At 43.9% G+C, this 72,089-nt stretch overlaps 2 protein-coding genes across 3 annotated transcripts; one reads left to right on the top strand and one right to left on the bottom strand.

Annotated features, from left to right (window-relative positions):
* Window positions 1-25,273: 25,273 nt before the first annotated feature.
* On the top strand, window positions 25,274-26,672 carry LOC123151066 (uncharacterized). Its single transcript, XM_044570849.1, has 5 exons — window positions 25,274-25,703; window positions 25,798-25,903; window positions 25,984-26,065; window positions 26,191-26,248; window positions 26,326-26,672. Exons 1-5 carry the CDS (start codon window positions 25,359-25,361, stop codon window positions 26,470-26,472), a joined length of 738 nt encoding a protein of 245 aa, XP_044426784.1. The 5' UTR covers window positions 25,274-25,358; the 3' UTR covers window positions 26,473-26,672.
* On the bottom strand, window positions 26,662-31,408 carry LOC123151064 (uncharacterized). Of its 2 annotated transcripts, none has more exons than XM_044570847.1 (6): window positions 30,660-31,408; window positions 29,510-29,621; window positions 29,240-29,411; window positions 28,956-29,176; window positions 27,313-27,447; window positions 26,662-27,072 (listed from the first exon to the last, which is right to left on the bottom strand). In XM_044570847.1, exons 1-5 carry the CDS (start codon window positions 31,295-31,297, stop codon window positions 27,316-27,318), a joined length of 1,275 nt encoding a protein of 424 aa, XP_044426782.1. In that variant the 5' UTR covers window positions 31,298-31,408; the 3' UTR covers window positions 26,662-27,072; window positions 27,313-27,315. The 2 variants fall into 2 exon arrangements, with proteins under 2 accessions (XP_044426782.1, XP_044426783.1); XM_044570848.1 differs by having other exon boundaries at window positions 28,956-29,155; window positions 30,660-31,401.
* Window positions 31,409-72,089: the final 40,681 nt, after the last annotated feature.

Raw genomic sequence — 72,089 nt, 5'->3', positions numbered from 1 at the left:
TAGGAGCCAATATGAGCATCCAGGTTCCGCTATTGGGTATTGACCGGAGACGTGTCTCGGTCATGTCTACATAGTTCTCGAACCCATAGGATCCACACGCTTAAAGTTTGGTGAGATCGGTATTATGAGTTTTTATGTTTTTATGTACCGAAGGTAGTTTGGAGTCCCGGATATGATCACGGACATGACGAGGAGTCTCGAAATGGTCGAGAGGTAAAGATCGATATATTGCATGACTATATTCGGACACCGGAAGTGTTCCGAGTGGTTTCCAATAAAAACCGGAGTACCGGGGGGTTACCGGAACCCCCCGGGGAGTTAATTGGGCCTCATGGGCCTTAGTGGGAGAAGAGGAGGGGCGGCCAGGGCAGCCGCGTGCCCCCTCCTCCTCTAGTTCGAATTGGACAAGGAGGGGGGCGCCTCTCTTTTTCCTTCTCCTCCTCTCTCCCTTCCTTCCCTCTCCCACTCCAACAAGGAAAAGGAGGAGTCCTACTCCCAGTGGGAGTAGGACTCCCCCTGGCACGCCCTCCTCCTGGTCGGCTACCTCCCCCTTGCTCCTTTATATATGGGGGCAAGGGGGAACCCTAGAATACAAAAATAAGTTGATCTGTTGATCTATTCCAGCCGTGTGCGGTGCCCCCCTCCACCATATTCAACCTCGGTTATATCGTAGCGGCGCTTAGGCGAAGCCCTGCGTCGGTAGCAACATCATCACCATCATCATGCCGTCGTGCTGACGGAACTCTCCCGTGAAGCTCTACTTGATCGGAGTTCACGGGACGTCATCGAGATGAACGTGTGCTGAACTCGGAGGTGTCGTATGTTCAGTACTTGGATCGGTCGGATCGTGAAGACGTACGACTACATCAACCGCGGTGTGCTGATGCTTTCGCTTTCGGTCTATGAGGGTACATGGACACACTCTCCCCTCTCGTTGCTATGCATCACCATGATCCTAAGTGTGCGTAGGAATTTTTTTGAAATTACTACGTTCCCCAACAGTGTCATCCGAGCCTGGTTTTATGTGTAGATGTTATATGCACGAGTAGAACACAAGTGAGTTGTGGGCGATACAAGTCATACTGCTTACCATCATTTCACATTTTGGTTCGGCGGTATTGTTGGATGAAGCGGCCCAGACCAACATTACGCGTACGCTTACGCAAGACTGGCTCTACCGACGTGCTTTGCACATAGGTGGCTGGCGGGTGTCAGTTTCTCCAACTTTAGTTGAACCGAGTGTGGCTACGCCCGGTCCTTGAGAAGGTTAAAACAACACTAACTTGACAAACTATCGTTGTGGTTTTGATGCGTAGGTAAGAACGGTTCTTGCTAAGCCCGTAGCAGCCACGTAAAACTTGCAACAACAAAGTAGAGGACGTCTAACTTGTTTTTGCACGGCATGTTGTGATGTGATATGGTCAAGGCATGATGCTATATTGTATGAGATGATCATGTTTTGTAACCAAGTTATCGGCAACTGATAGGAGCCATATGGTTGTCGCTTTATTGTATGCAATGCAATCTCCCTGTAATTGATTTACTTTATCACGAAGCGGTAGCGATAGTCGTAGAAGCAATAGTTGGCAAGACGACAACGATGCTACAATGGAGATCAAGGTGTCGCACTGGTGACAATGGTGATCATGACGGTGCTTTAGAGATGGAGATCACGAGCACAAGATGATGATGGCCATATCATATCACTTATATTGATTGCATGTGATGTTTATCTTTTATGCATCTTATTTTGCTTGGATTGACGGTAGCATTATAAGATGATCTCTCACTAAATTTCAAGATAAAAGTGTTCTCCCTGAGTATGCACCGTTGCCAAAGTTCGTCGTGCCAAGATACCACGTGATGATCGGGTGTGATAAGCTCTACGTTCATCAACAACGGGTGCAAGCTAGTTTTGCACACGCAGAATACTCGGGTTAAACTTGATGAGCCTAGCATATGCAGATATGGCCTCGGAACACTGAGACCGAAAGGTCGAGCATGAATCATATAGTAGATATGATCAACATAGTGATGTTCACCATTGAAAACTACTCCATCTCAAGTGATGATCGCACATGGTTTAGTTGATTCAGATCACATGATCACTTAAATGATTAGAGGGATGTCTATCTAAGTGGGAGTTCTTAAGTAATATGATTAATTGAACTTAAATTTATCATGAACTTAGTACCTGATAGTATTTTGCGTGTCTATGTTGATTGTAGATAGATGGCCCGTGTTGTTGTTCCGTTGAATTTTAATGCGTACCTTGAGAAAGCAAAGTTGAAAGATGATGGTAGCAATTACACGGGTTGGGTCCGTAACTTGAGGATTATCCTCATTGCTGCACAGAAGAATTATGTCCTGGAAGCACCGCTGGGTGCCACGCCTGCTGCTGATGCTGCTGATGACGTTAAGAACGTCTGGCAGAGTAAAGTTGATGACTACTCGATAGTTCAGTGTGCCATGCTTTACGGCTTAGAACCATGACTTCAACGATGTTTTGAACGTCATGGAGCATATGAGATGTTCCAGGAGTTGAAGTTAATATTTCAAGCAAATGCCTAGATTGAGAGATATGAAGTCTCCAATAAGTTCTATAGCTGCAAGATGGAGGAGAATAGTTCTATCAGTGAACATATACTCAAAATGTCTGGGTATCATAATCACTTGACTCAACTGGGAGTTAATCTTCCTGTTGATAGTGTCATTGACAGAGTTCTTCAATCACTGCCACCAAGCTACAAGAGCTTCGTGATGAACTATAATGTGCAAGGGATGAATAAGACAATTCTCGAGCTCTTCGCAATGCTAAAGGCAGCGGAGGTAGAAATCAAGAACGAGCATCAAGTGTTGATGGTCAACAAGACCACCGGTTTCAAGAAAAAAGGTAAAGGTAAGAAGAAGGGGAACTTCAAGAAGAACAGCAAACAAGTTGCTGCTTAGGAGAAGAAACCCAAGTCTGGACCTAAGCTTGAGACTGAGTGCTTCTACTGCAAACAGACTGGTCACTGGAAGCGGAACTGCCCCAAGTATTTGGCGGATAAGAAGGATGGCAAGGTGAACAAACGTATATGTGATATACATGTTATTGATGTGTACCTTACCAGAGCTCACAGTAGCACCTGGGTATTTGATACTGGTTCTGTTGCTAATATTTGCAACTCGAAACAGGGACTACGGATTAAGCGAAGACTGGCTAAGGACAAGGTGATGATGCGCATGGGAAATGGTTCCAAAGTCGATGTGATCACTGTCGGTATGCTACCTTTACATCTACCTTCGGGATTAGTTTTAGACCTAAATAATTGTTATGGTGCCAGCGTTAAGCATGAAGATTATATCTCAAGCTTGTTTGATGCGAGACGGTTGATACGTCTCCAACGTATCTATAATTTTTGATTGTTCCATGCTATTATATTATCAACCTTGGATGTTTTATATGCATTAATATGCTATTATATATGATTTTTGGGACTAACCTATTAACCTAGAGCCCAGTGCCAGTTTCTGTTTTTTTTTCTTGTTTTTAAGCATCACAGAAAAGGAAAATCAAACGGAGTCCAATTGACCTGAAACTTAACGGAGATCATTTTTGGACTAGAAGAAGCCCACGGAGTACCGGACGTGGACCAGAAGAGTCCCGAGGCCACCATGAGGGTGGGGGTGCGCCCTACCCCCCTGGGCGCCCCCCTGCCTCGTGGCTGCCTCGTGGCCCCCCTGACCGACATCTTTCGCCTATATATATCAACATACCCTAGAAACATCGCACACCATAATAGATCGGGAGTTCCACCGCCAGAAGCCTCTGTAGCCGTTGAAAACCAATCTAGACCCGTTCGGGCACCCTGCTGGAGGGGGGAATCCCTCTCCGGTGGCCATCTTCATCATCCCGGTGCTCTCCATGACGAGGAGGGAGTAGTTCTCCCTCGGGACTAAGGGTATGTACCAGTAGCTATGTGTTTGATCTCTCTCTCTCTCTCTCTCTCGTGTTCTGAGGTGATATGATCGTTATGTATCGCGAGCTTTGCTATTATAGTTGGATCTTATGATGTTTCTCCCCCTCTACTCTCTTGTGATGAATTGAGTTTTCCCTTTGAAGTTTTCTTATCGGATTGAGTCCTTAAGAATTTGAGAACACTTGATGTATGTCTTGCATGTGCTTATCTGTGGTGACAATGGGATATCATGTGATCCACTTGATGTATGTTTTGGTGATCAACTTGCGAGTTCCGTGACCACGTGAACTTATGCATAGGGGTTAGCACACGTTTTCGTCTTGACTCTCCGGTAGAAACTTTGGGGCACTCTTTGAAGTTCTTTGTGTTGGTTGAATAGATGAATCTAAGATTGTGTGATGCATATCGTATAATCATACCCACGGATACTTGAGGTGACATTGGAGTATCTAGGTGACATTAGGGTTTTGGTTTATTTGTGTCTTAAGGTGTTATTCTAGTACGAACTCTATGATAGATTGAACGGAAAGAATAGCTTCGTGTTATTTTACTACGGACTCTTGAATAGATCGATCAGAAAGAATAACTTTGAGGTGGTTTTGTACCCTACAATAATCTCTTCGTTTGTTCTCCGCTATTAGTGACTTTGGAGTGACTCTTTGTTGCATGTTGAGGGGTAGTTATATGATCCAATTATGTTATTATTGTTGAGATAACTTGCACTAGTGAAAGTATGAACCCTAGGCCTTGTTTCAACGCATTGCAATACCATATGTGCTCACTTTTATCATTTTACCTTGCTGTTTTTATATTTTCAGATTACAAAAACCATTATCTACTATCCATATTGCACTTGTATCACCATCTCTTCGCCGAACTAGTGCACCCATACAATTTACCATTGTATTGGGTGTGTTGGGGACACAAGAGACTCTTTGTTATTTGGTTGTAGGGTTGCTTGAGAGAGACCATCTTCATCCTACACCTCCCACGGATTGATAAACCTTCGGTCATCCACTTGAGGGAAATTTGCTACTGTCCTACAAACCTCTGCACTTGGAAGCCCAACAACGTCTACAAGAAGAAGGTTGTGTAGTAGACATGAAGCTCTTTTCTGGCGTCATTGCCGGGTAGGTTAGCGCTTGAAGTTATATCTTTAGATCTTGCAATCGAATCTTTTTGTTTCTTGTTTTAGCGCTACTTTAGTTTATAAAATAAAACTACAAAAAATGGAATTGAGTTTGCCTCACACGCTTCATCTTTTTAATATCTTTCGTGAGAATGATGGAAAGGAAAATTGTGCTCAAGTGCTAGAAGAAGAAGTCTATAAAATGTTTGGCACTAAATCTTTCAATGATTAGCATGATTGCAATGTTATTAGTATGAACTCTTTGAATATCCATAGTACTAATGATGATTGCACTAGTCATGATGAAAATATCTCTTATAATCATATCAATTTTTGTGGAGTGCATAGAGTATGCAAGTACATACCAAACAGGGAAGATATATTTTGCAAGAGGCATAAGTATTTGGAAACTAAATGGTTACAAGAAAGGCTAGATGTTTGTGCTGAAAATTTAAACTTTGTTGGCCCTACTTGTGAACTTTGCAATGAACGTGATCATTTCAGTACCCAATGCAAATTGTTTCATGATTGTATCGTGTCCAAAAATTGTGATGACTTAATTTCCCTTGCACATCATAATGAACTTAGTTTGCTCTTGGGTTATGAAGAAATGAAACATGTATCTAAGGTTATTCCAGAATTTGCCCTTTATAGAGTTCTTAATTTTGATCTAGAGGAAATTTATATGTATTGTGCGGTGAATTGCATTGAAAATCCTTATATTGCCAAGTATATAAAGAAAAGAAAACAAATAGAGAATGAAGAGAATACTAATGAAAGCGAAGAGGCTTCCCAATATCCTCCTATTATTTATTATGATGAATCAGGTAACGAGGAGGGGCCTCATATTCAACCAATCTCATTAATAAGGAGCTCCAAAAATAGGATTAAACCCACACATGATGTGAAGAAGAAAAAGAAAAGACGGAGAAGCAAAGGTAAAAAGGTATCTCTCCCAAATGATGTTGCTCCTATTACTCAATGTGATGATGATAATTGCTATACTATTGGTGCCATCCATACTATTAATGATGAGAGTGATTATGCTTATGATATGAAAAGGCCCAAGCTTGGGGATGCTATGTTCGATGAAGATGATGTTTTTGAGAATATATTTGCTGCAATTAATGTTTGTCCCAAGCTTGGGGATGCTACGTTTAATGAATATGATATTTTTAGTCTCCCAAGTTTTGATATGCAAATTTATAATGATGATAGCATCCCTCCTACTTATGATGAGTATATTGATGAAAGTGAGTTTGGAAGAGTGTCAACTTTAGGAAGTAATGATCCCACTATTTTGGAGGATGTTGAATCTTATTATGATAATTATGAAAGTGTATTTGTAGAGGTCATGACTTTATTTAGTGATGATTCCACTATCTTGGAAGAGGTTTCAATCGATTATGATGAGAACAAAGTTGTTACTTATGATAATTATTGTGATGATACATATGCTATAAAAAGTAGTGATGATTATATTTATAAAACTTGTCATGATTATGATTACCCCTTTTCTGAACATTACCCATTTAATATGGAAACAATTTATAGTATTCGAGTTTCTTATGATACTCCCACTATTCCGAAAGAGAAGAATTTTGTTTATGTGGAGAGTAGTAAATTTTCTATGCTCGTAGATCATGAAAATAATGCTTTATGTAATGGTTATATTTTTGAATTAATTCATGAAGATACTGAAAATTATTATGAGGGAGGAATATATGCTTGTAGGAATTGCAATAATATCAAGTTTCCTCTCTATGTGCTTAAAGTTTTGAAGTTATGCTTGTTTTACCTTCCTATGCAAGTTGATTGTTGTTCCCACAAGTTGTTTGCTCACAAAACCCCTATGCATAGGAAGTGGGTTAGAATTAAATGTGCTAGTCATATTCTTCATGATGCTCTCTTTATATTCCAATTCTTATCTTTTATGTGAGCATCATTGATATCAGCATGCCTAGCTAGGGGCGTTAAATGATAGCGGCTTGTTGGGAGGCAACCCAACTTTATTTTTGTTCCTGTTTAGCAATAAATAATTTATCTAGACTCTGTTATGATTGAGTTTTTATGTTTTAATTAGTGTTTGTGCCAAGTAGAACCGTCCGGAAGACTTGGGGAAAGTCTTGTTGATCTTGCTGTAAAAAACAGAAACTTTAGCGCTCACGAGAATTGCTGCCATTTTTATTTAAAAAGTGATATTTAGTTAATTATTTTTTCAGATGATTAATAGATAAATTACTCACGTCCAGCAATTTATTTTAGAACTGTTGGTGTTCCATAACTTGCGTTAGATACAGATTACTACAGACTGTCCTGTTTTTGATAGATTCTGTTTTTCTTGTGTTGTTTGCTTATTTTGATGAATCTATGGCTAGTAAAAGAGTTTATAAACCATAGAGAAGTTGGAATACAGTAGGTTTAACACCAATATAAATAAATAATGAGTTCATTACAGTACCTTGAAGTGGTGTTTTGTTTTCTTTCGCTAACGGAGCTCACGAGATTTTCTATTTTGAGTTTTGTGTTGTGAAGTTTTCAAGTTTTGGGTAAAGATTTGATGGATTATGGAACAAAGAGTGGCAAGAGCCTAAGCTTGGGGATGCCCATGGAACCCTAAGGTAAAATTCAAGTACACCAAAAAGCCTAATCTTGGGGATGCCCCGGAAGGCATCCCCTCTTTCGTCCTCGTCTATCAGTAACTTTACTTGGAGCTATATTTTTATTCACCACATGATATGTGTTCTGCTTGGAGCGTCTTGTATGATTTGAGTCTTTGCTTTTTAGTTTACCACAATCATCCTTGCTGTACACACCTTTTGAGAGAGACTCACATGATTGGAAATTTATTAGAATACTCTATGAGCTTCATTTATATCTTTTGAGCTATATAGTGTTTGCTCTAGTGCTTCACTTATATCTTTTGGAGCACGGTGGTGGTTTTATTTTATAGAAACTATTGTTCTCTAATGCTTCACTTATATTATTTTGAGAGTCCCTTAGAACAACATGGGTATAATAAAAACTTTCATATAAGTGCATTGAATACTATGAGAAGTTTGATACTTGATGATTGTTTTGAGATATGAAGATGGTAATATTAGAGTCATGCTAGTTGAGACGTTGTGAATTTGAGAAATACTTGTGTTGAAGTTTGTGATTCCCGTAGCATGCACGTATGGTGAACTGTTATGTGACGAAGTCGGATCATGATTTATTTATTGATTGTCCCCCTTATGAATGGTGGTCGGGGACGAGCGGTGGTCTTTTCCTACCAATCTATCCCCCTAGGAGCATGCATGTAATACTTTGCTTTGATAACTTGTAGATTTTTGCAATAAGTATGTGAGTTCTTTATGAATAATGTTGAGTCCATGGATTATATGCACTCTCACCCTTCCACCATTGCTAGCCTCTCTAATACCGCGCACTTTTCGCCGGTATCATACACCCACCATATACCTTCCTCAAAACAGCCACCATACCTACCTATTATGGCATTTCCATAGCCATTCCGAGATATATTGCCATGCAACTTTCCACCGTTCCATTATTATGAGATGCTTCATCATTGTCATATTGCTTGCATGATCATGTAGTTGACATCGTATTTGTGGCAAAGCCACCATTCATAAATCTTCATACATGTCACTCATGAGTCATTGTAGATCCCGGTACACCGCCGGAGGCATTCATATAGAGTCATATTTTGTTCTAAGTATCGAGTTGTAATTTTTTGAGTTGTAAATAAAAGTGTGATGATCATCATTAGAGCATTGTCCCATGTGAGGAAAGGATGATGGAGACTATGATTCCCCCACAAGTCGGGATGAGACTCCGGACGAAAAAAAGAAGAAGAGAAAGGCCATTAAAAAATGAGAAGGACCAAAAAATGAGAGAAAAAGAGAGAAGGGTCAATGCTACTATCCTTTTTCCACACTTGTGCTTCAATGTAGCACCATGATCTTCATGATAGAGAGTCTCTTATGTTGTCACTTTCATATTAGTGGGAATATTTCATTATAGAACTTGCCGTGGATATTCCAATGATGGGCTTCCTCAAAATGCCCTAGGTCTTCGTGAGCAAGCGAGTTGGATGCACACCCACTAGTTTCTTTTGTTGAGCTTTCATACACTTATAGCTCTAGTGCATCCGTTTCATGGCAATCCCTACTCACTCACATTGATATCTATTGATGGGCATCTCCATAGCCCGTTGATATGCCTAGTTGATGTGAGACTATCTTCTCCTTTTTTGTCTTCTCCACAACCACCATTCTATTCCACATATAGTGCTATGTCCATGGCTCACGCTCATATATTGCATGAAGATTGAAAAAGTTTGAGAACATCAAAAGTATGAAACAATTGCTTGGCTTGTCATCGGGATTGTGCATGATTTAAATATTTTGTGTGGTAAAGATAGAGCATAGCCAGACTATATGATTTTGTAGGGATAGCTTTCTTTGGCCATGTTATTTTGAGAAGACATAATTGCTTTGTTAGTATGCTTGAAGTATTATTGTTTTTATGTCAATATTAAACTTCTGTCTTGAATCTTATGGATCTGAATATTCTTCCACAATAAAGAGAACTACATGGATAAATATGTTAGGTAGCATTCCACATCAAAAATCATGTTTTTATCATTTACCTACTCGAGGACGAGCAGGAATTAAGCTTGGGATGCTTGATACGTCTCCAACGTATCTAGAATTTTTGATTGTTCCATGCTATTATATTATCAACCTTGGATGTTTTATATGCATTAATATGCTATTTTATATGATTTTGGGGAGTAACCTATTAACCTAGAGCCCAGTACCAGTTTCTATTTTTTTCTTGTTTTAAGCACCGCGGAAAAGGAAAATCAAACGGAGTCCAATTGACCTGAAACTTCACGGAGATCATTTTTGGACCAGAAGAAGCCCACGGAGTACTAGAGGTGGGCCAGAAGAGTCCCGAGGCCACCACGAGGGTGGGGGCGCGCCCCCTGCCTCGTGGCCCCCTGACCGACTTCTTTCGCCTATATATCAACATACCCTAGAAACATCGCACACCAGAATAGATCGGGAGTTCCGCCACCAGAAGCCTTAGTAGCCATCGAAAACCTATCTAGACCCGTTCCGGCACCCTGCCGGAGGGGGGAATCCCTCTCTGGTGGCCATCTTCATCATCCTGGTGCTCTCCATGACGAGGAGGGAGTAGTTCTCCCTCGGGGCTGAGGGTATGTACCAGTAGCTATGTGTTTGATCTCTCTCTCTCGTGTTCTTGAGGTGATACGATCTTGATAAATCGCGAGCTTTGCTATTATAGTTGGATCTTATGATGTTTCTCCCCCTCTACTATCTTGTGATGAATTGAGTTTTCCCTTTGAAGTTGTCTTATCGGATTGAGTCCTTAAGAATTTGAGAACACTTGATGTATGTCTTGCACGTGCTTATCTGTGGTGACAATGGGATATCATGTGATCCACTTGATGTATGTTTTGGTGATCAACTTGCGAGTTCCATGACCACGTGAACTTATGCATAGGGGTTGGCACACGTTTTCGTCTTGACTCTCTAGTAGAAACTTTGGGGCACTCTTTGAAGTTCTTTGTGTTGGTTGAATAGATGAATATGAGATTGTGTGATGCATATCGTATAATCATACCCACGGATACTTGAGGTGACATTGGAGTATCTAGGTGACATTAGGGTTTTGGTTTATTTGTGTCTTAAGGTGTTATTCTAGTACGAACTCTATGATAGATTGAACGGAAAGAATAGCTTCGTGTTTACGGACTCTTGAATAGATCGATCAGAAAGAATAACTTTGAGATGGTTTCGTACCCTACAATAATCTCTTCGTTTGTTCTCCGCTATTAGTGACTTTGGAGTGACTCTTTGTTGCATGTTGAGGGATAGTTATATGATCCAATTGTGTTATTATTGTTGAGAGAACTTGCACTAGTGTAAGTATGAACCTAGGCCTTGTTTCAACGCATTGCAATACCATATGTGATCACTTTTATCATTAGTTACCTTGCTGTTTTTATATTTTTAGATTACAAAAACCATTATCTACTATCCATATTGCACTTGTATCACCATCTCTTTGTTGAACTAGTGCACCTATACAATTTACCATTGTATTGGGTGTGTTGAGGACACAAGAGACTCTTTGTTATTTGGTTGTAGGGTTGCTTGAGAGAGACCATCTTCATCCTACACCTCCCACGGATTGATAAACCTTAGGTCATCCACTTGAGGGAAATTTGCTACTGTCCTACAAACCTCTGCACTTGGAGGCCCAACAACGTCTACAAGAAGAAGGTTGTGTAGTAGACATCAACGGTTATTCATTTAAATATGAGAATAATGGTTGTTCTATTTATATGAGTAATATCTTTTATGGTCATGCACCCTTGAAGAGTGGTCTATTTTTGTTGAATCTCGATAGTAGTGATACATATTCATAATGTTGAAGCCAAAAGATGCAGAGTTGATAATGATAGTGCAACTTATTTGTGGCACTACCGTTTGGGTCATATTGGTGTAAAGCGCATGAAGAAACTCCATACTGATGGACTTTTGGAATCACTTGGTACTTGCTAACCATGCCTTATGGGAGGGCAGTCGCGCGCCCCCTCCCCCTCTAGTCCAAATTGGGCAAGGAGGGGGGCGGCGCCCCCCTTTTTCCTTCTCCTCCTCTCCCCTTCCTTCCCTCTCCTACTGCAACAAGGAAAAGGAGGAGTCCTACTCCCGGTGGGAGTAGGATTCCCCCCATGGCGCGCCCTCCTCCTGGCCGGCCGCCTCCCCCCTTGCTCCTTTATATACGGGGGCAAGGGTGCACCCTAGAACACAAAAAAAGTTGATATGTTGATCTATTCCAGCCGTGTGCGGTACCCCCCTCCACCATATTACACCTTGGTTATATCGTAGCGGTGCTTAGGTGAAGCCTTGCGCCGGTAGCAACATCATCACCGTTGTGCTAACGGAACTCTCCCGTGAAGCTCTGCTGGATCGGAGTTCGCGAGACGTCATCGAGCTGAACGTGTGCTGAACTCGGAGGTGCCGTATGTTCGGTACTTGGATCGGTCGGATCATGAAGACGTACAACTACATCAACCGCGTTGTGCTAACGTTTCCGCTTTCAGTCTATGAGGGTACGTGGACACACTCTCCCCTCTTGTTGCTATGCATCACCATGATCCTAAGTGTGCGTAGGAAATATTTTAAAATTACTACGTTCCCCAATAGAACCATTATGTGATGAAGTCGAAGCATGATTTATTTATTGATTGCCTTCCTTATGAGTGGTGGTCGGGGTCGAGCGATGGTCTTTTCCTACCAATCTATCCCCCTAGGAGCATGTGCATAGTACTTTGTTTCGATAACTAATTAACAGATTTTTGCAATAAGTATGTGAGTTCTTTATGACTAATGTTGAGTCCATGGATTATACGCACCCTCACCCTTCCACATTTGCTAGCCTCTCTATTACCGTGCACTTTCCGCCGGTATTATACACCCACCATATACCTTCCTTAAAATAGCCACCATACCTACCTATTATGGCATTTCCATAGCCATTCCGAGATATATTGCCATGCAACTTTCCACCGTTCCGTTTGTTATGACACGCTTCATCATTGTCATATTGCCATGCATGATCATGTAGTTGACATTGTATTTGTGGCAAAGCCACCTTTCCTAAGTTTTTCATACATGTCACTCTTGATTCATTGCATATCCCGGTACACCGCCGGAGGCATTCACATAGAGTCATATTTTGTTCCAAGTATTGAGTTGTAATTCTTGAGTTGTAAGTAAAAGTGTGATGATCATCATTATTAGATCATTGTCCCAGTGAGGAAAGGATGATGAAGACTATGATTCCCCCACAGGTCGGGATGAGGCTCCGGACGAAAAAAAAAGAGAAAAGTGGCCAAAAAAATAAGGCCCAAATAAAAAAAATGAGAGAAAAAGAGAGAAGGGACAATGTTACTATCCTTTTTCCACACTTGTGCTTCAAAGTAGCACCATGATCTTCATGATACAGAGTCTCCTATGTTGTCACTTTCATAAACTAGTGGGAATTTTGCATTATAGAACTTGGCTTGTATATTCCAATAATGGGCTTCCTCAAATTGCCCTGGGTCTTCGTGAGGAAGCAAGTTGGATGCATACCCACTTAGTTTCTTTTGTTGAGCTTTCATACACTTATAGCTCTAGTGCATCCGTTGCATGGCAATCCCTACTCACTCAAATTGATATCTATTGATGGGCATATCCATAGCCCGTTGATACTCCTAGTTGAAGTGAGACTATCTTCTCCTTTTTTGTCTTCTCCACAACCACCATTCTATTCCACCTACAGTGCTATATCCATGGCTCGCGCTCATGTATTGCGTGAAAGTTGAAAAAGTTTGAGGACGTCAAAAGTATGAAACAATTGCTTGGCTTGTCATCGGGGTTGTGCATGATTTAATATTTTGTGTGATGAAGATAGAGCATAGCCATACTATATGATTTTGTAGGGATAACTTTCTTTGGCCATGTTGTTTTGAGAAGACATGATTGCTTAGTTAGTATGCTTGAAGTATTATTATTTTTATGTCAATATTAAACTTTTATCTTAAATCTTTCAAATATGAACATTCATGCCACAATAAATAAAAATTACATTGAAAAATATGTTAGGAAGCATTCCACATCAAAAACTTTGTTTTTATCATTTACCTACTCGAGGGCGAGCAGGAATTAAGCTTGGGGATGCTTGATACGTCTCCAACGTATTTATAATTTTTGATTCTCCATGCTATTATATATTCTGTTTTGGATGTTTAATGGGCTTATTTATACAATTTTATATTATTTTTGGGACTAACATATTAACCGGAGGCCCAGACAAAATGTTGTTTTTTTTGCCTATTTCGGTGTTTTGCGGAAAAAGAATATCAAACGGAGTCCAAATGGAATGAAACCTTCGGGAGCGTGATTTTTGGAACAAACGTGATCCAGAGGACTTGGAGTGGACGTCAAGCAATCAACAAGGAGGCCACGAGGCAGGGGGCGCGCCTACCCCCCTGGGCGTGCCCTCCACCCTCGTGGGCCCCTCGTGGCTCCACCGACCTACATCTTCCTCCTATATATACCTACGTACCCTGAAAACATCCAGGAGCACCACGAAAACCTAATTCCACCGCCGCAACCTTCTGTACCCAAGAGATCCCATCTTGGGGCCTTTTCCGGAGCTCCGCCAGAGGGGGCATTGATCACGAAGGGCCTCTACATCAACTCCATGGCCCCTCCAATGATGTGTGAGTAGTTTACCTCAGACCTTTGGGTCCATAGTTATTAGCTAGATGGCTTCTTCTCTCTCTTTGGATCTCAATACAAAGTTCTCCTTGATTCTCTTGGAGATCTATTCGATGTAACTCTTTTTGCGGTGTGTTTGTCGAGATCCGATGAATTGTGGGTTTATGATCAAGATTATCTATGAACAATATTTGAATCTTCTCTGAATTCTTTTATGTATGATTGGTGATCTTTGCAAGTCCCTTCGAATTATCAGTTTGGTTTGGCCTACTAGATTGATCTTTCTTGCAATGGGAGAAGTGCTTAGCTTTGGGTTCAATCTTGCGGTGCTCGATTCCAGTGAAAGAAAGGGAAATGACACATATTGTATTTTTGCCATCGAGGATAAAAATATGGGTTTTATATCATATTGCAAGAGTTTATCCCTCTACATCTTGTCATCTTGCTTAAGGCGTTACTCTGTTCTTATGAACTTAATACTCTAGATGCATGCTGGATAGTGGTCGATGTGTGGAGTAATAGTAGTAGATGCAGAATCATTTCGATCTACTTGAAACGGACGTGATGCCTATATTCATGATCATTGCCTTAGATATCTTCATAACTATGCACTTTTCTATCAATTGCTCGGCATTAATTTGTTCACCCACCGTAATACTTATGCTATCTTGAGAGAAGCCACTACTGAAACCTATGGCCCCCGGGTCTATTCTCCATCATACAAGTTTCCAATCTATTTTATTTTGCAATCTTTACTTTCAATCTATATCATAAAAATACCAAAAATATTTATATTATTATTATTATCTCTATCAGATCTCACTCTTGCAAGTGGACGTGAAGGGATTGACAACCCCTTTATTGCGTTGGTTGTGAGGTTCTTATTTGTTTGTGTAGGTATGAGGTGACTCGCGCGTGGTCTCCTACTGGATTGATACCTTGGTTCTCAAAAACTGAGGCAAATACTTACGCTGCTTTGCTGCATCACCCTTTCCTCTTCAAGGGAAAACCAACGCATGCTCAAGAGGTAGCAACGTCTAACTTGTTTTGCAGGGCATGTTGTGATGTGATATGGTCAAGACGTGATGAGGTATAAATTGTTGTATGAGATGATCATGTTTTGTAAAAGTTATCGGTAACTGGCAAGAGCCTTATGGTTGTCGCTTTATTGTATGAAATGCAATCGCCATGTAATTGTTTTACTTTATCACTAAGCGGTAGCGATAGTCTTAAAAGCAATAGTTGGTGAGATGACAACAACGCTATGATGGAGATCAAAGTGTCAAGCCGATGAGATAGAGATCATGACGGTGCTTTGGAGATGTAGATAAAAGGCACAAGATGATGATGGCCATACCATGTCACATATTTTGATTGCATGTGTTGTTTATCCTTTATGCATCTTATCTTGCTTAGTACGGCGGTAGCATTATAAGATGATCCCTCACTAAATTTCAAGGTATAAGTGTTCTCCCTGAGTATGCATGGTTGCTACAGTTCATTGTGCCGAGACACCACGTGATGATCGGGTGTGATAAGCTCTATGTTCACATACAACGGGTGCAAGCCAGTTTTGCACATGCAGAATACTCGGGTTATACTTGACGAGCCTAGCATATGCAGATATGGCCTCGGAACACTGAGACCGAAAGGTCGAACATGAATCATATAGTAGATATGATCAACATAGTGATGTTCACCATTAAAAACTACTCCATCTGACGTGATGATCGGACATGGTTTAGTTGATATGGATCACATGATCATTTAGATGACTAGAGGGATGTCTATCTAAGTGGGCGTTCTTAAGTAATATGATTAATTAAACTTTAATTTATCATGAACTTAGTCCTGATAGTATTTGCATATTTATGTTGAAGATCAATAGCTCGCCTATAGCTCCCCTGTTTTATTTTTGATATGTTCTTAGAGAAAAACTATGTTGAAAGATTATAGTAGCAATGATGCGGACTGGGTCCATGATCTAAGGATTATCCTCATTGTTGCACAGAATAATTATGTCTGTGATGCACCGCTAGGTGACAGACCAATGGCAGGAGCAGATGCAGACGTTATGAACATTTGACAAGCTCGATATGATGACTACTTGATAGTTTAGTGCACCATGCTTTACGGCTTAGAATCGGGACTTCAAAAATGTTTTGAATGCCATGGAGCATATGAGATGTTTCAAGAGCTGGAAATGATATTTCAGATTCATGTTGTGTTAAGAGGTATGAGACCTCTAACAAGTACTTTGCCTACAAGATGGAGGAGAATAGCTCAGCTAGTGAGGATGTGCTCAGAATGTCTAGGTACTACAATCGCTTGAATCAAGTGGGAGTTAATCTTCCATATAAGATAGTGATTGACAGAGTCCTATAGTCACTACCACCAAGTTAGTAGAACTTCATGATGAACTATAATATGCAAGGGATGATGAAAACGATTCTCGAGCTCTTTGCGATGCTGAAATCGGCGAAGGTAGAAATCAAGAAAAAGCATCAAGTGTTGATGGTTGAAAAGACCACTAGTTTCAAGAAAAAGGGCAAAGGAAAAGAAAGGGAACTTCAAGAAGAATGACAAGCAAGTTGCCACTCCCGTGAAGAAGCCCAAAACTAGACCTAAGCCTCAAACTGAGTGCTTCTACTGCAAAGGGAATGGTCACTGAAAGTGGAACTACCCAAATATTTAGCGGATAAGAAGGATGGCAAAGTGAACAAAGGTATATTTGATATACATGTCATTGATGTGTACTTTACTAGTGTTCATAGTAACCCCGGGGTATTTGATACCGGTTCAGTTGCTAAGATTAATAACTCGAAATAGGAGTTACAGAATGAACAAAGACTAGTTGAGGGCGACGTAACGATGTGTGTTGGAAGTGATTCCAAGGTTGATAAGATCACCATCGCATACTCCCTCTACCTTCGGGATTAGTGTTGAACCTAAATAAATGTTATTTGGTGTTTGTGTTGAGCATGAATATGATTGGATCATGTTTATACGGTTATTCATTTAAGTCAGAGAATAATTGTTGTTCTGTTTACATGAATAAAACCTTCTATGGTCATACACCCATTGTAAATGGTTTATTGAATCTCGATCGTAGTGATACACATATTCATAATATTCATGCCAAATGATGCAAAGTTGATAATGATAGTGCAACATATTTGTGCCACTGCTGTTTAGGTCATATTGGTGTAAAGCGCATGAAGAAACTCCATGCAGATGGGCTTTTGGAATCACTTGATTATGAATCGTTTGATACTTGCGAACCATGCCTCATGCGCAAGATGACTAAAACTCCATTCTCCGGAAAAGGAGCGAGCCAATGACTTATTGGAAATAATACATACCGATTTATGTGGTCCAATGAGTATTGAGGCACACGGCAGGTATCGTTATTTCTGACCTTCACAGATGATTTGAGCATATATGGGTATATCTACTTAATGAAACACAAGTCTGAAACATTTGAAAAGTTCAAAGAATTTCAGAGTGAAGTGGAGAATCATCGTAACAAGAAATAAAGTTTCTATGATATGATCGCGGAGGCGAATATTTGAGTTACGAGTTTGGCCTTCATTTAAAAAAATGTGGAATAGTTTCACAACTCACGCCACCTGAAACACCACAGCGTAATGGTGTGTCCGAATGTCGTAACCGTACTTTATTAGATATGGTGCGATCTATGATGTCTCTTAGCGATTTACCACTATCATTTTGGGGGCTATGCATTAGAGACAGCTGCATTCACGTTAAATAGGGCACCGTCTAAATCTGTTGAGACGACACCGTATGAACTATGGTTTGGCAAGAAACCAAAGCTGTCGTTTCTTAAAGTTTGGGGTTGCGATGCTTATGTGAAAAGGTTTCAAACTGATAAGATCGAACCCAAATCGGAGAAGTGCGTCTTCATAGGATACCCAAAAGAAATTGTTGGGTACACCTTCTGTCACAGATTTGAAGACAAGATTTTTGTTGCTAAGAATGGATCTTTTCTAGAGAATGAGTTTCTCTCGAAAGAAGTGAGTGGGAGGAAAAGTAGAACTTGATGAGGTAATTGTACCTTCTCTCGAATTGGAAAGTAGCTCATCACAGAAATCAGTTCCAGTGATGCCTACACCAACTAGAGAGGAAGCTAATGATAATGATCATGATACTTCAGATCAAGTTACTACCGAACCTCGTAGGTCAACCGGAGCATGTTCTGCACCAGATTAGTACGGTAATCTTGTTCTGGAAGTCATGTTACTAGACCGTGATGAACCTACGAACTATGAGGAAGCGATGATGAGCCCAGATTCCGATAAATGGCTTGAGGCCATGAAATCTGAGATAGGATCCATGTATGAGAACAAAGTGTGGATTTTGGTGGACTTGCCCGATGATCGGAAAGACATTGAGAATAAATGGATCTTCAAGAGGAAGATGGACGCTGATGATAGTGCTGCTATCTACAATGCTCGACTTGCACAAAAATGTTTTCGACAAGTTCAAGGAGTTGACTACGATGATACTTTCTCACTCATAGCGATGATTAAGTCCGTCTGAATCATGCTAGCAATTGCCGCATTTTATGAAATCTGGCAAATGGATGTCAAAATTGCATTCCTTAATGGATTTATTAAAGAAGAGTTGTATATGATGCAACCAGAAGGTTTTGTCGATCCTAAAGGTGCTAACAAAGTGTGCAAGCTCTAGCGATCCATCTATGGACTGGTGCAAGCATCTCGGAGTTGGAATGTATGCTTTGATGAGGTGATCAAAGCATATGGTTTTATACAGACTTAGGGTGAAGCCTGTATTTACAAGAAAGTGAGTGGGAGCTCTGTAGCATTTCTGATATTATATATGGATGACATAATGTTGATTGGAAATGATATAGAATTTCTAGATAGCATAAAAGGATACTTGAATAAGAATTTTTCAATAAAAGACCCTGGTAAAGCTACCTATGTATTGGGCATCAAGATCTATGGAGATAGATCAAGACGCTTAATAGGACTTTCACAATGCACACACCTTGACAAGATTTTGAAGGAGTTTAAAATGGATCAGTCAAAGAGAGGGTTCTTACTTGTGTTACAAGGTGTGAAATTGAGTAAGACTCAAAGCCTGACCACGACAGAAGATAGAGAGAGAATGAAAGTCATTCTGTATGCATCAGCCATAGGTTCTATATGATATGCCATGTTGTGTACCATACCTATTGTGTACCTTGCTATGAGTTTGGCAAAGGGGTACAATAGTGATCTAGCAGTATATCACTGGACATCGGTCAAAATTATCCTTAAGAGGACTAAGGAAATATTTCTCGGTTATGGAGGTGATAAAGAGTTCATCGTAAAGAGTTACATCGATGCAAGTTTTAACACCAATCTGGATGACTCTGAGTCTTAATCTGGATACATATTGAAAGTGGGAGCAATTAGCTAGAGTAGCTCCATGCAGAGCATTGTAGACATAGAAATTTGCAAAATACATACAGATCTGAATGTGGCAGACGCGTTGACTAAACTTCTCTCACAAGCAAAACATGGTCACACCTTAGTGCTCTTTGGGTGTTAATCACATAGCGATGTGAACTAGATTATTGATTCTAGTAAACCCTTTGGGTGTTGGTCACATGGTGATGTGAACTATGGGTGTTAATCACATAAAGATGTGAACTACTGGTGTTAAATCACATCGCGATGTGAACTAGATTGTTGACTCTAGTGCAAGTGCGAGACTAAAGGAAATATGCCCTGGAGGCAATAATAAAGTTGTTATTTTATATTTCCTTATATCATGATAAATGTTTATTATTCATGCTAGAATTGTATTAACCGGAAACTTGATACATGTGTGAATACATAGACAAAACAAAGTGTTCCTAGTATGCCTCTACTTGACTAGCTCGTTAATCAAAGATGGTTAAGTTTCCTAACCACAGACATGTATTTTCATTTGATGAACGGGATCACATCATTAGGAGAATGATGTGATGGACAAGACCCATCCGTTAGCTTAGCATGTTGATTGTTTAGTTATATTGCTATTGCGTTCATGTATGTCAAATACATATTCCTTTCACTATGAGATCATGCAACCCCCAGATATCGGAGGAATACCTTGTGTGCTATCAAACATCACAACGTAACTGGGTGATTATAAAGATGCTCTACAAGTATCTCTGAAGGTGTCTTGTTGGGTTGGCATGGATCAATATTAGGATTTGTCACTCCGAGTATCGGAGAGGTATCTCTAGGCCCTCTCGGTAATGCACATCACTATAAGCCTTGCAAGCAAAGTGACTAATGAGTTAGTTGCGGGATGATGCATTAAGAAACGAGTAAAGAGACTTGCCAGTGACGAGATTGAACTAGGTATCAGGATACCGACGATCGAATCTCGGGCAAATAACATACCGATGACAAAGGGAATTACATATGTTGTCATAAGGTTCGACCGTTAAAGATCTTCGTAGAATATGTAGGAGCCAATATGGGCATCCAGGTTCCGCTATTGGTTATTGATCGGAGAAGTGTCTCGGCCATGTCTACATAGTTCTCGAACCCGTAGGGTCCGCACGCTTAAACGTTCACTGGCGATATAGTACTATATGAGTTATGTTGGTAACTGAATGTTGTCCGGAATCCCGGATGTGATCACGTACATGACAAGGAGCTCCGGAATGGTCCGGAGGTAAAGATTAATATATGGGATAATAGTGTTTGGTCTCTGGAAGGGTTCCGGAGTTCACCGGAAGGGATTCCGAATGTTTTCCGAAATGGTTGGGTACGAGAACACTTTATTTGAGCCAAAGGGAAAAGCCCACAAGGTTTTTGGAAAGCGCAAAAGGTAGTTTTTCGGAGTCCAGGGGCCAGACGCTAAGGTCCCTGGCGTCTGGGTCCAGACGCCGGGAACCCTTGCATCTGGCCTTGGAGTCCGGGAAGGACTCTTGTCTTTCGGGTGAAACCGACTTTGTGGAGGCTTTTACTCCAAGTTTCGACCCCAAGGCTCAACATATAAATAGAGGGACAGGGCTAGCACCAAAGACACATCAAGAATAACCAAGCCGTATGCCGGCAACCCCGTCCCCTCTAGTTTATCCTCCGTCATAGGTTCCGTTGTGCTTGGCGAAGCCCTGCGGAGATTGTTCTTCACCAACACCGTCACCACACCGTCGTGCTGCCAGAACTCGTCTACTACTTCACTAGTCTTGCTGGATCAAGAAGGCGAGGACGTCATCAAGCTGAACGTGTGCTGAACGCGGAGGTGTCGTATGTTCGGTACTTGATCGAGACAGATCGTGAAGGTGTATGACTACATCAATCGCGTTGATAAACGCTTCCACTTTGCGATCTTCTAGGGTATGAAGATGATCTCCCCCTCTCGTTGCTATGCATCTCCTAGATAGATCTTGCGTGATCGTAGAATTTTTTTTGAAATTGCATGCTACGTTCCCCAACATCTTGTCCATGACATCATTCTTCTAATGATATGATCTCGTTCATCAAATGACAACACATGTCTATGGTTAGGAAACTTAACCATCTTTGATTAACGAGCTAGTCTAGTAGAGGCTTACTAGGGACACGGTGTTTTGTCTATGTATCCACACATGTATCAAGTTTCCGGTTAATACAATTCTAGCATGAATAATAAACATTTATCATGATATAAGAAAATATAAAATAACAACTTTATTATTACCTCTAGGGCATATTTCCGTCAATCAGAAGTTACAACTGCTCAAAAATGTCATCATTATGTGAGATCCTTGCTCAAAAATGCCATTAGATATTTCAAAAATGCCATCGTTCCATTATATGTTTGCTCAAAATGCCATTAGACATCGTTATTGTCGGACCAAACCCATTGACCATGTTATATGACAAAAATATCCCTAGATCCACATGTCACTTCTCTCTATCTCACAATGGTAAGTGTGGGTCCCACTTATCAGGAGTAATCAAGCAAATAATTTTACAAAAAAGAACATTGTTGGGATCAAGAGGGGCCAACACTTTATTGTAGTGAGATAGAGAGAGAGCTAACACGTTGGTCCATAGGTATTTATGTCACTATAACATGGCAAACGTCATTTGAGGTGACAATAATGGTGTCAAGAGACATTTTTGAGCATGCGCCTACCGAAGCGATGGCATTTGAGGAGTTGAAATTTTTAGTGGCAAAACTGAGTAGTGGGACACAACTAGTGGCATTAATGATAAAAATGACACGCCAAGAGAAGTGTAACACATCTGAATTTATCGTATTCTTTTGGGGGATATGAAACATTATTTGTCATTACATTTGTGGAGTATGGAACATTTATAACGATTTTGCATAACTTTTTCCTGAAATACGTGAGCATGTTTCATACATGGTGAAACACGTTTTGAAAATACGTTTTTCTATACCAAAAAGTCATCATTAGGGCACGCATATACCCTTGTAGTGCAGGTGCCGCCATCAAAGATAAAATTCAATCCCCGGGCCTAAAGCTTGAACACGAGGGTGACGTCCTAAACTAGGTGGTACATCCGACATAACTCGCTCAGTTCCTAAACAACAACACCCCACCACCGAACTAGGCCACCTACACCCATTTGTCACACTGTGGGCAGGCGGATACCTGGATGCAATGGGGAAGCATGATATTCATCCGCTCGTTCAACACCTTCCAGAAAGCCACCGGGATGACAAGCATTGCCATGCCATCCATGTCCATCTAGACATAAAATCGGCATGGCACTGAATCTCTAGGCTTGTATCCCGGCTTGGATTGGTAGCCATGGGTGTGTAGAGGCACCGCCCTCGCGTCCCTTGTCCCTGCCACTTTGGGCTTCAGTGCCCAACATGGTTTTCTTTCTTGAGGGTTCCCGGTATCATAATGGAGTTTGTTAGGAGCTCCTATCTACCGCTCTTAGCGGCAAATTGTCGAGGCAGCACGCATGTGCCTCAAATGGGCCGGCCCATTGGCGACTGTCTTCAACGAGCGAACCCGACTAAGCACAGTACCAAGCATTCTAGCGAATGGACCAAGTGCTGTAGCGACCGGATAGAATACTGTAGTGATTTGGGTTGTAGCAAACGGCTATTGTAGCATATGCTTTTTAATTATTTTAATGCAAACAATTTTAAGTTTTTCTAGACATTTTTCAATATGGAGAACTATTTTTGAAATTCAAGTTTTTTTGGAAACACAAACAAATTTTGAAATTTCAAACTTTTTAAGGAAAAACGATTATTTTTAAAATTTCCAAACATTTATTGGAAATCACGAACAATATTAAACTTTTGTTAACATTTTAGGAAAAACTGATTTTTTTTAAAACCAATAACTTTTAAAATAAAATCCAGTTTTTTTAGAAAATGTGATCTATTTTTTCAAACTTTGAACATCTTTTTTTCAAAAACATGAATGATTCTTTTAAATTTCTTCTGAAATTCTTCACATTTTTTGAACATACTTAACATTTTTTGGGAATTTCTGAATTAAGAAAATGGTGTAAGAAATGAAAAGGAAAAAAGTGGGAAAAGAAAATATAACCGGACAAGAAGTAGAAAAACAACAAAAAACAGCTAGGAACCTTCTAGAAGGTTCCCAAGCCCAGTAAAGTTGGCTTGAAACATTCTAGAAGGATCCCAAAACTGGAACCAGAACCTCTCTGTCTACCGCTAGAATGGGCCGGCCCACTTGCTCCCGGGCTAGCGTGCTCATCCTGTGCGAAGCGGCGCCTGTTTGACGAACAAGCTCGGTAAATAGAAAAATTGGAGTTTGGGGTGTGTGGAGTGGCAGGTCTTGGCCGTAGCATAGTACTTCCTCCATTTCACAATGTAGCGCGCCCGCGTTTCCTGAGATCTAAGTTTGACCATAAATTTAATCAACGAGACCGACTGTGGTGGGAGCAAAAATTATATCACAGAATCCATATTTTTGATACAAATTCAGTGGTATGATTTTTGCTCCCGTCGCAGTCGTTCTTGTTGACTAAATTTATGGACAAACTTAGATCTCGAGAAGCGCGGGCGCACTACATTGTGGAATGAAGGGAGTAAGTATGATGCTACTAATTCCGTGCATTCAATTTATTCGGTTTTCATGGTTTGGTTATACTTCTCATGTTTGTATGATATGAAGTTAAATTATTTTGGTATGGTTATGGTATATACCATAACAACAGAGGTTGTTGCGAATTTAAAAATGAATAGTAATTTACAAAGTTATGACTCCAAACGCGTACTTTTTTATACAAAACAGTATATAGCTATATAGCATGCACAAATTTATGTCTTGATGGTTATGCACGTGCTTAGCATTTGTTTAAAAGAAACGTAACAATGTTACAAGAAAAATGGACGGGCATAGCAGGAAATCTTACTCTTGAGCAAGAAAAATAACTATTTGTATAGTTATTCATTTCAAGAAATATAAATATATATTTTACTTCAATTTATTCATTAACCGTTCGGTATATACCATAAAAAACAAAATTCAAAATGGCATGAAAAATTCATACCATACCGAACCCAGAAACCAGAAAACCCATATAATTGGTTCGGTTCAGTTTATTTTCGGTATGATTTTTTGCTTCGGTTTTAAAATGCACATAGTGAGATGCTACCGAGCTGGAGAAGAGTGGGCCGAGCTACAATGCCCGGTGAATGTGAGAATACTTGGCTTCCGGCTTGTTAGTTTAAGCTACAACAAGTTTAGGAAACCCGGTGATCAAGGTTCTGAAACATATAGGGTATGACCTCAAGCCAAGTTTCGAAGAGCATCCTTCCTTGCTTTCCTTGCCACCCGTTCATACCAAGCTATAAATCCAGTCTAGAGCACACCAGGGACATGGATGGCTTCGCGCCCATACCATCCCTTCCTTGTCCCAAACCAAAACCCCGGCCTCATAAATCGTGCACATCCAGGCACGATGCACTCCACGTCCAGAGCGCGCCTCCGCCATGGCTTCGACCCTGTCATGCTTTCTTCCTCCTCCTCCTGCCGCGTCGCCGACCCGCCTGCGCCGAAGCGGCGCGAGCGCCGGCAGGCCGGGGCGTCAATGCAGGGCATGGAGCAACGCCGCCGGGACGAGGATGAGGAGGGGCGGCGGCAGGCTGCGCGTGGAGGCTCTGTTCGGCGATGGAGGAGGAGAGGGAGAAGACGCGTTCCGGGCGGTGATGAGGATCGTGAGGCTCAACTCCGCCATCCAGAACCGGAGCGTCCGGGAGCTGCTGGAGCTGGTCGCCGACGAGTGCCGGTATTTCTGCCGCAACATCCCGGCCGTCAGCGTTTCGGAGATGAGCAAGGTACTACTGCTGTATGTCTCTTGCTTGCTGCTGCTACTTTCTTTTTTCTTCTTTTGTTCGTTCTTGTTGCTGACCACGGGACATGCTTTGACAGAGCGTGTTCCTGTTTCTACATGAGATGATGCTCCGGCACCAGGTCTCGTTCGTGCTCAAGCCCGCGGAGAACGGAGCCTTCGACCTGGGTGTCAAGTGGTCGCTAGGTCTGTGTAAAACGCTTGTCAGTTGTAACGTACCAGCCACGGTTTGATCAGCTCATACCGAAATGTTTGGTTACTTGCAGAATGGAAGGGCCAGAAGCTGCCTTGGGACGTAGACTGCACTGTATCCACGACCCACGTCTACACAGGCCTACTGCTCATCAGGTACAATCTCATCCACCCAACATCTGAATTTGGGCCAGCTTTTGGTGTTTACCTAATACTACAATTTAGAGAGGAGAGACACACGAGTTTCAGATCAAAATCACATTGTGTTTTTCTCTCTGTAGTCAAGTGAACAAGGCATGTGGGCCGCTCCTGCAGAGGATTCTACAGATGATTTACCAGGTAAGCATGGTACACTCCTAGTGAACAAAAATGCAGAGACCCAAGTAAAATGACTCGACTTTTGTTTACCATCGCAGAATCTGGATGCGGTAGTTCTGATCGTGGCAAACAAGTTCCTACCAGACGGCACGCTGGATGAGAAGGAGAGAAGCAACATAATTGTGTGCGCCATCATTGGCCTGGTGGTCATGGTTCTGTTCTACGCCATGTTTAACAACTTGTAGGTCCATCGGGGGCAGCAAGGCCACACCGATGTTTCACAGAATTCTGATGTACAGATACCAGAATCTGTTGTGAAATGGTCAGCGAGCACAATGACTTTACCCCTTCATGTAATACATAATAGCAAAGTAGTAGTTGCTGGTTGCAAAAAGGAAGAAAAACTTCATGAATAAGAATAACCGGGGACACAATTTAGAACGAACGGGAGCAAATTTATCATTTTGATAACGATCTACAACATATGATTAGACATCACCTACAACATCACAATGTTCTGGGTAAAAAGGGGAGAAAGCTGCCTCTTACCATAAGACGCGTCTATGGTTGCTGAATTTACATCAAAGTTAATCAGCTTTTCACTTTCTCTTACTGTTGCTACGAATCCGGACAGCCTACCAGATGTGACCCTTCCGGGAAGACCAAACTAGACAATATGCAGAACTACCATTCCTTTTCATTGCTACTGTAATGAGATTAGCCTACAGCCCTTTCTCGTAAGTAAATGAGTCTGTTGGGTACCAAAGATGCAGTTAATAACTTCGGCGAGTTTCTGCCATTTCATCAGTTCCTACTACCAGGATGTTAGACCAACCACGTTTCAGCTGCAGCCAAAGTTGGGCACTCGGATTAGATATAAGCAAACCAACACCTTTGTGTTAAATGAAACAGAACGAATAGTTAACAGGCCTAGATATTGATATAACAACTAAAAATACCCTTGTACCGGTTTCACACATTTCTATACTTCTACAGTGCAACGCTGGAAAAAAATAGGGACTGGCAATCGGCGGTGCAAGATGGATAAGCACGAGGATATTCTTAGGAGGGAGTCAATAACTAACCAGTTAGATCTTGTTAGGTTGCTTGAAAAGGTGGTCTGACAACAACTCTGAAACAGCCGGAGCAGTTACGCTTTCACATCCGAAGAGATCTTTAAGCTTAGAGTCGCATAATATCATCGTGGGATTTGATGGATCCTGCAACAAAACAAACAAGAATGGAACTGAGGTACTTTAGAGAAGCCTATATTTACATAGGATACCAAGTAGAACAGCAAGATGGTTGCATAAGGAGTTTTTTCTCTTGTCTGCATACAAGAATAGATCCTTGCAAGTAAGGGAACTCACAATATAAGCAGAGGGAATATACAGTCTACCACCGATCAGCCAAATATAAAATATGCCTACCTAAAAAGCCTAGCACTAACTAATGCCTAGATCTAGACATGGCAACATACAGAACTGAATATTCAATCACCCATGGAACATTCCTGATCAAAAAAAGAATAAGGCACATGGCGGGTGGGGTTGGTGGCATGCATTATTTGATACCATAAATAGATAAGTTTGCAAGCTGAGAGCTGTGAATAATTTCATTAACACATTGCATATATGCTGATTTTATAATTCGCAGTGTTTTAGGTGGCAACATCATTACTGTTCAGTTATATATGAAAGCACTCAGGAGAGTGAAAGGGGGACTTGCGGGAATGCTTTCCTTATGCTTTACTCATCGTAAGTCGAAAGAGAACAAATAACAAGCCAACTTGCATATAGAAGCAATCAGCAAAATACTCCCATACAGCTGACAAGGATGTATGTAAGGTCATAGTGGTGTTAAAAAACCTCTCAACCTCATGTACCGGTTCTTTAACTTAAAAAATGAAAAACAAATGGGAGCATACACTAAAATGACTTTTATCCAGAACAACCACCATATGCATCTAACTAAACCCCACATGCTTTGCTTATGCTTCACTCTTTACCATACACTAAAAAAGAATAGACAACCAACCAACTTGTGTATAAAGCAACCTGCAAAATACTGGCTAATCGCTGCTCAAGGCATAAGGGTATAACTGTACACACACCAAAAAGCAGATTTTTTTCTCTCCACGTACCAGCTCTTCAAGTTAAAATAAATAGAGCAACATGGAATATACACTCAACAACCTATATCTACAAACAACCACCATATATGCCTCTAGTTGATCAACCACCAACAACCATGCCAACCAAAACTAAAATCAGAAAGAGAAAACAGAAAGTGAGTGATCTACCAAATACAAATATCCACCATGATGTCCACTCCAGTCAACACAATCTGTCATGAATCAGACAGAAAAAATTCCAGGCCTGATAGCATTTCTCCAGAGCATACAGAGAAAGGAGTACAATTACCAAGTCTACTTAAATATGCTTCCTTGGGAGATAGTAATTCTACGTCTAACATCCTAAAGTTGTACACTTAAATATGCTTTCTTGTGAGATAGTAATTCTAACATTCTAAAATAACCGAGATATGCTTGTACTTTCCAAAGATGCTTACATAACTAAACTGAATGAAGAATCGCTTCCACTTAGCTAGTTCTTCATGGTTGGACACAATTAATTTGCAATGCCCACTACAAGTTTAATATCACCCAGAGCATTTCACACTAGAACGGTATAGTACATCAAAGTTCTGATAATAATCATCCACTAACCTCTAGATTGTTGCTTTTGATGTGGTCCCAAACACGCTTGACAACCTCGGATTGGGACATCTCTCTTTCTCCGGTTCCAAAAAAGCTAGCAAGAGCATCAGACACGTTAACTGGCAGTTGGTTTGTAGCAACATCTTCGGCAAGAGGAACGGGAACATCTTCCACAGGCTTCAGCTTCTTCATATCTCGATTTGAATCTTCTGCAAGAAGTTGTAGCAAATCTGATTTAAACTAAAGCTTGATTACTGTCTATAACATAACTACTGTTTGTGGGCAAGGACTACTTGTTGGCTCAAGTGGTTTTATATGCTTCGCTAAAAGCTTGTTCATCTTGAACATATCAGTGCAATCAGTCTCAAAAACCAATCGTAGCTCATCATTGCATATGATCTTTCTCTTATTGTTTGGGTCCTGCAAGTCATTCCTGCGAATGTACGCCCAAAGCTGCTTAACGATCTGCAATTGATTCAATTCACAATCTCAGGGCTTCTTCCGTGATGTAATCATATCAAGAGAAGGGAAGACAGTAGAAAGACGGGCCAGTATAATGAAACCTCAGTCCTAGCCATTGTTGGTTCACCAACAATAGCTTGCAGCTCAGGCGAAACACCACAGATTTTGTTTAATCCCCCTGGACCACCTCTTCGTTTTACTCCAGTACTTGCACTGATTCATAAAGATGATCAGAAATAATAAGTTTGATGAACAGACTGGACAACAGTAAAAGATAGCTGACATTCAAGATCAAGAGAAGGGACACATCCGTATCTGCTGTAGTCATAGGGGAAGTACACCTCCAGATTTCACTCAGGAATATTCTTCCACACAGACAGATTTGATGTGTGCTAAATAAATACAACCTCTGTACACTAACATAAGGCATTTTTGCAGTTCAATTTGAACCACAAAAACGTCTTACATCAGATGGAGTATTTGTTTTCCTTTTTTGAGCAACCCGAAGGAGCGCTGCCTCTTCATTTAGTGAAAAGGAGATTATAGTATGTAACCGTGCTAAATATTGTCATCCCGCACACAAATGTAATCAGTTTAACAAAGTTAAGTAAACAGACATTAAGGGTTTCTTTCAAATCCCTTACAGTTGCAGAAAAATAAATGGAGTGCGCACTTGCTAATCCATTTCTTGCGCGCAATAAAAGCTCTGGTTGAGGATGCTTTTTAAAGCAACAATTTTGATGGGGATAGCAAAATCCATTACTACGGGTTCAGAGGCTTCAATTCTGCAGGCCAGGTTGACATAACTACGGCAGTATTCAAAGATTTTCTGAAGTACACAAGAAGTAATCTCGCAAGAGTCCTTGAACATTAAAAATCTAGTACGGGTTGGCATGAACCTACTGAACCGCTCAGAAATCATTTGCTTGCAGTTTACACCACCACCCTAATTACTCACAGTAATCATGATAGAACATCACTGTCCACCAGAAAGAATCAAAAGCACTAGCCCTAACAGCATGAACAAGGATATCATGTGACACAGAAAAAAGTTCAGGCCTTTGTGCATAACCCAGACTCAGTCCACCAAATAAATCTGAGAAAGGAGCTACCAGAACATGTGGTGTAAAGAATTTGGAGCATAGCTTCGCGTAGACGTTAATACATACTAGCACACTAGTAGCCGTACCCAACGCAAACCCTAGAACGAATGTGGAAAAAGATCGTGAGACGAAGGATGCGAAGAATCACCTTTCCTTCTTGGCCCTCGCGGGCGCGGCCCCACGCGGACTCTCGGACACCGGCCCACGCGGACTGGCCGCCGCCGTGGCCGCATTAGCCGCGGCGGTCATCTGCTGCTGGTGCTGCTGCTGCTGCTGGTGGTACTGCTGCAGCTGGACGAGCCTCTGCAGCTGCGCCTCGCCGGGCTGCGCGTAGCGGAACGACCCTGGGGCGTCATACGGCGAGGAGGCCGGCGGGCTGGCGCGGTGCTGCTGCTGCTGGTGGTGGTGCTGCTGCTGGTACTGCTGCGAGGCGGCGTAGTAAGACTGCAGCTGCTGCGGCGTCGGCTGCTGCGAGAAGAAGTGGGGCACGCCGGCGGGGGCGGAGGCGGAGGCCGTGGTGGTGGTGCTGAAGTGGGGCTGGGCGTGGGGAGAGGAGGCGGGGGCAAAATGGTCTTTACGCGGGGCGGGGGCGGGGGCGGGGGAGAGGAGCGCGATGAGGATGTCGCGGATGAGCGGCGCCCTGGGGGCGAGGTCGACGCCGAGCTGCGCCTGGAGCTGGCGCACGACGGCGTCGGGCGATATCCCGGCCGCGGCGGCGCCGGGGAGCGCGGCGGCCTGGCGGACGAAGGACTCGACGTAGCGGGCGAGCTCCTGGTCGGACACCATCGGGGCTCGGGGCGGGGACGGCGGCGGACTCTCGTCGCCTTTTTTGAAATGGGGAATCGCTCCGCTCTCGGGGGTCCGGGCGGGGGGCCGCGGTTTTGTTTTGGGACGGGGGGTGGGTCGCGGTGGTTCCGGTGGGCTCAGCAAGCACCGCTCCTGTGCTCTGCCTGTCTGTTCTGTGTTCTGGCCCTGTAGTTTTCTCCACGGTTGGCGTTTCGGATAGAGAATTAGAGATGCATAGATCAGGGGCTCTTTTCTGCTTGCCCCCTCGTTTGCCACTGTTATTTCCATTACGCATACCGCATACAGCTTCTGTTTCTTCGGTCCGATGGTCAAGGCCGCAAAACTCCATCAAATGTCCCCACTTAAAACGTTTTGCCTCATCGATTACTTACAAAAAATACCCATATAATTTATGAAAAACAGGACAAAAACCAATATAAACCAATCTTGGACGAACTACTCGCATGACATAAAGCCCATCTGACAATATAGCAGATCTACCAGATAGCTTGGACTCCCTCACTGGATGTCCACATACACCTGAAGGGTGCCGTTGTGACACCTATCATGGAGTCGACTATAGTGAAATGTGGACCAAAGTGTCAAAATATGGGCGGGGCAAGCACCTCAAGAAAAAACTGTTTAGATGAATTGTCTTTTTGGAACATTAGGGGGGTAACTGTCCCAGGGGAAAAAACTTGCATAGTTGAGGTCCTTAGTAAAACTAAAGCTAGTACCATAGCTTTCCATGACACTAAGAAAGAGGAGCTCTCTACTGGTTTCTTGAAATCTATTAGAAACAATAGAAAATTTGTTTGGCATCACTTACTTACTAAGGGCTCTGCTGGTGGCATCCTGATAGGAGTGGATGCAGACATTTTTGAAATAAACCCCTAGAGTTCTCTCAAATTCTCTATCTCTTGTAACCTCACAGTTAAATCTAGTGGGGTTAAGTTTAGGATGATTAGTGTTTATGGATCACCCTATGAGGAAGGGAAAGATGATTTCATCTCAAAGCTTCATAGCATGTTTATTGATGATCATCAACCTACTCTAATAGGTGGAGATTTTAACCTGGTTAGATACCAGCAGGATAAGAGTAGTGGCAATATCAATCACCATTGGTGTGATAAATTTAATGCCTGAATAGAGATTTGGAGTCTTTTAGAGATCAAGATGTCTGGAAGAAAAATCACATGGGCTAATAACCAAAGTAATTTGGTTATGACTACCATTGACAGGATTTTCTATGATACAGATCTTGAGGCTCTGTTCCCTTTAAGCAGTTCCCAAGCCCTTCCAAGGGTGGGGAGTGACCACACTCATCTACTATGGGACTCTGGCTTAGACTGCCCTCCTAGACCCACTAGTTTCAAGTTTGAAAAATGGTGGTTGTTGAGGACAGACTTTAGAGAATTAGTTATTAAGAACTGGACAACCCCTATTAAGGATAAAAAGCCATAGATGCCTGGTAGGAAAAGGGCAGGAGGTTTAGGAAATTTGCTAGAGGTTGGAGTAGGAATATTGAGGCTGAGCTTAGGAAGCATAAAACCAGCCTCACCCGGGAATATGACTCCCTATATATTAGGGCTGAAACTGAGCAGTTTATCTGATCCTGAGATTGACAGAATGAAAGAGGTACTGCATGAACTTCAGCAAAGTTGGCTGAAGGGTGAGATTAAAACCAAGCAAAGATCTAGAGATAAGGATATCTTAGAATGGGACAGGAATACGAAATGTTTCCAAGCTGTAGCCAACCAAAGGAGAAGGAAAACCCTGATCCATGCTTTAGATAACCCTAATGGTACTGCCACTGAGACTAAAGACATGCTAGACATTGCCACATATTTCGATTGCCACTGAGACTAAAGACTGAAGAAGAGGTAAAAGAGGCCATTTTTGGGTCTTACTCGGATGAAGCCCATGGACCCGATGGCCTCTCTTTCCTCTTCTTCCAATAGTTTTGGGAGGTGTTGAAAAAAAAATATGGCCCTTTTCAAAGATTTTTATGAGAGAGAGCTTGATATCTACAGGCTTAACTTTGCTATGATTACTCTGGTTCCTAATGAGAAAGATGCCACTTGTATGAAAAAGTTTAGACCACTTAGCTTGCTTAATTGTATCTTTAAAGTTTTTACTAAAGTTTTGACTAACAGATTAGCTAAGTTGATGAATCTTCTTACATCTAGCAACCAATTTGCCTTTATCAAAGGCAGATTTTTTTAGAGAGTGTGGTTACAGCACATGAGGTGTTGCACTCCACAGTCCATTCTAGCAGCATTGGCTTGGTTGTTAAATTAGACTATGAGAAAGCTTTTGATAAAGTGAACCTAGATTTCCTGTATGAAGTCCCAGAGAAGAGAAATTTTGGCCCAAGATGGATTAACTGGATAAAACAGATTACCCAGTTAGGCTCTATTGGGGTGAAAATCAATGGGATAGAAGGGAACTTCTTTACTGCTAGTAAAGGTCTGAGACAAGGAGACCCTTTCCCCCTTTGCTTTTTAACCTTGTCATTGATGTTCTGACTAGAATGCTAGTTAGAGATGCATCCTATGACTTGGTGAAAGGCTTGTGCTCTCACCTTATACCTGGAGTGGTCATCTGCCTCCAGTATGTAGATGGCACTATTCTTTTTATAGATAATGATGTAGATAAAGCAGCAAAACTTAAAACTATCTTAACATGCTTTGAAAATGTCTCTGGTATGAGAATTAACTACTCCAAGAGTGAAATCATACCAATAGGTCTCCCTGAAGGAGAGATTGAGTCTTTTCAAACTTATCCTGGGCTATACTGTGGGTACATTCCCCATAAAATATTTAGGCATCCCTCTACATTATGATAAGCTTAGGAGAGAAGACATCCAACCTGTTGGGGATATGAGATTGGGCGTAATGTTCACGCTTATGTGGATGATATAGTGGTGAAATCTGGAGAGAAGGAAACTCTGGTAGATGATCTGAAGGAAACCTTTGATAACCTCTGGGTCTACAAGATGATGCTTAACCCGGCCAAGTGCGTTTTTGGAGTCCCAGATGGCAAGCTTTTGGGTTTTTTGGTGTCTAACAGAGGCATTGAGGCTAACCCGGAGAAAATTAAGGTGATTATGTCTTTGGCTAAGCCGGCGTGCATCAATGACGTTCAGCGGCTGGCGGGTCGTGTCGCAGCTTTAAGCCGGTTCATAAGCTAGTTAGGTGAGAAGGCTATGCTGTTGTATCAAATGATGAAGAAGACGGATAATTTTGTCTGGAGTGATGTGCTGCCTTTAAAGATCTGAAAAGACAACTCGCCGAGCCGCCAGTCCTTGCTGCTCCCATTGAGAAGGAACCACTGTTGTTATATGTGGCTGCTAACACACGTGCTATCAGTGTGGCCATTGTTGTAGAGCGCAAGGAGGCTGGCAAGGAACATCCGGTTCAACGGTCGGTTTATTACGTCAGTGGGGTGTTCATTGAGTCCAAACAGAGATATCCACATTGGCGGAAGCTTGTTTATGGGGTATTCATGGCAAGCCGGAAGCTTAAGCATTACTTTCAAGGTCATTTGGGGGCTTCCTGTTCAAACATAGGTCGTATTCGAACCAAAGAGAACATAGTACCCTCTTGATCGGCGCAATGCCAAAGCCACTGGGGGCTACATGATTGTATTCGAATCCTAGCTTAACCCCTTTGGTTCAGTTTACTGATCGTATTCGAATCAGAATCCTCCAAATTTTTCTTAAAGCTTGATTTACATTGTTTGGAAGATACTCTTTTGTTTTACTGGTTTTTTGTTGTCTTGAATCTAATTGTAAGCATGGTTTCAATTTAAACCGGCTCGGTTATTTGACAATGAGCTGCCAAGGTATAACAGTCATCAGGCATATGGAAGTATTGACTTCTAAAAACGATTGGGTTGTCACCCTTACTGTCCGGGTCACATAAGCCGGTAGCCCAGAATCAAAGAACGCAGGTATGACATTGTCATTCATAAAACAGACTTATCTATGTTTTTTCTTTAATCAAAGGCTTTTCAGCCTTGTTTATCTTTACATCTGGTCCTGATTATTCCGCTATGGTAATTTCATAGTTATGTATTCGGTGTTTTGACCCGTCCAGCGGTAAACCGCCAGGACAGTTTCTCATCTTTTACATACAGGAACATGTTTAAACACTGCAGATATGATAAAAGATATAAAGCATATATTGACATGACGGATAAAATATCGGATGCAGTATGATATGCATGATGGCATAGGCAGAACATGCAGGTTTTAAAGCTAGCCTATTACAAGGTGTTGGGAGCCCAAAAAGGTTAAAACTCTTTTTCTCTTAAACAGATGTTAAGCTAAGGCCGGTTCATTAAGCCTTGGACGGATTATTTGGACGGTTATGACTCCTCCCTCGCCGGTTCATCTCCCTCCACTGGTTGGAAGCTGGGCTTAGACCAATCGAACCCATGAAGAGCAACGAACTCAGCTTCATCATCAATTAGACCAGCTGGGTCAATTTCTAGAGCAAAGGTGTGTTGGTGAACCGGCGGGATGAGATATGTTACTTTATATGAAGGAGTCACCATCTTTTTATTATCAACATCAAAAACCCGCCGATACTTATTAATGTTGGTCTCATCGCCAAGAATGGTAGACTTGTTGGAAATATGCCCTAGAGGCAATAATAAAATGGTTATTATTATATTTCTTTGTTCATGATAATTGTCTATTGTTCATGCTATAATTGTGTTATCCGGAAATTGTAATACATGTGTGAATACATAGACCACAACACGTCCCTAGTGAGCCTCTAGTTGACTAGCTCGTTGATCAAAAGATAGTCATGGTTTCCTGACTATGGACATTGGATGTCATTGATAATGGGATCACATCATTAGGAGAATGATGTGATGGACAAGACCCAATCCTAAGCTTAGCTCAAAGATCGTGTAGTTCGTTTGCTGTAGCTTTTCTGAATGTCAAGTATCATTTCCTTAGACCATGAGATTGTGCAACTCCCGGATAGCGTAGGAGTGCCTTGGGTGTGCCAAACGTCACAACATAATTGGGTGACTATAAAGGTACATTACAGGTATCTCCGAAAGTGTCTGTTGGGTTGGCACGAATCGAGACTGGGATTTGTCACTCCGTATGACGGAGAGGTATCTCTGGGCCCACTTGGTAATGCATCATCATAATGAGCTCAATGTGATCAAGTGGTTGATCACGGGATCATGCATTACAGTACGAGTAAAGTGACTTGCCGGTAACGAGACTGAACAAGGTATTGGGATACCGACGATTGAGTCTCGGGCAAGTAACGTACCGATTGACATAGGGAATTGTATATGGATTGATTGAATCCTCGACATCGTGGTTCATCCGATGAGATCATCATGGAGCATGTGGGAGCCAACATGGGTATCCAGATCCCGCTGTTGGTTATTGACCGGAGAGTCGTTTCGGTCATGTCTGCATGTCTCCCGAACCCGTAGGGTCTACACACTTAAGGTTCGGTGACGCTAGGGTTGTTAGGAAGACTTGTATGTGATTACCGAATGTTGTTCGGAGTCCCGGATAAGATCCCGGACGTCACGAGGAGTTCCGGAATGGTCCGGAGGTAAAGATTTATATATGGGAAGTTGTCATACGGTCGCCGGAAAGGTTCGGGGGCATATCGGTATTGTACCGGGGCCACCGGAGGGGTTCCGGGGGTCCACCGGGAGGGGTCACCTCTTCCGGAGGGCCTTATGGGCTGTATGGAGAAGGGAACCAGCCCAAGTGGGCTGGGGCGCCACACCCCCCTAGGGCCCATGCGCCTAGGGTTTGGGGGAAACCCTAAGGGGGGGGGGCGCCCCCCTCCCCTTGGCGGCCGCCGCCCCCCCTCTAGATCTCATCTAGAGGGGGCCGGCCCCCTTCCCCCTTCCCCTATAAATAGAGGGGTGAGGGGAGGGCTGCACACAACATCCAAGGCGCAGCCCCTCCCCTCCCCAACACCTCTCCTCCTCCATAAGAGCTTGGCGAAGCCCTGCCGGAGTACTGCAGCTTCACCACCACCACGCCGTCGTGCTGCTGTTGGAGCCCTCTTCCTCAACCTCTCCCTCCTCCTTGCTGGATCAAGGCGCGGGAGACGTCCTCGCTCCGTACGTGTGTTGAACGCGGAGGTGCCGTCCGTTCGGCGCTAGGATCTTCGGTGATTTGGATCACGACGAGTACGACTCCATCAACCCGTTCTCTTGAGCGCTTCCGCTCGTGATCTACAAGGGTATGTAGATGCACTCCTCTCTCCCTCGTTGCTAGATGACTCCATAGATTGATCTTGGTGATGCGTAGAAAATTTTAAAATTCAGCTACGTTCCCCAACAGTGCCATCATGAGCCAGGTCTATGCGTAGTTACTATGCACGAGTAGAACATAAAGTAGTTGTGGGCGTCGATATTGTCAATTTGCTTGCCATTACTAGTCTTATCTTGATTCGGCGGCATCGTGGGATGAAGCGGCCCGGACCAACCTTACACGTACGCTTACGTGAGACCGGTTCCACCGACTGACATGCACTAGTTGCATAAGGTGGCTGGCGGGTGGCTGTCTCTCCCACTTTAGTCGGATCGGATTCAATGAACAGGGTCCTTATGAAGGGTAAATAGAAATTGGCAATTCACGTTGTGGTTTTGGCGTAGGTAAGAAACGTTTTTGCTAGAAACCTATAGCAGCCACGTAAAAACTTGCAACAACAATTAGAGGACGTCTAACTTGTTTTTGCAGCAAGTGTTTTGTGATGTGATATGGCCAAAGGATGTGATGAATGATATATGTGATGTATGAGATGATCATGTTCTTGTAATAGGAATCACGACTTGCATGTCGATGAGTATGACAACCGGAAGGAGCCATAGGAGTTGTCTTTATTTATTTATGACCTGCGTGTCAACATAAACGTCATGTAATTACTTTACTTTATTGCTAAAGCATTAGCCATAGTAGTAGAAGTAATAGATGACGAGACAACTTCAAGAAGACACGATGATGGAGATCATGGTGTCATGCCGGTGACAACGATGATCATGGAGCCCCGAAGATGGAGATCAAAAGGAGCAAATGATAATGGCCATATCATGTCACTATTTGATTGCATGTGATGTTTATCATGTTTTACATCTTATTTGCTTAGAACGACGGTAGCTTAAATAAGATGATCCCTCGTAATAATTTCAAGAAAGTGTTCCCCCTAACTGTGCACCGTTGCGAAGGTTCGTTGTTTCGAAACACCACGTGATGATCGGGTGTGATAGATTCTAACGTTCAAATACAACGGGTGTAAGCCAGATTTACACACGCAATACACTTAGGTTGACTTGACGAGCCTAGCATGTACAGACATGGCCTCGGAACACAGAAGACTGAAAGGTCGAGCATGAGTCGTATAGAAGATACGATCAACATGAAGATGTTCACCGATGTTGACTAGTTCGTCTCACGTGATGATCGGACACAGCCTAGTTAACTCGGATCATGTTATACTTAGATGACTGGAGGGATGTCTATCTGAGTGGGAGTTCATTGAATAATTTGATTAGATGAACTTAATTATCATGAACTTAGTCTAAATCTTTACAATATGTCTTGTAGACCAAATGGCCCATGTTGTCCTCAACTTCAACGCGTTCCTAGAGAAAACCAAGCTGAAAGACGATGGCAGCAACTATCCGGACTGGGTCCGGAACCTGAGGATCATCCTCATAGCTGCCAAGAAAGATTATGTCCTAGAAGCACCGCTAGGTGACGCACCCGTCCCACAGAACCAAGACGTTATGAACGCTTGGCAGACACGTGCTGATGATTACTCCCTCGTTCAGTGCGGCATGCTTTACAGCTTAGAACCGGGGCTCCAAAAGCGTTTTGAGAGACACGGAGCATATGAGATGTTCGAAGAGCTGAAAAATGGTTTTTCAAGCTCATGCCCGGGTCGAGAGATATGAAGTATCCGACAAGTTCTTTAGCTGTAAGATGAAGGAAAATAGTTATGTCAGTGAGCACATACTCAAAATGTCTGGGTTGCATAACCGCTTGACTCAGCTGGGAGTTAATCTCCCAGATGACGCGGTCATTGTCAGAATCCTTCAGTCGCTTCCACCGAGCTACAAGAGCTTTGTGATGAACTTCAATATGCAGGGGATAGAAAAGACCATTCCTGAGGTATATTCAATGCTGAAATCAGCAGAGGTAGAAGTCAAAAAGGAACATCAAGTGTTGATGGTGAATAAAACCACTAAGTTCAAGAAAGGCAAGGGTAAGAAGAACTTCAAGAAGGACGGCAAGGGAGTTGCCGCGCCCGGTAAGCAAGCTACCGGGAAGAAGCCAAAGAATGGACACAAGCCCGAGACTAAGTGTTTTTATTACAAGCGAAGTGGTCACTGAAAGCAGAACTGCCCCAAATACTTAGAGAACAAGAAGGCCGGCAACACGAAAGGTATATGTGATATACATGTAATTGATGTGTACCTTACCAGTACTCGTAGTAGCTCCTGGGTATTTGATACCGATGCGGTTGCTCACATTTGTAACTCAAAGCAGGAGCTGCGGAATAAACGGAGACTGGCGAAGGACGAGGTGACGATGCGCGTCGGGAATGGTTCCAAGGTTGATGTGATCGCCGTCGGCACGCTACCTCTACATTTACCTACGGGATTAGTTTTAAACCTCAATAATTGTTATTTAGTGCCAGCTTTGAGCATGAACATTGTATCAGGATCTCGTTTAATTCGAGATGGCTACTCATTTAAATCCGAGAATAATGGTTGTTCTATTTATATGAGAGATATGTTTTATGGTCATGCTCCGATGGTGAATGTAGTGTGAATACCAAAAGATGTAAGGTTGATAATGATAGTCCCACATACTTGTGGCACTGCCGCCTTGGTCACATAGGTGTCAAACGCATGAAGAATCTCCATGCAGATGGACTTTTAGAGTCTCTTGATTATGAATCATTTGACACGTGCGAACCATGCCTCATGGGTAAAATGACCAAGACTCCGTTCTCAGGAACAATGGAGCAAGCAACCAACTTATTGGAAATCATACATACTGATGTGTGCAGTCCAATGAGTGTTGAGGCTCGCAGTGGCTATCATTATGTTCTCACCCTCACTGATGACTTGAGTGGATACGGGTATGTCTACTTAATGAAACACAAGTCTGAGACCTTTGAAAAGTTCAAGGAACTTCAGAGTGAGGTTGAGAATCAACGTGACAGGAAAATCAAGTTCTTGCGATCAGATCGTGGGGGAGAATACTTGAGTCACGAATTTGGCACACACTTAAGAAAATGTGGAATAGTTTCATAACTCACGCCGCCTGGAACACCTCAGCGTAATGGTGTGTCCGAACGTCGTAATCGCACTCTATTAGATATGGTGCGGTCTATGATGTCTCTTACCGATTTACCGCTATCATTTTGGGGCTATGCTTTAGAGACTGCCGCATTCACTTTAAATAGGGCTCCGTCGAAATCCGTTGAGACGACACCGTATGAATTATGGTTTGGGAAGAAACCTAAGCTGTCGTTTCTAAAAGTTTGGGGATGCGATGCTTATGTCAAGAAACTTCAACCTGAAAAGCTCGAACCCAAATCGGAAAAATGCGTCTTCATAGGATACCCTAAAGAAACTGTTGGGTATACGTTCTACCTCAGATCCGAAGGCAAGATCTTCGTTGCCAAGAATGGGTCCTTTCTAGAGAAAGAGTTTCTCTCGAAAGAAATAAGTGGGAGGAAGGTAGAACTTGATGAAGTATTACCTCTTGAACCGGTAAGTTGCGCAGCTCAAGAAAATGTTCCTGAGGTGCCTGCACCGACTAGAGAGGAAGTTGATGATGATGATCATGAAACTTCAGATCAAGTTGCTACTGAACTTCGTAGGTCCACAAGGACACGTTTCGCACCAGAGTGGTACGTAAACCCTGTCTTGGAAATCATGTTGTTAGACAACGGTGAACCTTCGAACTATGAAGAAGCGATGGCGGGCCCGGATTCCGACAAATGGCTAGAAGCCATGAAATCCGAGATAGGATCCATGTATGAAAATGAAGTATGGACTTTGACTGACTTGCCCGTTGATCAGCGAGCCATAGAAAATAAATGGATCTTTAAGAAGAAGACAGACGCGAATGGTAATGTGACCATCTATAAAGCTCGACTTGTCGCTAAGGGTTATCGACAAGTTCAAGGGGTTGACTACGATGAGACTTTCTCACCCGTAGCGAAGCTGAAGTCCGTCCGAATCATGTTAGCAATTGCCGCATTCTATGATTATGAGATATGGCAAATGGATGTCAAAAGGGCATTCCTTAATGGTTTCCTTATGGAAGAATTTTATATGATGCAGTCGGAAGGTTTTGTCGATCCTAAGAATGCTGACAAGGTGTGCAAGCTCCAACACTCGATTTATGGGCTGGTGCAAGCATCTCGGAGTTGGAACATTTGTTTTGATGAGATGATCAAAGCATTTGGGTTTATGCAGAATTATGGAGAAGCCTGCATTTACAAGAAAGTGAGTGGGAGCTCTGTAGCATTTCTCATATTGTATGTGGATGACATACTGTTGATGGGAAATGATATAGAATTCTTGGAAAGCATAAAGGCCTACTTGAACAAGTGTTTTTCAATGAAGGACCTTGGAGAAGCTGCTTATATATTAGGCATCAAGATCTATAGAGATAGATCGAGACGCCTCATTGGTCTTTCACAGAGTACGTATCTTGACAAGATATTGAAGAAGTTCAAAATGGATCAGTCAAAGAAGGGGTTCTTGCCTGTATTGCAAGGTACGAGATTGAGCATGGCTCAATGCCCGACCACGGCAGAAGATAGAGAAAAGATGAGTGTCGTCCCCTATGCCTCGGCCATAGGGTCCATCATGTATGCTATGCTGTGTACCAGACCTGATGTAAACCTTGCCATAAGTTTGGTAGGAAGGTACCAAAGTAATCCCCGCATGGAACACTGGACAGCGGTCAAGAATATCCTGAAGTACCTAAAAAGGACCAAGGAAATGTTTCTCGTTTATGGAGGTGATGAAGAGCTCGTCGTAAATGGTTACGTCGATGCTAGCTTCGACACAGATCTGGATGACTCTAAGTCACAAACCGGATACGTGTATATTTTGAATGGTGGGGCAGTAAGCTGGTGTAGTTGCAAGCAAAGCGTTGTGGCGGGATCTACATGCGAAGCGGAGTACATGGCAGCCTCGGAGGCAGCACAAGAAGCAGTCTGGGTGCAGGAGTTCATTACCGACCTAGGAGTCATACCCAATGCGTCGGGCCCGATGACTCTTTTCTGTGACAACACTGGAGCTATTGCCCTTGCTAAGGAGCCCAGGTTTCACAGGAAGACCAGGCATATCAAGTGTCGCTTCAACTCCATTCGTGAAAGTGTTCAAAATGGAGACATAGAGATTTGTAAAGTACATACGGACCTGAATGTAGCAGATCCATTGACTAAACCTCTCCCTAGAGCAAAACATGATCAACACCAGAACTGCATGGGTGTTCGATTCATCACAATGTAACTAGAATATTGACTCTAGTGCAAGTGGGAGACTGTTGGAAATATGCCCTAGAGGCAATAATAAAATGGTTATTATTATATTTCTTTGTTCATGATAATTTTCTATCGTTCATGCTATAATTGTGTTATCCGGAAATCGTAATACATGTGTGAATACATATACCACAACACGTCCCTAGTGAGCCTCTGGTTGACTAGCTCGTTGATCAAAAGATAGTCATGGTTTCCTGACTATGGACATTGGATGTCATTGATAACGGGATCACATCATTAAGAGAATGATGTGATGGACAAGACCCAATCCTAAGCTTAGCTCAAAGATCGTGTAGTTCGTTTGCTGTAGCTTTTCTGAATGTCAAGTGTCATTTCCTTAGACTATGAGATTGTGCAACTCCCGGATACCGTAGGAGTGCCTTGGGTGTGCCAAACGTCACAACGTAAGTGGGTGACTATAAAGGTACATTACAGGTATCTCCGAAAGTGTCTGTTGGGTTGGCACGAATCGAGACTGGGATTTGTCACTCTGTATGACGGAGAGGTATCTCTGGGCCCACTCGGTAATGCATCATCATAATGAGCTCAATGTGATCAAGTGGTTGATCACGGGATCATGCATTACGGTACGAGTAAAGTGACTTGCCAGTAACGAGACTGAACAAGGTATTGGGATACCGACGATCGAGTCTCGGGCAAGTAACGTACCGATTGACAAAGGGAATTGTATACGAATTGATTGAATCCTCGACATCGTGGTTCATCCGATGAGATCATCGTGGAGCATGTGGGAGCCAACATGGGTATCCAGATCCCGCTGTTGGTTATTGACCGAAGAGTCGTCTCGGTCATGTCTGCATGTCTCCCGAACCCGTAGGGTCTACACACTTAAGGTTCGGTGAAGCTAGGGTTGTTAGGAAGACTTGTATGTGATTACCGAATGTTGTTCGGAGTCTCGGATGAGATCCCGGACGTCACGAGGAGTTCCGGAATGGTTTGGAGGTAAAGATTTATATATGGGAAGTTGTCATACGGTCGCCGGAAAGGTTCGGGGGCATATCGATATTGTACTGGGGCCACCGGAGGGGTTCCGGGGGTCCACCGGGAGGGGCCACCTCTTCCGGAGGGCCTTATGGGCTGTATGGAGAAGGGAACCAGCCCAACTGGGCTGGGGCGCCACACCCCCCTAGGGCCCATGCGCCTAGGGTTTGGGGGAAACCCTAAGGGGGGGCGCCCCCTTGCTTGGGGGGCAAGCCCCCCTCCCCTTGGCCGCCGCCCCCCTCTAGATCTCATCTAGAGGGGGCCGACTGTAAGTGCATCTAGTGCCACCCCTAGTTGGTTTTGGAGTATTGACGACAAACATAGTTGAGGGACTAAAGTGTTTATGAGAATTGCAGGATAACACGGGTAGAAGTCCCTCATTGATTCGGTTTTCCTACCAGAGATGACCCCTAAAAATGTATGAAGACATTGAAGTCAAAGGTGGTATATGAAGATATTCACATTGAAGACTATGACAAGAGAAGACACCACATGAAGCCTATGGAGCTCGAAGACTTAGATCTTTCGTAGTTCTTTTTCTTTTGTGTTGAGTCATAGGAACCACCGTACTGTTAAGTGGGGTCCAAGAGAACTAGTCAGAATGACTGAAGTGATGCCTAACCAAAACCTATGTCTTCGAGTGAAGACTATGAGAGCGAATCTTGTCCAGAGTCGGACAAGTCAGCTTTGCTTGCAGCCCAAGTAAAGTTGCCGTGTTAGTTTGAAATCTGACCATTGGAACACGTGTCAGTTCCTTAGTGACCCAGGGTCATTTCGGACAAATCAGGTCGGGTTGCCTAGTGGCTATAAATAGCCCACCCCCTACAACCATAAATAGTTGGCTGCTCAGATTGATAGTACGGCTTTTGTCGTTTGAGAGCAACCCACCTCGAAGCCTTTGAGAGAGAATTCCTTGCGAGGATAACGCCCTAACCACCCAGAGCCAAAGAGAATTGGGCATCACTTAAGTCTTCTAGTCTGTGTGATCTGAAGACTTATTACACTTGAGGACTGTGCATCCTCCAGCCGGTTAGGCGTCGCGCTCTGAGCATCCAAGAGACATTGTGGATTGCCGTTGAACAAAGTCTGTGAAGGTTTGGGAGTCTACCTTGAAGACTTACCAGAGTGATTGGGCGAGGTCTGTGTGACCTTAGCTCAAAGGGAATACGGTGAGGACTGGGTGTCCTGAGCTGCGTGTTCAGGACTGGGTGTCCGGGACTGTGTGTCCTAAGGTTTAAATACCTAGCCGCCCTAACCAGACGTACAGTTGTCACAACAACTAGAACTGGTCCAACAAATCATTGTCTTCAGCGTGTCACTGGTTTCATCTTCCCCTCCCTTTACTTACTGTTGCTCCTTGTGAAGTCATTATATGTTTGCACTATCTTTTGTCTTCACTGAGTGACTGCATGTTCTGTATGGCTTCAGAATATCTTCCTACCTGATCCTTACTACATTGCTGCTATTAAGTCATTGTGCTTTCACTTTATTGAATACTTGACTATGGCTTGCCTAGTGTAGTCTACCTTCTGCTACATGGTAATAGGTTTATTTCTATTATTTGTCTTCATAACTTCCACGTTTTGAAGACTTTCATAAAAATCGCCTATTCACCCCCCCTCTAGTCGATATAACGCACTTTCAATTGGTATTAGAGCAAGGTGCTCCCTTGTTCTGTGTGATTCGGTTTAACCACCTGGAGTTTTAGCTATGTCGACTGCAGGGATAATTAAAGTCTCCGCTGCGTGCCCCGTCTTCGATGGAACTGAATATCCCTACTGGAAGAATAAGATGCGCATGCATCTTGAAGCCATTGATGTCGACCTATGGTATGTCGTCGGAAACAGCGTTCCCAAGGCTGGAGAAGGTGTCACTGCTGCTGATGTCAAGAAATTTGTTCAACTGGACTCTACTGCCAAGAATATCATCTGTGGTCACCTGACCAAAGGACAGTATGGCCGTGTGAGTGCTTTGAAGACATCTAAGCTGGTTTGGGACTGGCTCTCCAAGGTCAATGAAGGCATCTCAACCCAGAGAGATCATAGAATCAGTGTCCTTCGCAACCTCTTCAACCGCTTCAAGCGAAATGACAATGAGAATGTCCAGCACACATTTGACCGACTCACTGACATCACAAATGAGCTTCAAGCCCTCGGCGCTACTGAGATCACCAAACATGAAGTCGTCAAGACACTACTGAGATCACTTGATAGTTCGTTTGACATCCTAGCCCTGATGATTCAAGAACGTCCTGATTTCAAGACACTCGATCCATCTGACATACTTGAGAGGCTCAACACACATGAGTTTCAGCTTTCTGAGAAAAGAGATATCTACGGTCCAAACTATGGGCGAACTCGTGCCTTGAAGGCAAAAGCTGTCTCCTCATCTGAAGAAGAATCTGACAGCAGTTCTGATGATCCCGAAGACATTGGAAGGGAACTTGTTATGCTTGTGAAGAAGTTCCAAAAATTCACCAAGAAGAAAGGTTTCAGAAAGTCTTCCCGATCAAGCTCAAGGAATGATGAAGCTTCTGCTCATGACTACAAGAAGAAAACATGTCACAAGTGCAAGAAACTTGGCCACTTCATCTCTGAGTGTCCACAGTGGGACAATGAGAACAAAAAGAAGAAGAAGAGCAAGGAATATGACTCTGACGACAAGAAGAAGAAGAAATACTCAAAGTCTTCTTCCAAGTCTTCCTCAAAGTCTTCATCACACAAGAAGAGCTCATCTGGCAAGGCACGTGCGTTTGTTGGCAAGGAAATGGATTCAGAGGAGGAGTCCGCTTCTAAGGAGGCGGAGGTGGAGTCTGAGGAGGAGTCCGATTCAGGCGTCGCAAGTCTGGCTACAACATACGTTGCCAAGTCCATCTTCAATACTGAAGACAATGACCTCGTCACCGACACCGATGCAAATGACAAGGACTACTCCGCTTCTACCTACTGCTTCATGGCACGCGGTGCCAAGGTAAACACACGCACTACTCACCATCAAACATCTAGTGACGATGACTCTGATTGTAATTCAAAACCCAGCTACAAAACACTTGCTAAAATTGCAACTGAACAACAGAAAGCTATGGAACATATTCAAAAACTGTTAGACAGAAGCGATGATCTGTTAGGTGCTGAAATGACTCGATCTGAATCCTTAATTGAAGACATAAAAAATCTTCACGTTAAGTATCAGGAACTTGAAAGTCGTCATGAAACTCTCTCAAGAACTCATGAAAAGCTTTCCTATGATTATCTTCAAAGGAAACAAGATCTTGAGAAATTGAGAGCGGTTCATGAAGATCTTCAAAAGGAAAACGAGTCACTTCGCGCCAAACAGATCAGTCCCGCTCAGGAAGGATTTGAACCACCATGTCTTAAATGCATTGAGCATGATAATGCTACTTCTGTTGCTGAATGTTCTACTACTACTGTTGCAATATCTTCAACTGTTGATGTGGTAACTAACCCCTCTGCTGAGGATACCACTACTGTTGCTGATGTTGAAGACAATGCTTGAAACAGGGATGTACAAAAGTCTTAAAGGGCATCAGACACTATGTGATGTCCTCAAAAAGCAGATACTGAACCGAAACCCGAGGAAAGAGGGTGTTGGGTTCGTAAGGAAAATGAATGCTGATGGCTCTTACTGGAAACCTGAGCAGTACCCCAAAACCATGTGGGTTGCTGCAAAGGAACCTTCAGCAGATCCATCCAATCTATCTGGCTTCACTTGTGCTAACCCCATTATCATTGATGAATCCCTTGATGCAAACTATAAACTGTTTAAGAATCAGAATGGTGAAGTGTTTGCCAGGTACATTGGTACTAACTGCAGGAATGGACCGCCTATGAAGAAGATCTGGGTTCCGAAAAGGTGTCTGGAGAATCTTCCTGTGAATGTCATCATGACACCTCACGTGAAGAAGACAAACCTCAGACCAAAGGCTTCATACGGTCCAAAGGCTTCATACAGACAGAGGACTCACCCGAGTCGCACTAACGCAAATGTTTTGCAGGGAAACCATACTCAGGCATATGAATATGAGAGCGGTTCATCAAACCGCCATGTTCATAAGACCAAGAACTATTCTGCTTATTCTTATGAGTACTATTGTCCGCCTGCAAGACTGTTTGCTAGGGCTCCAAAGCCAAAGTTCTCAGATGCTGCACTTAGACTTATTGCTTCTAAGCCACCCTTGAAGATGTGGGTGGCTAAGAAAGCTTAACTCTCTTTTACAGGGAAAGGTCTCTAGCAGAAAACCAAAATCGTCTGACGCTATTGCTGGGGACCTTAAACATCTTGTAGGGTGCAAGATCAAATGCCCGAATGGTCTTACTATGTACTTCGTTCCTGAATCACTTGCTACTCTCCCTATTAGTCCTAATCTGGATCTAAGCTTTCATAACCCACTGGTTCGTCAAATGTTTTTGCTTCACAATGCTCTTCGTGAAGCCTATCCCGCTAACTGCACTGTAGGGTACGACGCCAGCGTCTTTAGAATGGATTATTGATAGTGGGTGTACAAATCACATGACTGGCAAAAGAAGCATTCTTATGGACTCAACCTTACGTCCATTCGACAAGAGCCACATCACATTTGCTGACACTGGTAAAAGTAAGGTATTGGGTCTAGGTAGAGTTGCAATCTCAAGGGATCAACACATGGATAAAGTCATGCTTGTTGAATCCCTTGGCTTCAACTTAATGTCTGTCTCAATGCTTTGCGATTTAAACATGATCGTAATATTTGGAAAATATCGTTGCCTTGTTCTAATGGAATCTGACAAGTCTCTAGTATTTGAAGGGTATCGAAAAGATGATCTGTACGTAGTAGATTTCTCAGCAGGACCACAGCTTGCCGTATGTCTTCTAGCAAAAGCTTCAGAATGCTGGCTCTGGCATCGGAGGCTTGGGCATGCTAGCATGAGGAACCTCCACACCCTGGCAAAGAAGAAGCATGTCATAGGCATTGAAGGCGTCAAGTTCAAGAAAGATCACTTATGCAGTGCCTGTGAGGCAGGAAAGATGACGAGGGCCAAACATCCCTCGAAGACAATCATGACCACTACTCGACCCTTCAAACTGCTTCACATGGATCTTTTCGGTCCCACTCATTACTCAACTCTTACTACTACTGCTTGCCTCTATGGCTTCGTTATTGTTGATGATTATTCTAGATACACTTGGGTGCACATAATCCTTTACAAGACTGAAGTGCAGGATGTCTTCAGACGCTTCGCAAATCGAGCTATGAACAATTATGGCGCCAAGATAAAGCACATCAAAAGTGACAATGGCACTGAATTCAAGAACACTGGCCTTGATACATATCTTGATACCTTGGGCATCACACATGAATTCTCAGCCCCGTACACGCCACAGCAGAATGGCATCGTCGAACGCAAGAACAGAACACTCATTGAGATGGCCAGAACGATGCTAGATGAATACAAGACCCCAAGAAAATTCTGGCCTGAAGCCATTGATACTGCATGCCATACAATCAATCGTGTTTATCTTCACAAGCTTCTGAACAAGACATCTTATGAGCTCCTTACTGGCAAGAAGCCAAATGTCAGTTACTTCAGAGTATTTGGCTCAAGGTGCTGGATCAAGGACCCACATCACACCTCAAAGTTTGCACCAAAAGCACATGAGGGTTTTATGCTTGGATATGGAAAGGATTCGCACTCCTACAGAGTCTTCAATCTCTTTCATTACAAAGTGGTTGAAACAGTGGATGTGCGGTTCGATGAGACCAATGGTTCACAAAGAGAGCAACTGCCAAATGTGCTAGATGAAGTTCCATCCAGTGAATCAATCAAGCTAATGGGAACTGGAGAAATTATACCTTCTGAAGCTCATCCTGAAGAAGAACTTATCATCTCAGCACCTGATCAACATGAAGACAATGCTCAGCCTGAAGACATTCCTTCTAACAACGACAATGATCAGCAAGAGCAAAGTCTTCGCCCTGTACATCCTCGCGTTGCCAATGAAGTGCAGATTGAAAGAATAATTGATAGCATCAATGCACCCGGTCCACTCACTCGTTCAAGGGCAACTCAGCTAGCAAATTTCTGTGGGCACTTCGCATTCGTCTCAATAACAGAACCCAAGAAAGTTGAAGAAGCCTTCATGGAACCTGAATGGATTCAAGCTATGCAAGAAGAGCTTCAACAGTTTGAGCTGAATAATGTATGGGAACTAGTTAAGCGTCCTGATCCACGGAAGCACAATATAATAGGCACCAAATGGATATACCGCAACAAGCAAGATGAGCATGGTCAAGTTGTCAGAAACAAAGCTCGTCTCGTTGCTCAAGGATATACTCAAGTGGAAGGCATTGACTTCGATGAAACATTTGCTCCTGTGGCTAGACTTGAAGCCATACGCATACTGCTGGCCTATGCAAATCATCATAACATACTTCTATATCAAATGGATGTGAAGAGTGCTTTTCTCAATGGCAAGATTGAAGAAGAAGTGTATGTTGCACAACCGCCTGGCTTTGAAGATCCAAAACATCCTGACATGGTATACAAGCTCAACAAGGCACTGTATGGCCTCAAACAAGCCCCTCGGGCCTGGTATGACACACTCAAATACTTCCTGAAGAGCAAAGGCTTCATACCTGGTTCCCTAGACCCCACTCTCTTCACGAAGACATATGATGGTGAACTGTTTGTGTGCCAAATATATGTGGATGACATTATCTTCGGCTGCACCAATCAGAAGTACAGTGAAGAGTTTGGATATATGATGCAAGAGCAATATCAGATGTCCATGATGGGGGAGCTGAAGTTCTTCCTCGGTCTTCAAATACGACAACAACGCAACGACATCTTCATATCTCAAGAGAAGTATCTCAAAGATTGCCTGAAGAAGTTCGGTATGCAAGACTGCAAAGGCTTCACAACACCAATGCCAGCCAAACATCATCTGGGTCCCGACGACAATGGTAAAGAGTTCGATCAAAAGGTATACCGCTCCATGATTGGTTCTTTACTTTATCTATGTGCATCTAGGCCAGATATTATGCTTAGTGTTTGCATGTGTGCTCGATTTCAAGCGGCACCAAAGGAGTCGCATCACTTAGCTGTGAAGCGAATTCTTCGATATTTGGCTCACACCCCAACTCTAGGATTATGGTATCCAAAGGGCTCAGAGTTTGATCTGGTTGGATTCTCGGATGCTGATTATGCTGGTGACAAAGTTGATCGCAAGTCTACATCAGGCACATGTCACTTTCTGGGACGATCACTTGTATGTTGGTCTTCAAAGAAGCAGAACTGTGTATCTCTCTCCACTGCTGAATCTGAATACATTGCTGCTGGATCTTGCTGCGCTCAGCTTCTGTGGATGAAGCAAACACTCAAGGACTATGGCATTCATCTGAAGCAAGTGCCACTTTACTGCGACAACGAAAGCGCCATCAAGATCGCCAACAACCCAGTTCAGCACTCGAAGACAAAGCACATTGAAATTCGTCATCACTTTCTCAGAGATCATGTTGTGAAGGAAGATATTGATATCATACACGTCAACACTGAAGAGCAATTGGCAGATATCTTCACCAAGCCCTTGGATGAGAAGAGATTTTGCAAGTTACGGTGTGAGCTAAATATCCTGGAATCCTCAAATGTCCTGTGATCAGGCACACATCCTAACCCTAATGCATATTGATGACTTAGATGTGCAACACACGAAGTAAAGTATATCTTCAATCAATGAAGACATACATTCTAAGTGTGAATACATTAATGTGGAATTTGACTTCGGAGCACCACGATAATTGTGCGCCGTGTCTGGGTCTAATACTTCCTATACGGTGGGTAACGCCACCACCAAATGTTCTATTTTGAAGTGTTTCACTCATGGCGTTACCTTGCAATGTCTTCACATTTGGTTTGGCTTCGATCTCAACATATCTTCATGATTATCTTCACTATGTTGATTATATATATATATATATATATATATATATTAGTGTTCTGTCCTCTACAGCATTCACTTATAGCTATGTCTTCATTGTTGAATCTTTTGAACTAAGTGAATGTGATCGGACCCTAACCTCTCTATGCTTTCTATCTCAAATTCTATCTCTCCAAATCATATGCATTCTATTGAAACTGTCGAATGTCTTCTCTGCGTCCTTGTCAGCAGAAGATACAGAGACAACCATTAAGTCCGTTTTCAATGCTCATTCCTCCACATGAAACCCGGAGAAGTAGGAACGACCACCCGACAATCAAGGCGTGCGTGGGACGTGGAACAAACCCCAAAATTCCGCATAATGGCCACGTGTTCCTCAGATGCGAATCGCCAGGGGCACCTGTGTAATAGCGCAGTGCCGCCCATGTACCTATAAATACACACTTCACCGCGGTCATTATCTCTTCTTCCACTCTCGCACGAACCCTAGCGCCACCGCTAGCCCTCGACGACGCCGGCGACGAAGCGCTTCGCTGCCGCAACCTCTCCGACGCCGTCTTCACGCCGACCGCGGACATCGTCCTCTCCGCCGTCGCCGTAGGTGTCCTCCGTCGCCAAGTTAGGGCACGGAAGATCGAACTGCTCGGCCTCATCTTCCACTTCGTCTAGCAGTTCTTAGTGTGGTAAATAAAACTTCCTTTTTACAGCACCGTTGATCCTATGGATTTGTCACTTTCTACCACAAGCAGTTTCTATTCACACAAGTTAGATCTCTCTCATACTGCATCTCATAACATGCCTAGTATATTCACTTATGCTTCACAAAGTAGTTAGATTCCTCACTTGTACTGATCTGTGGATTCGTACAAATCTGGAACCAACTCCTTATCTATGAGTGAATGTCTTCGCACGATGAGGTCAATGTCTTCTAAACTGATTTATCTTCAAAATCTTCTGAGAATGCATATGACCTCTTCCCCTTCCCTCGCACCTTAATGCTGTCACAGGTACATGTCCGTGGGAGAATCCTTTGGTTCTCATAGTCTGCATTCATTTGCAGAATTCTTACAGCATCACATTAATTCTCCCGAAGCCAGTTCCTGTTGGTCCAGCAAGCGAAAACCTTTGAAGCCTTTGAACGTGTTGAAGCCTTTCAAGTTAAAGTTTATGGCTTCAGAGAAAGCAGCAAGGAAGGGTGGCAGAAAGCGTCGTGGAGAAACATCCAGAGATCTGCCAGATGAACTCTCAGAACTGTACAAGACAGATCCTGAAGAGGATTACAATCAGCGCAAGACCCGAATCCAATGGATTCGAAGATATTGGGCAGAACAATGGTTCAAATACCGATTTGTAACCCAGGAATATGCTGAGAAAAATGCCATCAAGAGACCTTGGGGAGACATCCTATACAAGAATCTTCTACCCAGGTCCAGAGATGAAGCCATTGCTCAAGGCTTCTATCCCTGCATGGTCCGTGGGCCACAGCCTGCTGATGCACATCCATCGTCACTACTATGGTGTCGTGACGACAATCTGTTCAAGCGCAACTTCCAGTTTGCCCAGAACTCAGCGAAGCAGAACAAGAAGACTTTGGGGTTAGACTTCAACCCTGGTCCCTCAGCACCAAGGGCAGATGGCACACGAGATGCAGAACCCAATGTCATCGGTCCCTTCTACAACCTTGAAGGCCTCATCACCCGTATCTTGGTTCAAGGGACTGCAGTGAATGAGCCTGCAGCTGACGCTGAATCTGAAGAAGCGCCTGCAGCGCCGAAGACAAAGAAGCTGAAGAAGCCTAAAGCTTCAAAGCCTGCCCCCTCACCAAAAATCTCACGGGCGAAGCCACTGGCAACTGCACCTCCTGAAGACAGTGTGCAGTCCGAAGACTTATCTCGCATCTCCAAGCCCCAGAAGGTCAAGATGCCTCTGCCTCACACCGGACAAGAGCTAACTGCTGCTGCCATTCTGCGCAATGACGACATTGATCTGTCAAGTGATGAAGATCTAGCAGATGACGCTCTTGAGCAACTCATCAAGAGCAAAGAAGAAGCAGAAATCTTCAATGATCTGCCTCTCTTTGATGTGACCATCATCCACAACTTCATTGACGAGTGGTTTGACACGCCAAACATCAGCTTTGAAGATCTGCAGCTACCAATTGGCCTCAGTGTCGCCTTCCAAGGCGCCATTGCTTCAGAACTCGCTATTGCCCAGCGCATTGTTGAACTGAAGCAAAAGATTGACTATGAAAAGGCTCAGTTCAAGAAGCATATGGCCAAGCTCAGCGTGCAGGAAGTGAAGAACTTCAAGAGTATGATGCACGAGCTCAAGGAAGCCTTTGTAAAGAAACGTGCAGAAGCTCAGGGTTCGCGTGAGCGCATGAAGACTCTGGCTGACAGATGTGTGCAAGCCTACAATGAGGCTGAGAAGCGCAAGGCCCTTGGGCGTCCTGGCATCGACCCCAGGATGGCCGCAAAGAAGAAGAAGAAGCCTGTTACGGCTGATCCCGACGCACCAAGGCAGGAAGCAGTTCTGATTGTCTTCCCAACTAGACTGACTGGCTCGAAGCCAAAAAGCCGGTCAACCGCTTCAGAGCTCAAGAAGACAAGGACTGCTGAGGCTGAAGCCAGGAAGAGGAAACATTCTGAAGCCTCTCCAACTGCCCCCTCCAAGAAGAAGAGGAAGACCAAGAAAGATCGGGCTGCTCCCACAGAGCCCTTGATAGTTGAACCCATTTCTATGGTCTATCCTGAAGCTGAACGCCAACTGACTATCCATGAGCCTGCTTCCACAGAGGCTCATGAAGCTGAAGACTTTCCAGCAGCTGATCCCATCGCTGCTGAAGACATTGGTCAACATGACAATGTAGAAGATGGTGCAGTCCTTCCTCAGTTTAGAAACAGCGAACTCATCAGCATTGGTCGTCCACTGACGCCAATTGCACAGGATGCTTCATGGGCAGATCGCCCACAAGAGGAAGAAGACTATGAGGCCCAGCCCACTCCAACTCCACAGGCGTCGCCTGCGTTGCGCAGGCTTCGCAAAGGTCCAAGGCCTCAAGTCTCTGCTGAAGACAATCCGGCTGCATCAGCCGCGGAAGATGAAGTCCCACAAGTTGCCACTCCACTGTCCCACCAAGAAGCAGTTCTCAAGGAGAACGTGCTTGAAAATCTTGCGGCTGCCACAACCACCAATGAAGCTAATGTGGAGCCCTCCCCAACGGAAGAAGAAGACAGCGAAGCCACTGACCCCGTCACTTCTGTTCCTGAGTCTGCTGCCGGTCCCCAGTTCGACTATCATGTTGAGCACAGGCCTCAGGTACAGAAGCCAATCCCAAGATTGCCAAGGTTCCCAGGTCCTGCATCAGCACCTGGCTCCTTCAATATCAATGGCTTCAGGGCAGACAACACATTCTTCGATAGCTCCAGGAACCCCTACTCAAGGGAAAGGATATCATCTGATCGGTTCTGGAGCTATCCTCAGCGAAGCTATTACTCATGCATTCTTTACAACCAAGGTCGCATCTTCCCACACAAGCGCCTTGACATTGAAGCCATAGCTGGTCTGCCCTGTCTGGAAGAAGCTTTGGATTGCTTCAAGGAAGTTGGACTGCTGCCGTTCGTTACTGACCAAGAGCATTGGAATGAAGAGCTGCTGCTCCAATTCTATGCCACACTTCACATCCGCGGGTACAGCAGAGATCCGAAGACTTGGGTCCTGGAGTGGATGACCGGAAACGTTCATCACGAAGCCAATGCATTTGACATCATTGAGCTCACTGGTTTGCCCACTCCTGGCGATCTCTACGAGCATGGCTGTCAGCTGCATAGTGAAGCTATTGAGAGCATCTTTAAGAGGCCGGAACCTGATATGAGTCAGATGCTCAGCATGATGAAGCCATTGCCCCAAGATGCTGCTTATCCAACAGAGTTCTTCGTTGAAGACCTTGAGTATCTGCCAAGAACCATCTATCACATCATCAGGCGAACTCTCTGGCCCATCAAAGGGCACTCTCCAAATGCCAAGCTTGAGGGTGCAATGAAGACTTTGGTCTTCTATATTCTTCATGGAAAATGCTTCAATGCACAGGACTTATTCATCCGCCAACTTGCTGCATCAGGCTCTGATCTGTTTGGCTTGAAATTCTATGCCCCATGGGTAATGCGGCTAATTAAACTTCACTCCGATATCTCATATCAGCCATCTGCTCGCAATCATAGGATTTTTCTGCCTGATGTGGATATCTCTACTGAAGCCATCTATCCTGAGCCTGCAAAGGAACCTCTAAGTCTTCAGAATGCAGAGCATCAGAGTTTCTCACAGAACATTGAAGGAGTTGAAGCAGTCACTCGGGTGTATCCTTTGGCTGGCACTACACGTGCACCACACCCTGCGTCCTACTGAAGCCACTGATAGTACAACTGCTCCAAGACCCAAGAAGCGCACTCGTGTTCTCAACGACCGAGAGCTTCTTGTGGCTCTTCATCAGAAACAGGATAGGCATCATGACTGGCTGAAGCGTCAGATGAAAAGCCTCTTGGTGGATGTTAATCGCATTCGCAATCTTGCCACCAAGAATGCTTTCGTTGCCCATGAAACCTGTCGCCGCACATGGAAAGGGCTCACGATGATGTGTTCTGAAGCTGATCTTCAAGAGGATGGCTTCACTGAGCGATTCAAGTTTGACTCCACACCTCCTCGAAGGGCTGTGCTGCGAGGAACTCCATCCCTTGAAGACTCTGAGTTCTCTTCATCTGCTGCAACAGTGACTGCCAGAGTTATCGAGGATGAAGATGATGCTACTTCACCACCACCTCCTTCAGCACGCGTCAACTCTGCTCCAAGCTCTTCAGCACCGCCAAACACCACCAACGACCCTGCTACTTCACCTACTCCGCATGGGAACGAGTAGATGCTCTATGTCTTCAAACCTTTTTGGTCCTTACTGACAAAAGGGGGAGAAGCATATGAGGTTGATAGTCTTCAAGCGGGTCCATATGGGCGGGTGCTTTATATTTTGCTTCGTGCTTACAACTCTCGTTTTGCTACATTTGGTTCTTTGAGTTGTAACACTTAAACTCGATGGTCGTCTGCTACTTATCTGCCACTTTGTTTTGCGATGATAAATTCCGCATGTGCGACGATAAATTCCGCACTTAGATCATTCTGCAGACGTCCATTTTCCATTATGCATTGTCATTATCTTCATATACTTTCACATGCATAGTGGATTGTCATCATAAGTTGAAGTGGATCTCCACAAGTACAACCTGCCATGTGCATTTGCATTCCAAAAGCAAATTACTTATATGCACATCTTCAGGGGGAGCCCTTGCAACTTATGAAGACAATTCCTTATCCTTTACAATTTCACAGATTATATTCCCCGTTGAAAACTTCAACTAGTTTGTCATCAATCACCAAAAAGGGGGAGATTGTAAGTGCATCTAGTGCCACCCCTAGTTGGTTTTGGAGTATTGACGACAAACCTAGTTGAGGGACTAATGTGTTTATGAGAATTGCAGGATAACACAGGTAGAAGTCCCTCATTGATTCGGTTTTCCTACCAGAGATGACCCCTAAAAATGTATGAAGACATTGAAGTCAAAGGTGGTATATGAAGATATTCACATTGAAGACTATGACAAGAGAAGACACCACATGAAGCCTATGGAGCTCGAAGACTTAGATCTTTCGTAGTTCTTTTTCTTTTGTGTTGAGTCATAGGAACCACCGTACTGTTAAGTGGGGTCCAAGAGAACCAGTCAGAATGACTGAAGTGATGCCTAACCAAAACCTATGTCTTCGAGTGAAGACTATGAGAGCGAATCTTGTCCAGAGTCGGACAAGTCAGCTTTGCTTGTAGCCCAAGTAAAGTTGCCGTGTGAGTTTGAAATCTGACCGTTGGAACACGTGTCAGTTCCTTAGTGACCCAGGGTCATTTCGGACAAATCAGGTCGGGTTGCCAAGTGGCTATAAATAGCCCACCCCCTACAACCATAAACGGTTGGCTGCTCAGATTGAGAGTACGGCTTTTGTCGTTTGAGAGCAACCCACCTCGAAGCCTTTGAGAGAGAATTCCTTGCGAGGATAAAGCCCTAACCACCCAGAGCCAAAGAGAATTGGGCATCACTTAAGTCTTCTTGTCTGTGTGATCTGAAGACTTATTACACTTGAGGACTGTGCATCCTCCAGCCGGTTAGGCGTCGCGTTCTGAGCATCCAAGAGACATTGTGGATTGCCGGTGAACGAAGTCTGTGAAGGTTTGGGAGTCTACCTTGAAGACTTACCAGAGTGATTGGGCGAGGTCTGTGTGACCTTAGCTCAAGGGGAATACGGTGAGGACTGGGTGTCCTGAGCTGCGTGTTCAGGACTGGGTGTCCGGGACTGTGTGTCCTAAGGTTTAAATACCTAGCCGCCCCAACCAGACGTACAGTTGTCACAGCAACTGGAACTGGTCCAACAAATCATTGTCTTCAACGAGTCACTGGTTTCATCTTCCCTTCCCTTTACTTACTGTTGCTCCTTGTGAAGTCATTGTATGTTTGCACTATCTTTTGTCTTCACTGAGTGACTGCATGTTCTGTATGGCTTCATAATATCTTCCTACCTGATCCTTACTACATTGCTACTATTAAGTCATTGTGCTTTCACTTTATTGAATACTTGACTATGGCTTGCCTAGTGTAGTCTACCTTCCGCTGCATGGTAATAGGTTTATTTCTATCGTTTGTCTTCATAACTTCCACATGTTGAAGACTTTCATAAAAATCGCCTATTCACCCCCCCTCTAGTCGATATAACGCACTTTCACCGACCCCCTTCCCCCTTCCCCTATAAATAGATGGGTGAGGGGAGGGCTGCACACAACATCCAAGGTGCAGCCCCTCCCCTCCCCAACACCTCTCCTCCTCCATAAGAGCTTGGCGAAGCCCTGCCGGAGTACTGCAGCTTCACCACCACCATGCCGTCGTGCTGCTGTTGGAGCCCTCTTCCTCAACCTCTCCCTCCTCCTTGCTGGATCAAGGCGCGGGAGACGTTCTCGCTCCGTACGTGTGTGGAACGCGGAGGTGCCGTCCGTTCGACGCTAGGATCTTCGGTGATTTGGATCACGACAAGTACGACTCCATCAACCCGTTCTCTTGAACGCTTCCGCTCGTGATCTACAAGGGTATGTAGATGCACTCCTCTCTCCCTCGTTGCTAGATGACTCCATAGATTGATCTTGGTGATGCGTAGAAAATTTTAAAATTCAGCTACGTTCCCCAACAAGCCTGAGGACGAACCCCCCTCACACAAGCGACAAAGTCATCTTGATCAAACAGAGTCCCATCTTCCTTCAAGGGGGGATACCCCTTGGCTACGTCAGCCGGGTCTAGTTCCGGCACCCAGGCTTTGGAGCGGCTTAAAGCAGTTAGGGCTCCGGCTCTTGCACAAGACTGCTTGACCTCTTGGAATCTGGTGGGTAAGATAGATAACTTCTTCAAAACATCATTCAAGAGGTTTGGTCCCTGGTTGGCTAGGGAGATAATAGCAAGCGCCCATTGAGCCCCAGTGTACAGTTGCTCCACCAGGGTGTAAACTGCCTTGAGTTTTTTCATGTTGTTTTGGCTCAAATTGCTGCTCCGTGGACCTATGAGTATTTTAAAGGGCTAAGCAGGCGGCTTATATTTCTGGTAAAAATAGAGTTTAAGTAAATAATACAAATGACTCACCAAAGATTGCGGAGACCATCTGAGACACACGGTTTTTTAAGCCGGTGAGCTCCGTGGTAACCTCCTTGAGAGCCGCCTCGGCTGTCTCAGCACGCTGTATCAGCAAGGTTTTCTCATTGGCCCAGGATTTTTTCTCCGCATCAAAACTGGTCTTCAGTTTTTCAGCTTCAGAGAGGCTCAACTGAAGTTTGGAGTCAGCATTCTTTATCTCCGTCTCTTGATCCGCCAGCCGGGTCTTTGCATCAGTCAATTGAGAACCCAATTCAGTTATGGCGGTCTACAGACATGCACATGTGTGTTAAAAATTTATTTCAATAAAGGAAATAATGATTAAAGTCCCAAGTGCTTTGCAATGCAACACCACTCGGCACTTGGGGGCTAATGTCTGCCAAAGCAATTTTTTAAATACAAAATGGCTGTTCTATGATTAAAGTCCCAAGTGTTTTACAAGTAACAACGCTTGACACTTGGGGGCTAATGCATGACATTAAGAAAGTTTTCTCATCTTGAGCCGGATCACACTATTTGCTCGGACTAATTCAAGACAGTTATGAAGTCAAGTACCGGCTCATTCATGATAAGTTAAGCCGACCCTTGGAGGCTACACGTTGCTGTTAAAGTTTACATGATCATATTTACAAAGTCCCTGCTCATTATTGCATAATGACCCGAACCTTGGGAGCTACACTGGTTGAAGCTTTTATGGGCATCAGGCAATTACAAGTCCTAGGTTGCTGCAAGCATGACAACCCGACACTTGGGGACTACAGGTGAAATTTATGCTAATCCACTAGATTCAGGGAAAATCTAAGACAGAGCATCAACCTATATCACAAGTCTACAGATCATTCAGGTTCATCATAATCCGGAAATTTGGGGGCTGGCAGAGTATATGTAAACTAATGAAAGCTAGAGAACATACCTCGTATTTCAGTTGCAGCTGTTTGACCATCTCAATTTCAGAGTCATGGCTGGAATGCACATGACTGAGGTATCCAGATAGCACGTCACTAACATTCAGGTGAGCATAGTGAGAGACGTCAAACTGCACTTTCTGCCTTTCCAAAGCCTCTTGCTTGGCAGAGTGCCTGGCCAGTACAGTTGGATTGCTCGGCTCAACAAATCTACTACCAGTGATTAGGACGTTATTGTCAGAAGGCGCTGGCGGGTTAGCTGAGCTGGATGTCCCAACGATGGATGGATTGAGAATGGTCTCATCGGCTGACGGCTTAGGAAGGTCTGATTGAATGTCGACAGTAGGGTCTTCTGGTGCTTCAGATTGTTCCAGAGCAGGAGTTGGTGTTGCCGGTTCAAGAGCAGGGTCTTTCGGGTCTTCCGCCAGCTTAGTCACCCTGGCTTTTCTTGGGCTTTGCTTGACCGCTAAGAAAGATTTCATGAGTTAGTATAATGATGCAGATTTAAAGATGCAGAAGAAAGATAATTTTCTTTACCCACAGGCGGTCTTGAAAGCCGGAAATTGAGTTTGTGAAGAGTCGCCAGAAGAGCGAGAAACCTCCTGCAATAGTAAAATTACAGTTAAGAGAGTAAAGAAACAAATTCATTGATAAAAGCAAGAGACAAAGGTGAAAGAAACCTCATTCTGGCGTTTCCGAGGAGTTTTTGTTATGTCGGAGGGCAGTTCATTGTCGTCACTGGTCCGGGCCTGACGGCAGCTCTCATGTTGCTGTTTTTCAAAAGAAAATGAGGATCCAAATAAGCCAAACGCTGTGAAAACCTTACTTTCTGGGTTACCAGTCGAGGTTTTTGTCTTGGCAAAGGGGCTGACTCAGAGGAAATAGTTACCTCTTCTTCTACTGCCTGGCTGGCCCCCGTGTCATCCTGGCAATAGTCAGTGTCAATAAGGTTGTTAAAAAGCAGGCCAAGAGAGTCAAGGGCTACCTCTGACTCAGAAACATCATCCAGCTTGAACATATCAGAAGCATTTCTTTTTTTCTTGGATTTTAGGGTTGTCTTCTTGGCGGCTATGGAGGCGGCTCTAGCCTTCTTGGCAGCTTCATGATCATATTTGGCCTTCCAAAAGTCAGATTTGGCCTATAGGCAGATCACAGGTTAAAAGTCAGACAAGTACTTAACCACTGAAGTAAAAAGGGGAGTCAAGGGGACTTACCTCTGGTGTCGGGTTAAGCTTGCAGAAAGGATTCAATACAACTTTACTGCAGTCCTCATATTTACTGTTTACAAGGGTGGTTGACATTTTAGCAATAGCCTCTTCAGTCAGTTGTACAGAACTATGATGCAGAGGGTCATCTCGGCCTCTGCCATATTTATACATCAAGTTGGATCGGCGGCTCAGAGGGATGACCTGCCATGCGATCTAACAACGGATCAAGTCAACTCCGGTTAGGCCGTTTCCCAACAAGGCTTGAATCCTTTTGATGAATGGGATGAGCTTCTTCCGTTCAGTGGCAGTCAGCTTGTCAGGAAGCACAAATTTAGAATCAAGACGCTCCACGCGATAACCCGACATTGGTTTTTCATCAGCTGGCGACGTGTCTTTGCAATAAAACCAAGTTTGGTTCCAATCCTTGGGATGGCTTGGTGTCGGTGTCAAAACCGGCGGATCTCGGGTAGGGGGTCCCGAACTGTGCGTCTAAGGATCCATGGTAATAGGAGACATGGGACACGATGTTTACCCAGGTTCGGGCCCTCCTGATGGAGGTAATACCCTACGTCCTGCATGATTGTTCTTGATGATATGAGTATTACAAGAGTTGATCTACCACGAGATCGTAGAGGCTAAACCCTAGAAGCTAGCCTATGGTATGATTGTTGTTGTATATATGATCTATCGACTAGCCTGGCCCTGGTTTATATAATGCACCAGAGGCCTAGGATAACAAGAGTCCTAGCCGAATACGCCGGTGGGGAGGAGTCCTTGTCTTGATCACCAAGTCTTGTGGAATCTTCCATGTATGCGGCAGCTGTCCGAACTGGCCCATGAGTATACGGCCATGGGCGTCCTCGGCCCAATCTAACAGATCGGGAGATGACGTGGTGAGTACCCCCTAGTCCAGGACACCGTTAGTAGCCCCCTGAACCAGTCTTCAAGTTAGGGACGCTCCTCGATTCTTCCGAACTGTTCTTCATCTTCGGTCATCGGTCTTGAAAACTGGTTCAACAAATCTTCTCATCTTCGATGTTGAGGATCGCCGAAGTGCATCCGAAGAGTTTACACGTCGGATATCCGAGGAGCCCCTTTAAGTTTCCGGCCTTTATCAATGCCTTGTTATTTTTATGCCACACCTCGGGTTTTGAAGTTGTTCCCGGGAGGCAGTGTCCTCTTGCGTCCGAGCTCCAACACCGGACTGCATTCGAGGTATCTTTTGTAGCCGAGCACCAATGTCGGACTGCTTCTGAGCTGCAATGCCAAAATGTATCCCAGCTCCAATGCCGGACTGTGTCCAAGCTCCAACGCCGAAATGTATCCGAGCTCCAACGCCGGACTGTGTTCAAGTTCCAACGCCGGACTATATCCAAGATGTCATAGATCATCTTAGTCCAAAAAACTTGAAGGAGTTTAGCCGAGCTTAATGCCGGAAATGCCCTCTATGGAGCCAACCACTAGCACCCGAGCTTTATGCTGGACTGCTTCCGAGGTGGTGCACCACCCCGACCGTGGGCCAATTTTTTGTCAATATGTTTGATTGGTGCAATTTATTCTCTACCGAGATATATAGCCAGTAACCCACAACGTGTGTATCGGTTTAAAACCCGAGATACACTTGAAGGATGATGTAAGACCACTGATCCCAGTAGCCGCTAAGACTCAGGTTGATTTGCAAAATTGGCTTAAGGATCAAGTCCTAGCTCGACAGAATACTTCGGGATACAAAAAGCGGCGTGCTCAGTCCTCGAGACTCAGGTTGGGTGCGGCCGACCAACCTGAGGATCATAATCTCCTCGGAAACTGTATTGCACCTAAAATTTTCTGCATTGGACAGACAATGCAGTAGCCCCCGAGACACTGGTCGGGTGGCAACACGAGATCAGGGGATCGATGTGCCCCTTTAATATTTGTAAATAATAAGCCCGAAGCCCAGTAGCCCCCGAGCCTTAATGCGGGCATGGGTGGCCGAATTAAGGATCGATATCCATAGTAAAATCACAAATTATGTGTAATGACTCTATGTATCCAAGTACTTTACATCCTTAATGCTCGTATCCGCATTGTAACAAACTTTGTTGACCGACCATCGGCTTCCACCTCCTCGGCTAGTAGCCAATGAGTGTTTGTCCTACTTTATAAAGCCTTTATGAGGGCAAAGATTTATGACAAACAAGGCAATCTGGCCATACGGTTTTATAAACAAATATACACAGAGAGATATGTTATATTACTGTTTAACATAAAAAATGTCTTCCAAAGAAAAATAGTCCCGCTATCGGTTCCTTTCTTTGGGTTGTCATGCTAAGCATGATCATGAAACCTCAGCTCTAATGTAAGAGCAAAATATCGAGGATTTAGTTTGGGAGGCCAGTTAATAGCCCCCGGTAGTGTTCGGCGACAGTCGAGGTCAAGCCGTAAACACTTCGGCCATTGTTATGAATGGCCCGTCATTTAACACCGTCATCGGATCGCTGACCAGTTTACGCTTATTGTGATAGTCAGTTTTCGGCTTTCTCCACTGAGGTGCTTAACCATGTGAGCTGGAAGCACAATCGCAGTGGTTCTCCCTTTGCACACCTAGCCGAACAAAGCAGAACATAGGAGGCAAGCACAGGAGCCGGGCAACCCAACTATTGACCGAAGACACAATTCGAAACCAATGCATATATAGTGAGATCCGAAAATGTTTTTGCCGAATCTATAAAGGTGTCTGGCATTGCACTGTGAGACTTGTGCTGGAAACACACAAATAGTTTAAAAGTGCCAAAAAGCTTGGAAAACCAAAAAACGTTAGTAAAAATATGACGTCCGAACAAGATCAAGTGTTCGGTGCCAATCCGAAAATTGGAAGAGAAAGAAAAAATTGTGCTTTTGTCGTGTTTTGACAACGACCAAGAAGAAAACACATTTACAACTCATATATAAATTTTAAGAGCCCCCAATTGACTTGGGTAAATTTTTTATGTATAATGATTGTATGTACCAAAGTACTTATATCATATTTGTGTTCACCCGAACTTTAAACGCGTCTTAACTGACCGTCGGCTTCTCCCTCTTCGGCCAAGGGCCGAAAAGTGTCATGTACTCCGCCTGTCGAGAGTATCGACGGTGTTTCCGATGACCAGGCAATCAGGCCATAAGGCTGTAACAGACAAAGCACGCTCAGGGAACTTATGCTATATTACTAACAAAGTGTAAGAAGCATCTTCGAAGAAAATAGTACCCCCACCGATACCTTTTCCTTCGGTGCTCATTATTACTATGAGACTTGTGCAATATATTCTTTGTACTCATGAGTTCCGTTGTGTGCCGACCATGATTGAAAACAATAGGAGTGCTAGCTTTTGGCTTCACCCAGTCTGAGGTCAGAGCTCGGATGATCCGGTCGTGACAATCACAGAGGTGCTCCCTTTACTCCCTAGCCGAACAATCGGGAACGTAGGGGTAAGCACAAGAGCCAGGCAACCCAGCTTGCAAATCGCTTAGGTCAATATGGTGCATATTGTGGCATAATACACGAACAAGGAACGAAGCCGTATAAGTATAATCATATGCAAGAGGAAAAGCTCCATCAAGGGAGCCCCCAAGTAAACGGGGTATTTGAATTTGTGTGTCACAAACAAAGTTTTGACAAGGAGATTCTCTACAAGCAACATTTTTTTCAAAAGGGTATGATGCTTGGTCGAACCGAACACAAGTTAAAAATTTAAAACTTTGAGCATGAAGGCAACTTAGCTGGTTAATGTGTTCGGTATTGATGACGCGGTCCGAGCTTGATGCGGGACAAGGTTCCATCCTGCAAGCCGGTCCCAAGGTGGCGGAGCAAAGAGCTCGGCACTTCAAAGTGGTGACATAGCATGGTCAATGCGGGCTGGCAGAGTGATGCCGAAGTCCCTGGCATGGGGTAATGAAGTGTTGACGAAGGCCCCCGTCCAGCCGGGGTGACGTGGTATGTTAGTACGCCAAGTTGACGATACTGCCCAACCCGGATCATTTTCCGAAGTCAATGTCGATGCAGGGTGTCGGCGTGATGCGGTAAAGGCGTGGCAAAGCCTGAATTCACAAGTCGGTCCGAGTTCCGGATGCGGCATTCGCCGGACCATGTACGGAAACTGACCGAACCACCATGCGACCTCGTTAATGCGGCCATCATTTGATAGACCTGTGTACATATGATGAACAAACAAGAGTAGTAATTCCTTGGGAAAAATGAACCCGAACAAGCAAAAAATACTAGGATTAATAGCACCTGGTTTATTTGTTGTAGCAATCTGAAGAAAAGTGATTCCGAAAATTGGGACTCGATCTGCACACCCATTGCCTGATGGGCGATAAAGCGACGGTATGGCAATGCTGGCAAAGGTTGGCTCGCCAAGGCAAAGCCCTCGGTCCATCTAACGTGACGGAGCTGGTTGGCTAGTGACGCCGAAGTCTCCGGAGTAGGTTGATGAAGAGATGGCGAAGCCCCTGGCCAGCCGAGATGTCGAAGCCTCGATGTCAGCCGATGAGTCGAAGTAGGTCGGCGTGATGGACACCAGCTTGAAGAAGCAATAGTGCGGCCCTGTCGATGCAGGTCGTGACGTGGTCGATGTCGGCTTGATGAAGTGACCGTGCGGCGGTGCCGGTATGCCCGCTCCGTGTAATCCGTGGGGCGGCGATGTTGGTGATGATTTATCCTTCGCGATGCCGGACTCTTGTTCGGCTTGCCGAGATGATGATTTGAAGAAGTTGAGCTCGGCTCAACAAAGTGACGACGTGTCTAGCGCAGGTCGGCAGCCTTGGAGCAATATTGCCGGACTGGTTTGACACCAGCATGATGATGAAGATGACCTCACGCGATGCTTAAAAATTTATGGGCACGTGTTTAAAAACAATGCACAATACACTAGAAAAGAATTCCTCTAAAAAGGTTGTCCAATATCACGTTCATAAAGAAACATGAATTCGGGTCGGATCCGTATTCGTGCAGAAAACGGATCCGAAAGTTGGTCCACTCATCGGAAGTTTCCTGGAGTTTGAACCGTCAGATCGAGCCAAAATTTGGAGGGGTGGTAGATATGGGAATTCCGCAATAGATGAACGGTTGGATCTTCCAAAGGACCTCCGAGCTGGGCTCTGGGGACCACGCCCTAAACTCGTCTAGATTTCCATCCAGATTTGACAGGGCTCCGGTATATCGTAGATTGTCGGAGATTCCTCTATCGGAACTCGACAAAATTTTGCATGGCTGTTGTAGACGTAATTCCGCACTATGCCACAGAAGCAATACTCAAATCAACGCTCGAGGAGGTGGTGACGGCGAATACAAGTTCGCTATCCATAAAAACAACACGGCCGCCCAAGGGCAATGCTGACGTTGAGCCCTCGAGCTCCATGGATGACTCCTCTATGATCATGATAGAGATCGGAGTTGATGTTGAAGAAGGCCCCCGTCCGAACATGATGATCGGAGATGTAGCACGGTCCTTGGTCGAGCCAAGGTGACCAGTCGAGCCGGCGACGAAGATGCCGGCGTCGCAGTTGACCTGCGGGCGAGCCATTGATCCTTTTGCCGATCACACAGCGGAACTCTCAATGAAAGCACCAATGTCGGTGTCAAAACCGGCGGATCTCGGGTAGGGGGTCCCGAACTGTGCATCTAAGGATCGATGGTAACAGGAGACATGGGACACGATGTTTACCCAGGTTCGGGCCCTCTTGATGGAGGTAATACCCTACGTCCTGCTTGATTGTTCTTGATGATATGAGTATTACAAGAGTTGATCTACCACGAGATCGTAGAGGCTAAACCCTAGAAGCTAGCCTATGGTATGATTGTTGTTGTATATATGATCTATTGACTAGCCTGGCCCTGGTTTATATAATGCACCAGAGGCCTAGGATAACAAGAGTCCTAGCCGAATACGCCGGTGGGGAGGAGTCCTTGTCTTGATCACCAAGTCTTGTGGAATCTTCCATGTATGCGGCATCTGTCCGAACTGGCCCATGAGTATATGGCCATGTGGGTTCTCGGCCCAATCTAACAGATCGGGAGATGACGTGGTGAGTACCCCCTAGTCCAGGACACTGTCATTTGGTAAGACTACTAAGGCAAAGACAACGCCCTGTCGGCGCTGAATCGAAATTCCACCAAGTTCCAATCTAGGGTTGTTGGTGCATTCATTCTGGTGGTTCAGATAGAAATACTCTCTGAAGAGTTCAATGGTAGGTTCTTCCTGAAGATAAACCTCACAGAGAACTTGAAAATTGCAGATGTTGGATATGGAGTTGGGTCCTAGATCTTGTGGATGAAGCTTGAAAAAATGCAGAACATTTGTGAAAAACTTTGAGCCGGGTGGTGAAAAACCCCGGTTCATGTGATCAGTAAAAATGATGACTTCACCGTCTTTGGGCTGAGGTCGTTCTTCGGCCGGGTCAGGAGCATGGTAGGACATAATGTTCTTCTCCGGCAAGTATCCGATGGTGACAAAATCCTTCAAAATGTCATCAGTGACTGTGGAAGGGACCTAGTTGCAGACTGTTGGCGCTTTTGACGGCATAATGAAAAAGGACAAGCTGAAAAGAAAGTAATTTGCCGGTTCAAATTAATTGGTGGAATTACAAGTTAAGTGATTATAGTACAGATGAAGTAATGACGGCTTAAATAAGGGCTAATGATATATGAAGGAAAAATGAGCCGGCATGGTAAGCCGCCATGACTAAAGATATTTTAAGGAGGCCAACAACAAAAAATTGGCTAAGTACTGAGATAAACAAGTTTCACAGGCTAATGCTACTATTTTGGATCAAGATTGTTCGAAAAAAGGAAAATAAATCTAGACCTAATAACTAGCGTAAGCGAGTTCGTCAGTTCTAAGGAGGCCTTTGTACGAGAAAAAGGGATCTGCTAGCATCTGAAATGGACGCAAAACAATTACCGCATGAGGTCTATACTTCTTTTAGATCAAAGGAGGACGCGGTGGAGAAACTACAAAGAATCCGCGATGAACAACGACGAACACCGAAGGAACTCGAAAACCTTAATGCAGATCTAAGGTATGGGAAAGCAAGAACTTACGAACGCATATCTACTGCGGAGGATCGCCGCCGTTCTCTGGACAAGCTCAGGGTGATGCAGCGGCCGAGGTTGAGGATGACGGTGAGCGTTGCGGCGGCGGCGGAGCTCGAGCGATAGAGGGGTTGCGAGAGGAAGAAGGAGAAGAATGAGAAGAAGACCAGTCACGGCTATTTATAAGGAAGGATTGATAAATGAGCGCGAAAAACGAGGATACCAAAACATGGTTATCCAGCTAACCAGGTTCCTCAATTTTCGGAAAGGCATTAAAGATAAAGATCCGTTAAAAGATGACGTGGTGGCGGGTTTGCGAAAAATCCGGAGATGACGTCACGGCGGGTTACAAGGCTTTTGCAGCAGTAATGGATGGATTTTTCTAAGTGTTGGAGATTGACAAGAATAAAGTTCAAATCAACCTAGGGCCTATGTTGGGGATATGACTACCAGGTGTGACCCACCCAGGAGGGGCCTGGTCAATCCCAATGGTGGGTTACTTCAAAGGAAGCCCAAAGAGTATACACGGTGACGGTTTATGATAAAGCTTGTAGTAGGCCCAAGCCCAGAGGCGGCTCAAGGCCCGTAAGTGTAAACCGCCATGTATGAATAAGACTTGTAAGATAAGGTATGTAAGAGTTGTCACTGAGCCGGACACGTTGTATGAGCCGGGCGGGACTCTGTAGGCCATAGGGCGTCAACCCGTGTATATAAGGGGACGACTCGATGGTGACTTAGGGCAAGAAACAACAGATCGAGAGCCAAGCTAGCGTATTTCGCTCCTTAGTCATCGAAACCTAGCAATACCACATCAACTGGACTAGGCTTTACCTTCACCGCAAGGGGCCAAACTAGTATAAACCTCTCGTGTCATTTGTCCCGATTAACCTCTTTAAGCTTCCTAGTTGCGATGGCTCCACGACTAAGTCATTTCACTAGGACATCTGCCGTGACAATTCCACGACACAACCCCTTATTGACAAGATCCTCAAGAGGATGGATGGATGGAGAGGCAAGTTGATCTCCTACTCTGCCAGGATAATCTTGATCAAAGTTTGCCTGGCTGGTATCCCTGTGTACTTACTCTCCTTCTTCAAATTCCCTGAGTGGGACCTTGATTTGATCAACAACTAACTTGCTCATTGTCTCTGAAGTGACTTTGAGGGGAATAGGAAATTGCACCTAGCAAACTAGCATTTAGTCTGCATGAAGAAAGTATATGAAGGGCTAGGTATTCCAAACATCAAAGATGTTAACCTGTGTCTCCTAGGTAACTGGGTGAAGAGGTACATCCAAGATGGAGGTAAAATCTGGAGAGAAAGAGTTGACTCCAATGATGGAAATATGCCCCAGAGGTAATAATAAAATAGTTATTATTGTATTTCCTTAATCATGATACAGGTTTATTATTCATGCTAGAATTGTATTGACTGGAAACTTAAATACATGTGTGGATACATAAACAAATACTGTGTCCCTATTGAGCCTCTACTAGACTAGCTCGTTGATCAAAGATGGTTAAGATTTACTAACCATAGACATGAGTTGTCATTTGATAACGGGATCACATCGTTAGGAGAATGATGTGATGGACAAGACCCATCCGTTAGCTTAGCATATGATCGTTCAGTTTATTGTTGTTGCTTTCTTAATGTCAAATACATGTTCCTTCCACCATGAGATCATGCAAGTCCCGGATACCGGAGGAATACCTTGTGTGCTATCAAACATCACAACATAACTGGGTGATCATAAAGATGCTCTACAGGTATCACTACAAAAAATACACTTCCGTGATGATACGTGTTTGTCACGGTAGGTCACATTTTCTATCATGCATGTACATCCATGACGATTTTATGAAAAAATCAAGATAGTCATACCTGTATTGTCGTAGAAGTGTTCCATGACATTACCAAAATTATCATCAAAGAAGTGTCCACTTCCATGACGATAAATCACACGTCATAGAAGTGCTTTCATCAAGGGTGACCGACACGTGGCATCCACCGTAACGGGCCGCCGTTAAGCTATCGAGTTCCGGTTTGGATCTGATAACCCGTTAACAGCGCGAACCAATGGGGATTTTCCACATGTAAAATTCTCATTGGCCGGTAGATCCATTTGTCAGCCCGGCATTCGGACAGTTGTCATCCAGCGAATGGACGGAACGCGCCTATGATACGTCGACACGTGTCTCGGCCCAATAGTGGCCCATTCAGGTTAAAAGGCCGGGCCTATCAAAATAAGCGGACCGACCCATTAGCGGCCTACTTGAGTCAGGCCCATTTACAAGCACGACCCATACAAGTTACACAGAATCGGCCCATCAAAGGCCCATTCTAGATTTGACGATTTCCAGCCCATCATTAGTTTAAGCCCATTAACGGCCCACTACGTCTTTCGGCCCAATTGCAGCCCGAGCTTCTTTTGGCCTGTTAGCAGCCCATCGTTAGTTCCAGCCCATTAACGTCCCAGAACGTCTTTCGGCCTTTTCTCGGCCCATTCTGCAGTTGGGCCAATTCTAGCCCGCTGTGACTTTAGGCATGTCCTTGGCCCATTCGGTAAATGGGCCAACTCCTAGTCCATTTTGTCTCTCAACCTGTTAATGGCCCGCACAACAGTTGGGCCTTTGACTTTAGGTCCATTAGGGGCCCACGTTCCGCAGGGCATCATTTCAGCCCAACGCGACTTTCGGCCTGTTAAAAGCCTAGTTTGCAAATTGGGCCTCCTCTGGCCTATAACACTTTCAGCCTCTTACTGGCTCATAAAGTAAAAGGGCTGAGTCAAAATTGACATGTATTTCGGCCTGCTAGAGGCCCGCGGGCCATTTCCATTTATATGGCCCTACCAAGCTTTTGTCCTATTAACGGCCTGCTAAGAGCCATTGTTACGGCGGGCCACATCATTTGGGATCCACTTAATATTGTTTTGATCAGCCTAATTAAGGCCCGCTTTGACTACACATGTTTGTTCATTTGTATGGCATCCAGAAAATATTTGGGCGTGCTGGCCCCCGTTTCAACGATATAGCATATTCAAGAATTATCCTACTCTATACTATCGCCTCTAATAAAACATACACTATACAATAAAAAGACTAAGGCATATAAACGTAGAATAATCCTACACTACACAATAAAGAAATTACAGCCGAATATACCCACTGGGCATTATAGTTCGGCACCAGTGATAATAATGCATACACAAACAACAAATTACATACACTGGACAAATAAAGCTCATACATCATGGACATGCATCAACAAAACTTACCATTTGAACTATAATCTCTTCAGAAAATAGGATTGGCCGGATTCGGATAGCTCAAATTTCAGTCTGCAAAATCTCCAATTCCTTCATGGTTACCTCAGTGTCTTGTTCCATTTTT

This window comes from Triticum aestivum, chromosome 7A (genome assembly GCF_018294505.1).
Source record: "Triticum aestivum cultivar Chinese Spring chromosome 7A, IWGSC CS RefSeq v2.1, whole genome shotgun sequence".
Taxonomy (NCBI): Eukaryota; Viridiplantae; Streptophyta; class Magnoliopsida; order Poales; family Poaceae; genus Triticum; species Triticum aestivum.
This window is presented reverse-complemented; position numbering and strand designations above follow the sequence as displayed.

What these genes read in the sequence shown, in the direction of transcription:
- LOC123151066 (XM_044570849.1), top strand. Translation starts at nt 25,359, where the DNA reads ATGGCTTCGACCCTGTCATGCTTTCTTCCTCCTCCTCCTGCCGCGTCG. An exon ending in GCGTTTCGGAGATGAGCAAG is followed by an intron (nt 25,704 to 25,797) that starts GTACTACTGCTG and finishes ATGCTTTGACAG; the next exon opens with AGCGTGTTCCTGTTTCTACA. An exon ending in GGGTGTCAAGTGGTCGCTAG is followed by an intron (nt 25,904 to 25,983) that starts GTCTGTGTAAAA and finishes GGTTACTTGCAG; the next exon opens with AATGGAAGGGCCAGAAGCTG.
- LOC123151064 (XM_044570847.1), bottom strand. Translation starts at nt 31,297, where the DNA reads ATGGTGTCCGACCAGGAGCTCGCCCGCTACGTCGAGTCCTTCGTCCGC. An exon ending in AAAACCACTTGAGCCAACAA is followed by an intron (nt 29,177 to 29,239) that starts GTAGTCCTTGCC and finishes AGTTTAAATCAG; the next exon opens with ATTTGCTACAACTTCTTGCA. An exon ending in TCAAAAGCAACAATCTAGAG is followed by an intron (nt 27,448 to 28,955) that starts GTTAGTGGATGA and finishes GTTTTGTTGCAG; the next exon opens with GATCCATCAAATCCCACGAT.